This window comes from Mercurialis annua, linkage group LG6 (genome assembly GCF_937616625.2).
Source record: "Mercurialis annua linkage group LG6, ddMerAnnu1.2, whole genome shotgun sequence".
NCBI lineage: Eukaryota > Viridiplantae > Streptophyta > Magnoliopsida > Malpighiales > Euphorbiaceae > Mercurialis > Mercurialis annua.
Window position 1 is genome coordinate 5,592,530 of NC_065575.1, and position 70,521 is coordinate 5,663,050.

At 30.4% G+C, this 70,521-nt stretch overlaps 10 protein-coding genes across 11 annotated transcripts in view; 6 read left to right on the plus strand and 4 right to left on the minus strand.

Moving 5' to 3' along the window:
- The first annotated feature begins 7,070 nt into the window (after positions 1-7,070).
- On the plus strand, positions 7,071-10,624 carry LOC126688124 (transcription factor bHLH62-like). 2 transcript variants are annotated; one of them, XM_050382717.2, is made up of 8 exons: positions 7,071-8,174; positions 8,419-8,592; positions 8,694-8,759; positions 8,858-8,926; positions 9,027-9,101; positions 9,457-9,690; positions 10,059-10,143; positions 10,279-10,624. In XM_050382717.2, the coding sequence occupies exons 1-8, from the start codon at positions 7,452-7,454 to the stop codon at positions 10,317-10,319; spliced, it is 1,467 nt and encodes a 488-aa protein (XP_050238674.1). In that variant the 5' UTR covers positions 7,071-7,451; the 3' UTR covers positions 10,320-10,624. The 2 variants fall into 2 exon arrangements, with proteins under 2 accessions (XP_050238674.1, XP_050238675.1); XM_050382718.2 differs by having other exon boundaries at positions 10,282-10,624.
- Positions 10,625-19,424: 8,800 nt separating this feature from the next.
- On the minus strand, positions 19,425-28,005 carry LOC126686995 (kinesin-like protein KIN-12B). Its single transcript, XM_050381337.2, has 16 exons — positions 27,474-28,005; positions 27,122-27,259; positions 26,950-27,033; positions 26,731-26,856; positions 26,584-26,643; positions 26,451-26,504; positions 26,263-26,355; positions 25,611-25,706; positions 25,068-25,213; positions 23,970-24,119; positions 23,749-23,878; positions 22,424-23,665; positions 22,204-22,302; positions 21,964-22,116; positions 21,091-21,891; positions 19,425-19,811 (listed from the first exon to the last, which is right to left on the minus strand). Exons 1-16 carry the CDS (start codon positions 27,819-27,821, stop codon positions 19,632-19,634), a joined length of 3,900 nt encoding a protein of 1,299 aa, XP_050237294.1. The 5' UTR covers positions 27,822-28,005; the 3' UTR covers positions 19,425-19,631.
- A 743-nt stretch (positions 28,006-28,748) lies between these two features.
- Positions 28,749-29,177, minus strand: LOC126687480 (uncharacterized). Its single transcript, XM_050382042.1, has 2 exons — positions 29,158-29,177; positions 28,749-29,037 (listed from the first exon to the last, which is right to left on the minus strand). The coding sequence occupies exons 1-2, from the start codon at positions 29,175-29,177 to the stop codon at positions 28,749-28,751; spliced, it is 309 nt and encodes a 102-aa protein (XP_050237999.1).
- Positions 29,178-30,778: 1,601 nt separating this feature from the next.
- LOC126687375 (DNA-damage-repair/toleration protein DRT111, chloroplastic) lies at positions 30,779-34,186 on the plus strand. Its single transcript, XM_050381927.1, has 2 exons — positions 30,779-31,944; positions 33,697-34,186. Exons 1-2 carry the CDS (start codon positions 31,048-31,050, stop codon positions 33,988-33,990), a joined length of 1,191 nt encoding a protein of 396 aa, XP_050237884.1. The 5' UTR covers positions 30,779-31,047; the 3' UTR covers positions 33,991-34,186.
- A 4,917-nt stretch (positions 34,187-39,103) lies between these two features.
- Positions 39,104-39,541, plus strand: LOC126686297 (cysteine proteinase inhibitor B). The gene has a single exon (XM_050380336.2). It carries the CDS (start codon positions 39,148-39,150, stop codon positions 39,538-39,540), a length of 393 nt encoding a protein of 130 aa, XP_050236293.1. The 5' UTR covers positions 39,104-39,147; the 3' UTR covers position 39,541.
- A 2,990-nt stretch (positions 39,542-42,531) lies between these two features.
- Positions 42,532-44,549, plus strand: LOC126654038 (cytochrome b-c1 complex subunit 9, mitochondrial). Its single transcript, XM_050348073.2, has 3 exons — positions 42,532-42,775; positions 43,120-43,167; positions 44,256-44,549. The coding sequence occupies exons 1-3, from the start codon at positions 42,653-42,655 to the stop codon at positions 44,304-44,306; spliced, it is 222 nt and encodes a 73-aa protein (XP_050204030.1). The 5' UTR covers positions 42,532-42,652; the 3' UTR covers positions 44,307-44,549.
- Positions 44,550-50,487: 5,938 nt separating this feature from the next.
- Positions 50,488-56,846, minus strand: LOC126686763 (uncharacterized). Its single transcript, XM_050380992.2, has 5 exons — positions 56,650-56,846; positions 56,241-56,444; positions 55,885-56,121; positions 51,835-53,925; positions 50,488-51,243 (listed from the first exon to the last, which is right to left on the minus strand). The coding sequence occupies exons 1-5, from the start codon at positions 56,678-56,680 to the stop codon at positions 50,561-50,563; spliced, it is 3,246 nt and encodes a 1,081-aa protein (XP_050236949.1). The 5' UTR covers positions 56,681-56,846; the 3' UTR covers positions 50,488-50,560.
- Positions 56,847-62,038: 5,192 nt separating this feature from the next.
- Positions 62,039-63,326, plus strand: LOC126688083 (pentatricopeptide repeat-containing protein At4g14190, chloroplastic-like). The gene is made up of 2 exons (XM_050382657.2): positions 62,039-62,510; positions 62,682-63,326. The coding sequence occupies exons 1-2, from the start codon at positions 62,166-62,168 to the stop codon at positions 63,324-63,326; spliced, it is 990 nt and encodes a 329-aa protein (XP_050238614.1). The 5' UTR covers positions 62,039-62,165.
- On the minus strand, positions 62,059-64,465 carry LOC126688084 (uncharacterized). Its single transcript, XM_050382658.2, has 2 exons — positions 63,837-64,465; positions 62,059-63,747 (listed from the first exon to the last, which is right to left on the minus strand). The coding sequence occupies exons 1-2, from the start codon at positions 64,384-64,386 to the stop codon at positions 63,734-63,736; spliced, it is 564 nt and encodes a 187-aa protein (XP_050238615.1). The 5' UTR covers positions 64,387-64,465; the 3' UTR covers positions 62,059-63,733.
- Positions 64,466-68,640: 4,175 nt separating this feature from the next.
- LOC126688082 (pentatricopeptide repeat-containing protein At4g14190, chloroplastic-like) overlaps positions 68,641-70,521 on the plus strand; it is a 2,105-nt gene continuing 224 nt past the window's right edge. Inside the window, exons 1-2 of the mRNA XM_050382656.2 lie at positions 68,641-69,110; positions 69,266-70,521. The exon at positions 69,266-70,521 is cut by the window's right edge and continues 224 nt beyond it. Coding sequence (XP_050238613.1) covers positions 68,766-69,110; positions 69,266-70,435 — 1,515 coding nt within the window. The 5' untranslated portion in view covers positions 68,641-68,765 and the 3' untranslated portion in view covers positions 70,436-70,521. The remainder of the gene's footprint in view (positions 69,111-69,265) is intronic.

The window sequence follows — 70,521 nt, forward strand, 5'->3', positions numbered from 1 at the left end:
AAAATTATTATACAAATTAATATCCTAAATTGTACTATCATTGAAGTGTAACACCAATCATTAACCTTCCTGCCATTATGATTCCTTCTCAGCTTTGATCGGAAGATACTAACTCAGTTCCTCGTTGTTTTGTGGCAGACTTTTTTGAAATTGTTTTAATAAGTTTTACTTAAAAAACAAAACCTGCAATTGTCAGGAATATTAATTTTTAATTGTCAATTAAAAAAAATGTACCTCGAGGTTTGTACCCTTAAGCCAATTAGGGAGCACAACGTGTCCCCAACAAACGTAAAAATTATTGGTAGTAGAAAATAAATGGAAGATACATTAGAATGTGTGCATCAATGATTGATAGTCACGTTAGTTTTTTTTTTCTTTAAGGTAATTAGTCCAATATGATTATATGAATATAATTCATTGATTTTAAATTTTTCGTATTTTAAAAATTACTACTCTCTCTAAAAATATTGACATAAAACAATTTTACATAAATTGAATTTTTTTTTATATTTAAAAGAATAATATACAATTATCTCTAATCATGAATAACTAAGTTGATTTTTTGAACGGTATGAAAATAAATTTACAAAGAATATCAATTAAAAAAAATTATAAAATTATTTTGAATTAAACGGGTAACTTTTGGTTTGATTCAGTTCATAATTATTGTTAGAAAATATAAATAAAACATTTCCTTTCAAAATTTAAAATATAAATATAGAAAATACAAATTAAAAACTAAATATTATTTTTATTATTATTATTAGAGAGAAAAAATATTTGTGGGAAAATTTGAACCAAAGACATCGACGGAATGCGGCTCAGTGCTCATGCAGTTTGATGTATAGCTCATTTATAAGAGGTATTAAAGCTAGGAATTAAATTTAGGTGCACATTAACCACTTGAATACATAAAAAAATCAGTATTATTAACAATTAATTTTCAAGTGATAATTGTAATTTTATGGGTTAAGATTATAAATATATTTTTTATTAACTCTTGAACCATAGATACAACCTTTTTTTTTCTTGTTGTATATGCGTAAGTTGAATATTAAAATAAAAAATGCATGAGAACATAATAAAACTGAAATGTCAAGTCAAATATAAGACAGTATCAATTAAACAAACTCTTGTTTGGATCTCACTTATTATTAATTAAATTACGTGATTATATGTATATATAATGTAGTAATATGTAAATAACGTATCTTAAAATAGGGATTGAAAAAATTGATTAGTTTCAATAAAAATTAGTGACAAACGTTAAATGAAACATGGAACTTGGACAAGTTTACAGTCCTCCTTTTAGGCTTTTGGTAAATTATGTAGGGCATGCAATAACAATCTTTCATAGATTGAGGCATGCTATTGTAAAAATATTTAGATAATTAGTCAATAAAATTAATTAATTTAGAAGTAGTGGTGGTTTTGTTAAAAAGACTAATTTAGAAGAGGAAAGAATAAAATGGTTTGTGGGGTGATTTTTTTATAGGTTTGAAGGTATAAGTCATTCAGTTATGAAAAAATATCTTTCTTTAAAAAAAAAAAAATTATTCCGATTTCAGTTCATCATAATTTAGTTTTAGAAGATGAAAAGGGGTAGTTCCAGATTTTAGACTATTCTTTTTTTATTTTTGTCTTTTTACCCCCTTGTCTCAATAATTTTTTTTTTTTAGGTAATTTATTTAGTTTGTTTAATAATTACCATGTTTTGCAATTATTTTTTGATGTGATTTGTTGTGTTTTGATGATTAATTGGTGTTATTTGAGCTGATTTTTGATTTGGTCAAGATCGTTCAAAGTTTGTCCGAACTTCAATTTTTTTGGCAAATTAAAGGTGCATTCTTATCATTGAAGTATATAAATTAGGGAGAAACATTATTAATAAATTTATCAAAAAATATTTAAATAAGTTTAAACTAAATATTGCTTCTTATAAAAAAATAATTATTAATATTTTTATTAAATACTAAATTATATAATATACATTAAATTTAATATATAAAAATAAAAATTAAATATCATTTACAGTCATTTTATATATAAACAGCAACAATTAATCAAATCTCACCAAACAGCTATCAGCCAACAACTAACAACTATCAACTACAAAAAACAGCTGAACCAAATAGGCCAATAGTGTCTTATACTTAATCACTATATTTATCAGTTATTTTTATTTTCAAACTATTAATTTTATTAAATTTTAACTGTATGATTATTCATTCATTAACTATTCATATTATATGGTAACTTGGCATTGTTTATTGGGCAAGCCTGCCCTTTAAGCAGTCTTTGGTTAAAATTTATAATTTAATTAGACTGGTAGTAGTAAATTAGAGTAACAAAACTCCAAAGGCAGGATTAAAAGACCAATCCTAAAAAAATATAAAAAAAATTAATTTTGGATCTGCATTCTTGATTTGATCCTTTCACATTTAAACCCAGACAACTTCTAACAACTACTGCATAATTCAAACTAATAAACAAACTATATCTTTAAATAATTATAGTAATAATCAATCATAATTGACCATGTACTAATTTAAGCACATTTTAAAATTTCTCTCACTAATCATTGACATAATTGAAATTTACCCATATTAATTTTTTTAATTAGTCAAAATTATACTTCTTACAATGTACTTTTATTAATATTGATTGAAATAATTCATAAAATACAATAAAACTGCTTTTAATATTAATATATAAAAATTTATAAATTGTAAGACATGATTAATTTAATTTAGTTGACTAAAACTAATTCATTTAAAAACATTTTAAATATTTATTTATTTGATTGACTAACTTCTAAAAGTAAAAATAAGCCTACAATTTAAAAATGACAAAATAAAAATGGACCTTTCAATTATGGACGGAGAAAATAAATAAATAAGACTGATATTTTTTTATTTTTTAATTATATTCATTTTCCATCGCAATAAAATCAAAAAAATATTAAAATGATTTTAATAGTTAAATCTGTTAAAAAAATTAATATTGACAACTATATCAAAAATTAAAAAAATAAAATGATATTAAATGCATATGGTTCATGCAATAAATATAACGTGAGCACTTAGAGAGACTACAATTTGTAATATTACATGTTATTATATTTTAGGTTTAATTTTTTTAAAAAACCTTCATCTTGTATTTTTTTTTCGTTTATACCCTGATCTTGTAAAAACACCATTTGTACCCAATTTTGAGTTTTTATGTTTCATCTCTATCCAAAAACATTAAATTGTACTCTTTTCATTTAAAAAAGAGTTTAAAACAATCCTTCATTTTTAACTTATATACTAATTAGATATTAATGTTATTAATAGTACAAAAATACAATTTTCTTTAAAAAATTAAAAATAATATTAAAATTTTTAATTTTTTTATTATTTTATAAAATTAAAAAAATTAATTAATTATTTGGATGTATTTGATTATTTTTTAAGTTTAAGGATATATTTGTATTTTTAAAAATAGAAAAAAATATGTTTTAAACTTTTTTCCAAATAAAAAGAGTATAATTTAATGCTTTTGGGTAAGGATGAAACACAAAAATCTAAAATTGGGTATAAATGGTGGTTTTACAACGTCAGGGTATAAACGAAGAAAAAATATAAGGTGGGATTTTTTAAGGAATTAAGCTTATATTATATAAAGATGTGAATGAATAGTTCATACTTCATATCATGAGTATGACATGAGTATTTCTGAAGAGTTTGTGGTTTGTAATTTTAAAGTCTACAAAGACATTTACAAAAACGTTCTACAAATATATCATGAAATGACAAAAGGAAAATATATTAGATTTATTATTTTTAAATAGAACTTGTAATTTATGATTATTTTGTATTTAGGATTTTAGGTATTGTAATGCACATAAAATATGCTATTATATCAAAATAAATGATCAAGTGAAAAGAAAAATCACAATTGTTTTGAAGTAGTTAAATTTTCTTGTAATGTTCAGATTTTATTTTTTAAATTTAAGTGTTTGTTTGATTAAATTACGCATTATCAAATGTTAAATCTCAAAGTTAACAAGAATGTCCATAATACAATGCTATTTTTGTCAATTTAACATGAAAAAATATAGTAAACTGATATAGTTAGTAAAATTTTCAAATTTATTTTCAATGCAAAATATGTCAGAAAGAGGTGTTATAATTATTTACTATAATAATTTTTTATTATTTTATTATAAATTTTATTTTTTATTTGATATAAATCTTTTAAAAAATCATTAAGATAACCGATAGACTATATAAAAATAAATTATTTTTATTAATTATGTTAATATGTTGAGATGTGGCCTATTATTAAAAATATTAATCGATTAAGATCGTAAAAATAAAAAGGCATAAAAATGAAAATGAAAAATATAAAAACCAATTAAAATAAATAATGTCAAACAGAAATAATAGAAGAACATTTGTAATTGATAATAAATTTTAATTGAATGTTAAAATTTAGCATATGCTATAATTGATGCTAACATTCTGTTGGAGTCCAATTTTAAAACTCAATGCTAAATTATAGTATTAACATCTCATTTTGGCATTAGATATTGTTCAAGAATAAAACCTTTTTTTTATGAATTTTTTAAAAATGAAACCTTTAGTTTGTGTTTTTACAAGTGATTCTAGATTTTAGTATATTATTTGTTTCTGAAAGATTAATGCATAGAAAATGCTTGAAAGAGCATCAATAAGCTATTTTGAAGAGAGAATTGAAATTTTAATGTTTTGATAAGAGATTTTTGAAAGTGGAAAGTAACTGTTGTCTCATTGCCCGTCTATTTTTATTGTGTTATTTTTTGAGCAAATTGTTTTGTCATTGAGGTTTTTGTGTTTTGAACTTGTAATTTGGGTTCATATGTTTTAATCATTGATTAAATCAAAAACCGGTAAACTTTTATCGGCGTTGGCTTATTGAAGCTGAGGAGGGTCAAATATTACCCTCAATATATACTTTTTTTTATAAGATTCAAATATACTTTTTATGAATAAAAGTAAGTCAAATATACACTTCACATTAAAAAAAATGAAATATTATCCTTTATAAATGAAAAGTACAAATAAACTATTCATGTATGAAAAAGTTCAAATATGTCATTAATGTATGAATAAGTTCAAATATCACGATTAAATATGAATAAAAACACCTGTCAACCGACAGAGATAATGCTATTATGTCAGTTCAGTTATGAGTTTGGATTTGATCTTTTTCGGTTTTAATAAGAAAAAATGTCAATTTTTAATTTTCAATTCGATTTGAGATTTGGATTGTTCAAATTAACCGAATCGACCAAATAGGCTGGGTTTTTTTAAATTTGTCCTTGTATTTTTTATCTGTTTTAATAGAACTGACTGAATTACCGGCATATTTGACGGTTCAGTTTTGATTTTTTTTCTTTTTTATTCGGTTAGTTCGACAAAGAATTGTTTTCTCTTTTTTATTTGGTTGGTTCGGTTTTAATTAGAATTTCTTATTTGGCCAGTTTGGATTTGACTTTTTGGTCAATCAGTTAATTCAATTTGAAGATTTTTGGTTAAATTTTGATGAACCAACTAAATAAGCATCCATTACCACCACGACACCATAAAAATTGTTGCATAGAGATCTATACATTTCTATGTACACATGGTGAGAAATAATAATTGAAACTCGAGTTTTGAGTCGACATAATTATCCAGATAAATATTTAAAATTTAAAATTTATATAAAATCAAAGATATTATCGTGTGTGTGTAATTATGAAGAATAATAAAATTGCTAAAAGTCGATTAGGTTCGTGGGCTTATCGAACAAAGTATCTTGATTGTCAATTTCAATTTCATGGTTAACTCGAGTAGTTTAAACTCAAACTTGACTCTTTTTTAATCGAGCTGATTTTAAATACTTGTCGAGTCAATTTTAAATACTCGCTAATTGACTAATTCAGTGAAGTTTCACATTAAAGGTATATTTAGAATTTATTTATACATAAATATATATTTTTATTTTTTATATATGAAAGATATATTGTATTTTTTTTCATACGTGAAGAGTATGTGATATATCTGAATATAGAATTGGGATTCCCTCAAGTTCAAATAAACTTGAGGGGGTCATGTTTTTAATCTAAACCGTTCATTATAAAATAAACGGTGTAGATTAAATTTGATTAAAATTATACCTTTTTAATCTATACCGTTCATTTTACAATGAACGGTGTAGATCGTCAACTTGACCCCTCAAGTTCAAAATGAACTTGAGGGAATCCCAATCCCTGAATATATGAAGAACAATATCTAGATCATGACTCAAACACTGATGTAATAAATATTGAACTATCTCAGATTAAAAGCGGCATGTCAGGTCACATAAGCAAAATTGATAATTTTTAAATTGTGTTAGAAGAAAGGGCTTATTTAAACTGAATCCAAAAACATTAAATGTGTTTCAGCATATTTTTAAATATAGAAAGTTAATTTAATTTTCAATACAAATATTGAAGGCATATTTGACTTTTTTTTTAAAAGTATATTTAAATTAACCTCATCCTTGAAAATTTATATTTTTAAAACATAAGTTTAAAAAATAAAACAAATTACGCAGGAAGTCTCTCACATATGCCATAATTCACATTTTTTTAAAAAATCAAATGATCTGGTCCCTTGTTTTTATTTCCGTCAATAATTTAAGACTTCTTTCCATTTTTGGTGTTAGTGACTCAATAAAAAAAATTAATTTTCAAAAAATGATCTGGTATCTCACTTTTATTTTTATCCATGATTTCATTCCTCAAGTTTTGAAATTAATTGATCTCCAAGTCTTTTCACTTGGATGACTAAGACTAAAAATAGACAGAAAAACTAAATTATTGACAAAATTAAAAGTGAGAAATTAAATTGTTTGACTTTCAAATAAGAATGACTAAAGTATAAATTATGACAAATACGACGCGGCTTTAAAATAATTTTCTCTAAAAAAATAACAAATACTTGTATGTTACAAAAGGTCAAAATAGACATTTCCCTCTCTTTATCTAGATTAATAATTCTTGCTTCCTCTTCACTTTCTTCATTTTCAAATTCCCATCCCCTCTCTCTCTTAGCTTTTCTTTTTCCCACCCCTCAATTTTCCACCTCAAAGCTTAGCTCACACACACAAACACACCTCCTTATATTTACTCAATTGAGTGATATACAATCCAACAACTCCATTATCATCCCATAAACTTTATCTCTCTAACTTTCTTTCATCTTTACTTTTCACTTTCCTTCCTTTTAAGTTCCAAAACAAGACACCCACCACCCAAAAAACACACATTTTCCCCCTTTTCTTTCACTCAATTGCCACTGAATTCTCCATTTTTTTTCTTCAATTTAGCTCTCAATTCTTAACTTTGACTTCAATTCTCCATCTGGGTGGCCTCAACTTCTGCTAAATTCATTGACCCAATGGAAAAAGGAAAGATCTTTATGAATGAAAATAACACAGAAGCAATACCCATTTGGAATTCAAACAACAATTTTGGAACTGAATTGTGTTCATCATCAAATGAGATGAATAATTGCTCTTCAGATCAAATACCCAATTGTTTTTTCAATCCCAATTGGGAAAATTCATTGGATCAGAGTGACCCATTTGAGTCTGCTATGAGTTCAATTGTCTCATCACCTAATGCCAATGCTGTTCATAATAATAATTCTGACCCATTTATGATTAGAGAATTAATTGGCAGATTAGGAAACATTTGTAATTCCCCAAAATCTTATTGTAACAGTACTAATACTTCATGTTATACTACTCCATTAAATTCCCCTCCAAAAAATAATTTCAATTTTCCAAATTTAGCTCCATTACCAGCTGATCAAGCTTTTGTAGAGAGAGCTGCGAGATTTTCTTCTTTTGGGCAGTTTGGATTTAATGAATCCAACGTTTTGCCCAAAATTCCAAAAAGTCCTCCGGCCGGCGGCGCGGCGGCGGTGGGAGGTGGGAATGATGGGAAATTGAGTGTTTTGTTGAGGTGTGAAGGTCAAGAGAATGGAGAATTGGGTGATTCAAGAGAAGGGTCTTCTTTGTCTGAGCAGATCCCAATTAAAAATGGTTCTAATGGAAAGAAAAGGAAATCAATTCCTAGAGGAAAAGCTAAAGAATCTCCTTGTGTTTCTGATGTTAAGGTGAAAAAATTTACAAGTTCTTAATTGTATTTTTATTTAATTTGGTTTAGTTTTTCCTCAAAGCGTTTATGGGAGTAATTGAACTAACGATCTAGCAAAATGCTGCTTAGAATTTGATTTAGTTTTTAGAGCGTTCGTGGGAGGAATTGAGCCCACTAGCGAGTAGAATGTTGCTTAGCGCTTATACTATTAGCTAATTTGTTAACATTAGTTTAGTTGAATGATTGAGATTTGTAAATTTCAGGTTGGAGGAGATCAGAAGGAAGAAGAAAATGCAAAAAGAAGCAAGTCAGATGAACAAAATGGGAATCAGAAACAGAATAAAGATAATGAAAAGCCAGCTGAGATATTGAAGGATTATATTCATGTCAGAGCCAGAAGGGGTCAGGCTACTGATAGTCACAGTTTAGCTGAAAGAGTAAGAATTTTTTTTTCAAAACTTTATGAATTTAATTTTCTGTTTTGAACATTCATTTGAATTTGTGTTTAAAGGTTGTGTTTTTTTTTGTTTTGTTTTAGGTTCGAAGAGAAAAAATCAGTGAAAGAATGAAATTTCTTCAAGATCTTGTACCTGGTTGTAATAAGGTTGGTTTGTTGTTCATATAAAATTTGTAGATTTTTCTTTTCTTGAACATTTGAAGGTGATAATTTTATCTAAATTGTTATGAAAATGTTGATTTTAGGTAACTGGAAAAGCTGTTATGCTTGATGAGATAATAAACTATGTGCAGTCATTGCAGCGCCAGGTTGAGGTAAATTCACTTTTATTAAACAGTAAATTCAATCTAGGAATTGTTTATTTTGAAGAAAAAAAAAGGAATTGAAATCGTATTTGTTGATGTTTTTCCGCAGTTTCTGTCTATGAAGTTGTCAACTGTTAATCCAAGAATGGATCATATTAACATGGAAGCTCTTCTCTCCAAAGATGTAAGTTTGATCTTTGTTTTCAGCAAAATCCATTTTCTTATAATAGAATTACATTATTCAAATATAAGAATTCAACTCTTAGTAGTCAATTCGCATGTTCGGATAATCTGTGCTGCACAGAAACTTGCCGAATTGTATGTTTCGTCTTTTCGTTTTTTGTTTCTAGAAACGCATCTGAATCTCCGAAATTTAGATTTATTACTGTATTACATATTTTTGCACAAAAGTACCGTTTCGTCATTTCTACACTGTCTGTTTAAGCATTTCTGTTACCGTGCAAGCTAGGTTATAATTCATATTTGTTAGATTAAATTAGTTGTCAGAACTTTAACGTAAACGGGCTGGATCTTTGCAGGGTTTTCAGTCTCGTGGCGGATCTTTGCCGAATGGTTTATATCCCTTAGATTCCTCAGCAGCTCTATCATTACCTTATGGTTTCCAATCCCAGCAAGGGATAACCTTACCTAATGGCATGTCTAGTAATGCAGAAACTCAATTTTTAATGAACCCTTTAAATTCTATGTTACGACGACACCAAAGTATGCAGTTGCCCCCGCTTGACGGCTTCGGAGATGCAGCTGCCCGTCAGGTATTTAACAGAACACCATAGCTAATCTCATTCATATTTGCAGCTTTATTTTGCTGTTTTCGAGTTTCTACGACAAAAACATGTGATTTTTTCTTTATTGTCATTAATCAACATACAATTCTAGAAGTCTCCGCAAGCATAGTCCACCGGTAGGGACATTATGTTTCAGTAAAAATTATATTATCCACAATCTATGTTGCATGAAAACTTGTCGAGTCTGAACCAACACAACTTTATATTGATAATCGATTCTTTTAAAAAAAGTTCAGATTTTGTTTTTTTTTGTCTCAGCATTTTCCGTTTAAAATGTTTTTATTTCTGGGCGACATTGACCAAGGTAATAACTCGTAGCATATTTCTATTTTCAGGTTTCTGCATTCTGGGAAGATGACCTTCAAAGTGTTGTGCAGATGCAATTTATGCAGAATCAGCAGCAGGGCTTTCCTCTTCCCAGTGAGTATAATAATTTCAGATTTGAATAGAACCAAACCGAAATTTTGATTTTTAACCGAATTGGCTGAATGTTTCTTACAATAATAAACCAAACCGTATTAAATTTATTGGTTCGATTTGTTTTGTTTGGTGCAGCAGGGTCATTGCCTGGAGGTCAAATGAAAGTAGAGCAATGAATCTTAATCAATGACAACTTATTAATAGCAGTGGAGAGGCATCTGTATATAAATCCAAGATTAAGTTTCTGATTAATTTGGTTAATTCATCTTTTAGATATATTCAGAACAGAGTATATATAATTTTTCCCATTGTAATTTTATTAATTATGTAATTTATGCAACTAATTCTTTTGAGGAAATTTATATAAAGTCTAATTGCAAGCAATGTTGAAGTCTATAATTTTGTAACATGACAAGAAGAAATATTTGAGGATGGAGAGAACTATAATTAATTTTAATCATTAGTACTATTTTTTTGGTGATATTGCTTATTTTTGTATTTACCTTACCAATTATAAATGACATTTTAACATAATATTTGTTTCAATTATTTTCCGCTAAATACATAAAATTCTACTCCGTCCCATAAAGATAGACAATTTTTCTATTTTCAGAGTTCCAAAATATAAACAAACTTTTTATTTTAGTTTGAATAGTTAACTTGAAATACAAGTTACTAAAAAAACTTTATTATCATTAATTATCACTTCATCAAATATAAATTAACTCAAAAACTAATTGATGTTCTTTAATTAATAATATCTAAAATATATAATTAATACTAAATAACTCAATATTAGAAATAATTGATGTTTTTAAAACATATAATTAACAATATCAAATTTAAGATTATTTATTTCAAGTTAATATTTTTGAGTAACATCTATTATATTCTCTATTGTCATTAATTATCATTTTAAATATTAAAGTTACTCAAAAAATAATTGATGTTTTTACAATATATAATTAATAATATTTAGATAATCAAATTAAGGATAAAACAAAAAAATTCATAAAAGATAATTAGTCTAATAATCAACTTTGTAATTATTATGCAAATCCAACTTTGTCTATTTTAAAGGGAGGAAAGAAGTAAAATTATAGAACAAACAAATAATTAGGTTTGTTATAAGTATCCTCTAATTTGAAGATACGCGGCGATTCAAATGCGAAGTTCTTTTATGTCATTTTTATGATTTTGAAAATTTTAAGACTCCGACGTCTCAAATTCAAACGGATTTCTTATGTCATTCTTATGTCATTCTTATAATATAAATTATAGTTTTGTTTAGAGCTAAAAAAATTAGTGAAAATGAAAGGTCCTAAACATTGCAATCAAAAAGAGCTGGAAAAATTTAGAAGAGTGGGGTATGTTAATAAGAAATGATAATGAAATTAAAGTAATGAAAAATGGCGTGACTTATGGCAAAATAGATTCGGATTTTTTGTATAACCAGCTGTGTAAGTGGGGACAAATTGCTCTCTTAAGTCCTTTTTAATAAGATTTAATTTTAGCTGGAATCCAATGTCTTTTTCCTCACTTTACTGTGCAATAAAATTGACACCCAATTTCTCAATTTCTTTTTCTATTTTGTAATGGTGGGTTTAGTTTAATGGTTTAATGAACATAAGTTCGATCCGGTTTTTAAATTCGGAATTCGGAATAAAATAACTCTCTTAACCATCCGATTTGACCAATTAGATCTCAAACGCTCTAAAATTAGGTCAAATAACGTCTTTCAGCATACATGTTTTGTACATCACGCACAAGTTTTATACAAATAAGAGAATATCTGATCCGCTCTTAGAGAGTTTAGAATCTAATTGATTAAAATGGCTGAAGTGAGTTATTTGATTCCGGTCATAAAGTTGACCTTTTATTCTTAATTTAATACTTTATTTGAATGTTGTTTAATTTTATAGAAAACAAAATTTTAAAAATAATTAGAAGTTATTTTTCATAGAAAAAATGGAAATGAGTGACTTACATTTGATGGAGAGATATTAGTTTCAATCTCATGTGATTGTTTTCAATCAAATATAAACAATGATAGTGATTATTTGTATTTTCTTCAAAAAAATTAGTGAATTAAAAGAATTCCTTAAATTTTGTAGAGACAGTCTATATATATATATATATATATATATATATATATATATATATATATATATATAAAAAAATTGAGGATTAGAAAAATGGTTAAAATTAAAAGTGGAGAGTATCAAATACACAGGTTGGCAGTAAAGAAGTTCTGACTTTGGCCAAAGAGACTTTTGAAGCAAATTCTTTAAAAAAAAAAATTAAAAAAAACTGTAATGCAAAAGGCAAAAAATCTATTATGTGGATGAAAGTGAAAAGAATAATAAAGCAGTGGAGGTCCAAATTTGATAGATACTCTTTGACATAGACAACTTCTTTAATATTAAATTAGATCATAAATTTTAACATTTTTTCAATTATATTATAAACTTTAAAAAAATTAATACTATCATACACAAACTATTAATTTTTTTATAATTCAAAATATTAAGTAATTTATTAATAAAAAAGGTATAGAAATCAGAATATAAGATGCTTTGATATTCACATCAGTATTTTTATCGAAAAATCATTTAATATTTTTTATTATAAAAAATTGCTAATTCGTGTCTAATTGACAAAAATTTAGAGTTTGTATTGTAATTGTAAAACACCTTAAACTTCATAATTTGTTTTGCATTTAACCCTACATATTACAGCAAGTCTGTCAAAAAAAATTCAACTTTCCTAACACCATTCTATTTTGTTTTATTATCATCACATATATTTATTTTATTTTATTGAAATATAATAAATGATCTTGGTAGATCTGACCATCATTGTAAAAATGGAACTGTTAAAAATAAAGTTTAATGTACTTAAAATAGGCAATGATTGAAGGGGCCTAATAAAATAAAAGTTAAATAGTGATGTCATATCTAATTTACACTTAATTTTTGTCTTAACCGTTGCTTTTCTTAAATTAAAATCTTAAAAACAAAGAAACAAGAAAAGTAGGACTTTATTAAACCGTAATGCAATTTAATTACAGTATAACCTCTATAAATAAATAATTTAATATTTAATTATTATATTATTTAAATTAATATCAGTTAATTCAGATCCGAGTGATGCAGAAATACATGTATCATTATAATTTTTTTTTTTTTTTTTTTTTGAGAATAATGAAAATTTCATTAATAGGGAAATAAAAATACAACTTGATCAAATATTGAACAAATCAATACATTCAAGAAGTACAATAATAGAACATCAGTAAAATAACAGAAAATCATATCTAATTTCTTCAATCGCATTGACGGAGCTCTTTGAATATGCAACTCGGCGATCCGCCCGCTCCACTCGAAGGTTATTTTAAACCAGAAATCGACTCTTTGGTCTTTAAATGAGTCCGATTGAGAGAATATTAGAAATAAGATTTCTACTGATAGCACTTCAGATCTACGCTCCGTAGATAATTCCATCAAGGAAATAGCAGAACCCATAAAGGGTTAGAGGCAGAACTCCACAAAGGAAGACAAAACATCCATAAAGGAAGAAATAAAAATACCAACAGATCTCAGATCTGTGATTATTAACGCAAAATAAACTAAATACGAGATTTGAACAGAAAACGAGAAGGTAGGGAGGTGATTTTGAACCAAAAAATGGCCAAAATCACCTCCCTCTTGTTGCGGCTAGGGTTTCTGAAAAGAAAAAGAGAGTTTAGAGAGATGAGAGAGAAAAATGAGTTTTTTTTTGTTGTTTTACCTATGGTTATTTTTTAATTTTTTAATAGTTAAGAAAAATACTAGGGTAATTAAGTCATGCTAAAGAAATTTGAGATGACTTGTTAAGTTATCTCATAATTAAGCAGAAATTACTGTTAAATTTGTGCATAATTATTGAGGATCTTAGGGATAATGATGTCTAAGCAAATCTGATAGGAAACAACAAATTGGCAAATCCAATTAGTTGTCATGCAAATATAAGAATTAGTACAATTTCTATTTCTAATTCTTTTTCTAGTCAAAATTAAATGATTCATGTTATTTATTTAAGCTTTGACAAAATTGATATCCAGCTATATATCTGCAGGTGACAATTGAAAGCAATTTTGATTTACAAAATCCAAAAAGTTTAGCAACGAAATATTTATCCATTTAAAATTTATATTTAAACATTTTTATAAATGTCATATTAAAACTCGATTTTAGATTAAATATATAGATATTCAAAATATTCTTATATTATATTAATTATTCAATTTTCTCTTCGAAATTGTTACATATTATTAAATAAGATCAATCCGTTACTCTTTTTTTTTTTGAAATAAATATTACGGCTTGTTTTACCGATTTCATTTTTATATACAAATTAGAGTTGAGTGATAGAAAATTATTAAATAATTTAAAATTTCCAAAGCCATAAGATTAATTTTATTTAATATTTTGTGCCAAATTTCAAGAGAATAAATTTTTATTGATAAAAGTATTATACTATTCAGCATAAAAGCTCATTTAACATCATTATTTTAGGCACCGTCAAATGAGACAATACTACACATATGGTAAAAAAAAGTTTATATCAAGTTTCAACAATATTGTAAATCAGTTTCAACATAATTTTGTATTATGAGACAGTAATAGCCCTAAAGAAAACTACAAGAGAGGTGGAATTAATCTTATTATGTTGTAGAAGCAACATTTAAAAATTAAATCGGTAATTGAATCGGTTGTAAACAAGCACAACCAGTTAAATAAAAGAGTAATATATTAATACTATATGTAACATGTATATTTTTTAGAATCTTTCATTTTAAATTTAAACACACATATAAAATTTTCACTCATAAATAGAGTAAAGAAATACATTACACCAAATAAATAAACGATTCTTATAGTTTAACCAGTTCAATAGTTTTTTAAACAAAAAATTGTTTCAAGCATTTTTAAAAAAGAATCGAAACGAGCTAATTTTTAATTTGTGGTTGAACATATGAATCGACTGGCCCGACTCGATTCTTAAAACTTGACAAAAGGATAATAATTAGATAAATAAGATGAATTGAGAAGATTAGTGATGCTAAATCCAAATCGTTAGGTAAAACAAATTTTATCATAAGATTCCCTATGTGTTGTTTAGCTAATTGTCACAGTCAACTTTTAGACAACAGACAACTAGTAAAAACTAAAAACTAAAATTCCAAGTACTAAACCTAATTTGAATGATAATATTCTAGGTAATTCATGTAATTTCATAAAAACAAACAATGTCAGCTTTACATCATCTAGACTATGTGAAATAGGGATATGCTTAAACCCTGTAATCGAAACTAAATCGATAAATTTAATTTAGTTCAGTTTAATATAATATTTTCATTCGATTTTTGACGTAAAATCATTTTAGTAAAATTTTAGTATAATCCAAATTGAATTATCCGTACTGAATTAGAAATCAACCAAACTTATTAATTTAGTTTGATTCGTTTGAAAAATATTTAATTTTATTAAAATTTATGTTTGATTTGCTTTAAAATAATAAAATATCAATTAAACTTGATTTGATATGATTTAATTTGATTTAATTAGAACCGAATATATAACTATGTAAAGTTAGTTCCCATGAGTAACTCCGGTGATGACGATAAAAATAGGACCCATTTGAAAAAAAAGAATGATCATGAGAAATTTGATGGAATATGTTTGGTTTGGTTTGGTTGGTTGGGTAGGGTTGATAATTTTGATAGGGTCCATTTGCCAGACTGTCACTCTTTCTCCCATTGTGCTATCTCATCCCTAAACTTTTTTTTTGACAATTTAGGTTGTTATGACATTTGAATTGAGGGATTGTGGTAGAAAACAGAAGCTGCCATCAAGCATTAGTACGATTATACTATCGTTTTCATTCGCTAAGACATAAAGTTAAAAGGGTATCTAATATAGTTAAAATTCATAATGAGGTCCTTAAATTTATAGTTGTTTACAATTAGGTTCTCCAATTTTAATTTTTCTTTCATCCAATTCCTTAACTATCACAATTTTATAGATCGGATTGCTAAATCGCCGCAATTTCATCTTCTCTCAATTTCACACGCTATATTTAATGATTGTGTTTTCTTTCTCAACTTTATTGATTAGTAGTTCATGAATGATAAAATTAGAATTTTAGGGATCCAATTTGATAAATTTGAATGTTGGACGTACGTCTTCGAACCCTGAAGAGTGGACAACACAAAGAGCATCGGTTATGGGCGGACCTCAGGACCCCATATCCATTCTGAAATTTAAGTTAGTTGTTGTTTTATGAAAGAGAATAGTGTGTATTGGTTAAGATTATCGTTCTTCTGGGCGGATGAGTCCGTGCCTTATTTATAGTTTTTCCAGTGCGTCTGTTTTTTTCTGGACGATGTGGGATTTTTCTTTGGCGCTCTACTGCTTTGTTTTATGCTATTCCATCACAATTAAACAAAATTAAAGTTGAAGGATCTGGTTACAAAAAAGATTTAGGGATATAACAAAATTTTGCCTATAAATATCATGTTTCATGTTCTCCAAAATTCAAAATACTATTGAAAAAACCTACAAGAAATTTTTATTGTTAGAAAGGATTAAAATCAAAATTTGGTGATGCTATAAAGTAAAAAAAATCCATTGTTATATGCCAATTCAATAGAGAAAAATCTACATTATTACCTAATAAAAATTTAAAATCATATTTTCAACCATATAAATTTGAGAGTAGGATAGTATAGAATAATCTTATCCATGAAAATGCATTTATTTGCCCTTTAAATTGTCATTTTCTGACCCATTTTCCCCATTAAATTTGAATATGCAATTACTCAATCCACTTTCTCATCTTCTGGGGGAAATGAAACCAACAATGAACATTTATTTCTATTTGGTAAGGTTTTAGAGTCCCCCCTACCCTTCTTTCCTCTTTGTTTACCCATCTCTATCCAATACAAAAAGAGTCATTTTAGTACATAAATTTTTATCACATAATCAAATAGATTCAATTTGATCAATTAAGGTCAAAAAAGCTCAAAATGTTTCTAAAATTATATCAAATATATCCAAGAGATAACAATAAAAGATACAGAATCATTTCATCTACTATTTATTTTTTCTTTTAAATCGATTTAACCTTAATAAATAAAACTAAATGTAATTTATAAATTTGTAAACATAGTAAATATATACATACAATTTGATCAATTAATGTCGTACAAACTTAAAATTATCTAGAGCCAAATCAAAAAGCTCCAAAACGATAGGGATAAAATAAAAAATAGATTCATTTAACTAAAATTATAAAAAATTTAATTAATAAAGGTTCGTTTCACCTCTTTAATTTTGAATTAAAGATCAAAAGAGTCTGGATCCATAATTTAAAAAAAAATCACAACTTGTCAATTTTGGGTCAGTTTATACCTTGCTCTGACATCAATCTGGTGTCATTTTTTTATGGTTAAAGGTGTAAAATGATTTAAAATTGAAAAATTGTGGATATTTTTGTTCAAAACTATGAATTTGGACTCTTTTGATCATATATTTCAAATCAAAGAGACAAAATGATTTTTTAAACCTATTTAATCTCAATGGATAAAATTATAAATTTACAAACCAAGATGACCCTTCAGTCATATCCAATCTCTACCTCAATAAATAGCCACCCCATTAGAATTGGTCCAAAATATGTATAAAATTAATGGCATAGCAAAGACAATGGCACAAGCTTAATGTTTTATGGTCTCCATAGAAAAATGAAAGACAATTACTAGATTAGGAGAGTGCCAATAAAACTTGTGGAGTGTCTGAAATATGCTTCCTAAATTACAGAAATGGACCATACACATATTTCTCTGAACCACTTGAACATTGCCTCCTATCTTCTTGACATTAAAACCAACTAAATTAATGATCTTCCTTCATGTTCATCACTCTTAGTTTTTTAAGATCTTTTTATAGGATTATTGTCTCTACCACAACAGGACCCACCATATCCATTTACACAGCCAAACTAGGGGTATCAATTTTGATATTTTGGTTCGGTTCGGTAGTAAAAATATAAAACTAGTGTATTTTTGAAGAAAACAAAAAAGTAAAGGGGCAAAATTTAATTCGGTCCAATTTAATTGATAGTTTAAAGGAAATGTAAAAGAACAAAAAAAAAAACTAAAAAGAGGCAAAACTTAATTTGGTTTGTTTCAATTGACAGTTTAAAGAAATGTAAAAGAACAAAACAATTAGAGATATTTATTTACAAATCAAAGCTAGGTTAGGTGATAATATATCATATATGTTTACCACTTGAACACATAAGAATGTAATATGATATTTAAAAATATTATATGCTTCATTACTTTAAAAGTCAATAACTTTAGATTCTTTGACAATTATAACACGAACTTTCAATTTTGACAATTCAAAATATGAATCGTCATTTTTCTTTTTATAATACAAAACACCAAGTAGTTTTTCGTTAAAATAATTCAGATGTGGGCACCGGAGTATAAATCGTTCCGGAGTCCACATCATTAACTTTTTAGTGAAAAATTATTTGATTTTTCGAATTGCAAAAGTTTAAATGTTGGTGTCGGATATTGCAAACATTTAAATTCTGTGTTATTTGCCAAAGACGATAAAGTTGGTGATTTTTAAGCAATTAAACCGCAATTATATTATATATATACCGTTCGATTTTCTTAATTTTGTTTTATTCTTAAAATTAAAAACCAAATCGAACCACATTTCTTAAAAAATTAATATGTCAAAATCAAACCGACCATTTTCCATTCGGATTGATTTGGTTTTTCTATTGAATCAGTTCGATGCACACCTTGGAACATTAAAAAAAGGAAAAATTACGAAAAAAAATCTAAAAACAGAAAGATTTTAAAAATACTTCTTCCGAAAAAAGTTTTCATCTAGTACCTAAAAAGTTTTCACTAAACATATATTCTCGCTTTATATATTCCCGTATCAGAGATGTATCCAAAATGTATCAGCAATATAACTTTTGACGTATAAAAAATAAGCACCTAAAATGTAAAAAAAATCATTTTTAGATAAAATTGAAATGCTTTGATTTGAAGCATATTTTTAAAAATTAAATAATTTTTTAAGATAATTTTGTGGTTAACCCTAAAAAAAAAAAAACTGATTTACAAAATAAAATTTGTAGTGCAGACCCAATGTTGTGTAACCACCATTTGACAACCTGCAAATGTAGTGTTTTTCGATATGGGGTATGAAAAATAAATAAAAGCATATCAACCATTCAATTAACTTTATGAACTGCAAGAATCAGAATTATAATTAATACAATGAATTATCAGAGAACCAACATACATATTGGTCCTCACAAATGGTGAGAACTAAATGGTATCGAAATGAATGAACAAACTGGTTTCTATTACACATAACTCTGTTAGTAATACATACATTTGCTATGAATCCTATTATTTATATGTTGCACCTGTCATACCCAGAAAACCATGCTGCACCATCTTCGACATTATTATTATCATAAATCGGTCCGACTTCCTCCCTCCATGCTTCCGTCTCATTTCCGTTCTTTCGTTTCAATTTATCAATTTGTCTAAATGCCTTTGCAGTTTCTAGTTCTGCATCCATAGCTCGCTTCTGCAGAACGAATAAGAAAATGAAAGAAAAAAGTAAGAATAAACATCCGCACACATATACACACGTATATGTAATGCAGTTCGGATGTATCATCAAATATCCGCACACACATACACACCCATATGAATATCTAATGCAGTTTGGATGTGTCTATACACTTGCATACAAAAATTATGAGTTCTACATTTCTGTGCTTATAAAACCTATTATCAATAAAAATGTCAATTAGCGGTTTCTCATCTCAGTATTTCATGTCTCAATATTTCAGTTTTCCATGCAGTATAGCTTAAGAATGTAGAGATAAACGCATTGTTATTAAAGCTAATTAATGGTTTATGAACTCATTATCTAAGACTCCTGTAAATAAAATGGAACTAACTTGTGAGAATCCGAATGTTAAGTTCGAAAAATCTGCAGACTCTGAGACTAATATTTGAGACAAGGTACTAATAGAAAGGAGCATGACAACATAACATGCAAATAGAATTTTGATTATAAAATATATTTGGTTTTAGGTCATATTATAGAAGATGGGACTAGACAGGAAAAAATGGAGAGAAATAAATTAATGCAGAAAATCCCAGTAAATTTGAGACCAAAACTTCAATTAAGAGAACTGTTGCATATAAAAGCAATACTGATATTAAAGCAGAGACCTTCAGTAAATGTTTGGTTTGCATAGAAATTCCGTGCAGGGATAATCATCGAATGTAAATGATCCAGGTTAAAAAATAGAGAATGTTACTACATTAGATGCATAAAACCATCAAGCAAGGTCATTAACATTTTGAAGTTGGACTTGCTCTTCTGCTGTAACTTAAATGTACATTTCCCACTATGATGAATTATCTAATGTAAATGATGCATGTTAAAAAATAGAGAATGTTACTACATTAGGTGCATAAAACCATCAGGGTCATTAACATTTTGAAGCTGGACTTGCTCTTCTGCTGTAACTTAAATGTACATTTGCCACTATGATGAATGTTTACCTCAAACTAACTAGGAAACATAATTGGTCACATAATATTATAAACTTTTCTCATTTTGTCTCCATTTCGGGGATATTAGATTTGTTTACGACTCCCACTGGAAACTTTTTTTTAAGACATTCTACTTTAATGTTTTAATCAATTCATTATTTATCTAAAACTAAGAAGACTAAAATTATAAGTGACCTAATAACTACTGGGGACAGCATTTACTTGTATGAAGTTTCTTCTTCTCAAAGCAAATAAATGAAGAATTAACACTAAGATAATTATTATTAAGCATATACCTGAGCAACAGAAACAGCTTCTTCTGCATCTTTCAGCCTCACAAGTAATTCTCCGGCCGCTTCCACAGCCTCAGCAGTATCCCTTAATTGAGCCTGAAGAGCTTTATTTTCATCTCTAAGATACCGTCTCTCTTTTTCTCTTTCCACTTTCATCGCTGAAATTTCAGCAGCAAGGGCATTTATGAACTTCGACTCAGCACCCCTGACTCCAGCTTTAGATGCAGCTTTCTTGACATCATCTATTCCTTCTTGGATCTTCCTGTGGCGAGCAAGTAAATGAATATGTTTCTCCTCGAGATCTGCATATTGTTCAAGCATCCGTGCATGTCCCTCCATGGCCATTTGCATTGCTTCCTTCAACTCTGCAGCACATCTCTCCTCCATCTCTAATTCCCGCCTTGTTTTTTCAACTAGCACCCTGCTAGCATCAAGTTCAGTTCTCAATTCTTCAGCAAGAGAAATCCACTTGCTCTCTGCCTCAGTCCAGCAAATTCTCTCCCGTTCAAGTTTCATTTCAGCACTCTCCTCAGTTGCCTCTGGAATTCCAGTAAGAGGTAGAGGGATACTGGGCTCACATGGATATGTTAACTGCAATATTGACTTTCTTTTCAGAGCCGCTGGGGATGAAGAGTCAACATAATACTGCAACTGGTTTCTTAAATCTTGAATCTCTTCCATCAGAACATCCCTTTCACCCAAATCATAGAAGTTTCGATAACGTTCCAGTTCAGCTAGAACCCTTTTTAGCTCAACATTTGTCATCAAGACATCAGGGTGATTCTCATATTTCTGCTTCAAAAGCTGTAAGCTAATGATTAGATATATGTCAAAAGAAATCAGATTAAATAGGAAACTTAGGAAGCAGATTCATACTTCATGTTCATGCATAAGTGATGCTAGCTCTTCCTCCATGAACTCCTCAGAAGGTAAAACACCATCCATAAGGCTCTCCAGTCGACGGATTTTATCATCCCTCATCTGCCCTATTACAGCATTGCACTCCCTCTCGTGCTTATACTGTTGTACCTGTTAAATTAGCCGTGAACTCATCAAGTAACACTCAAACAGCAGCTAGATTCGCTACTGTAATAACTAAAAAGCAAAATGACCTACCAAACGTTTAAGGTGCATTAACTCAGAAGTTTGTTTGCCACAGAACTCCTCCATAGCCATTTCTCTACGAATGGCTCCAGCTAAAACCTTCTCCACTGCCTGTTTAGTAAGTGAACAAAAACATGTCATGCATCACTTCTACAAAATAGATAACTATACACGTACAGAGAGGAGACAAATAATAGAAAAGCTAAGCATCAAAGTAAAGCCATAGACTTACTTTCGGAAGTTGTTTTTTGGATTTATCAGCAGAATCTGAGCCATCAATTGGTACCAACTGCAAGTTTGCAGCAGAATCTGAACCATCAATTGGTACCAACTGCAAGCTTGAGCTATCAGCAGCATCATTGTCCTCCAATCTCTTTCTCTTGCAATTTTTACAAAGGAGTGTCTCTGGATTTTCTTTTGGTGTGTCATAATCTTGAGGAAATATTTGCACACCCACATCAAATTTTTCAACTGGCAAAATTGGTTTAAGATCTGCAGGTTTACAAGAAAACCTGAAGGCTGATCGCCTGAATGCTAAACTCTTGCGATGGCTGTCAATAATTTCCAAGCCTCGATGGAGGCTAGCTGCTAAATGTTCTGTTCCTGCAAGAACACTTTTACTTGTTTGAGCAGCCAGAGCATTAGAAGAGCTGCTTTTCAGGGATTTTGTGAAAGAAATGTGTTTATCCTGTAGGTTTGGTTTACATTCGTCTTCGGAATCTTTTTGTGAAGCTGTTAACATTGAAGAAGTCCGCAGACTTTTCCTGCTGCTGTTCATTCTGGGTGAAACACTTGGAGTTGGAGATTTAAGAATTGGTGATACCTTGCAGGAGACTATGCTGAGGCTAGAAGGTGATGCATAATCCACTGTATCAATTTGGGGATAGTCTTCTTCACCTGTTGCTACAACTCCTGTAGAAAGTCCTTCATGAGAATCAGAGAGTGCAGATGAAGTACAAATTTCCGCTACTTTGCTTGGTGATTCTTCAGTTAAAGATTCACTGACTGAGGACCTAAGATTTCTTTCCTTGGATATCTTCTGAAAGGAATCTCTAGCAAGTGTATCTGTGGGTAACAGAACTAGTTCCTTCTCTTTCACCTCCACTGAATCATGATGAATAATATCAACATCAATGTTAGAACAACCTTGGTTGTTTCTAACAGAATCAGCAATATCAGTGATCATAACTTCATGTTTCTCCACTTGTTCAGATATGCCTTCTTCCATATCAACATCTGTATCATCAGAAATTTGCTTTTGCCTCCATCTTTCACTGCCAGCTGGAGGCAGTCCAACTTCAATGCAAAGCTTTTCAACAGCTTCTTCATCAATTTCCATCTCCTCATCACCATCCTCATCTACTTGATGCAGGCACGAATGTGGATAATTGAGACTTTTCAGTAGATTCAAACTTTTACGAGTATCCCAACCTGTTGGGTTGTTGCTATTTGCTTTTACTCTATGTAATTCATCCTGTTGTATTCATTGAGTATTATAGAATGTGCAACGTTGCAGTTGAAGAAACAAACTGATCAATATCAGGAATAATAACTTACCCTTAGCTGGCGGATTACTTCTCGCAAACGGTTCACATCCTCCTCCATCTCTTCATTAACAACTGCCTTGTTCTTTATTGCCTTTGCACGCTGTGCAAATCGTAATGTACTGAAAGTTTCGCTCTTACAACTGCATTACCGATGCCAGGGAACAGCCATTATGAGAAACAAGGAGAAAGATATCCGAGGTTGCTTAAAGATACTATAGTTGGAAATATTACCTCTTTGCGGGAGAAACAGCACATACCATTGCTAATTTTGCATTACCACCAAGAGATTCTTGTAACAAAAATGTCAACCTAGAGTCTCTGTAAGGGATATGTCTCTGCTTCCCAGTTTGGGAAATTTCAGCAAGAATGTTTATCAAGTTCCTGTAACTCCAGTAAACGGGAGCAATTAGTGGCCAGATCTATTTTGATACAAGGCCATTTAAATGTGCCATAAATGTAACAACAAAATGATTATAGCTTATTTTATAATTATCAACAGAAAATGTATTTCACAAAGTGAAAGAACAAGAGCAAATACAATTTACAATAATTAGTTCCCCAATATACATCATTCTTTCACAATCCTCGTACATGTTTCTGCAAAAACAATTTGCATTCCATCCTTTGACTGGCATCCCAGACTTGTTGTTCCTCTTCCTCATCAATAGACCACCACTTACATTCTTTACGTACAGGTACTTAAAAATATTATATGAAAAAGAAAACAGTTTGCAATTTTAAGCTCCAACAAAATCTAATTGCCATCATAGGCTAGGCTAACAACTCCTTGACAACTCAAAAGCATAAAAATGGGCGGAGCTCAAGAAAACAAAAAATGATTATCCTTTCATACGTCAGTTGTTTAATCTTTGATTTCGTTTCTATTCATTAAACTACATTTAATATTACATACAAAGAAAAGAAGACACTCTTCATCCCGTCTAATTAACTAGCACTTCTTCTTTTTAAGGACTCACACTCTTTTTTTTTAGGGAAGACTTCCACTTCTTTTTAGTGCAGCAGCATTTAAACTATGTCATGAAATCTAGGTTCAACCTAACCAACTCTCTATTCAATTGGTCAGTCTCAACTTCCTAGAAACTATTCCTCAGCAGTTACACATGACTAAAATTACAATAAAGTGAGGATTACACAAGTTGCATATTGCATTTACTATTTGAATACAACTTGCAGTTAAGAAGATGCTTTAGTATCATACTGTCTTAGATTCTAACATGATATTAGCCTCTGGAAATGAAACAATAAATTTTGCATCCATATTATGAAAGAGAGCGATAAGAAGATTAATGACATAGAAAGTAATCATACCCAAGCTGTGAGAGAGAGCGGTTTATATTCCCTGCTTCCTTCAAGCGTTCCCCTGCAGCACCAGTTAACTTCTGTCGTTCTGACCCAGCTAGATCAACAAGATTTATTCTACTTGTTTTTAAGCTGCTTATGCCATCTGCCGAGCTCTACGAAATAATAACAACAACAATAATTATAGTTTCCTTCAGACCCCTCCAGTACAAAAATGTGATACAAAAACTAGCAATGAAAGAAAAGTTCAAATTTTGCTTTTACTTACCATAGCCAAAGAACTTATTCTAATTTCAATATTAACAATATAAGAAATAGAAAACCTATGAGAATTCCTAGTCAGCTCAATTGGAAAATCAATCCGTGGTTTCAAAGTTTCTCTATCTAGATCTGAATTGCCTTTTACAGATAAAGAAAATTAATATAAAAATTAAACTTTCCCACTAATACAGATATACCCTCATATTAAAACAAAATGTAATCAACATCCTTGTCTTTGATAACAAAAGAAGAATGATCGACAAAGTCATATAAAAATAAAGGAAATAATACCTTGCGTCGACATTCAACAACACAAGTGAAAACACTATGTGAGCGAGAACTCTCAGCATTTATACTGGTTGCACCAGTCCTCCTATTGGACAATCCCTGCGCAATTTATCAAGCAGTTGTGAGCTGATTTTGAGACAATAGCAAAACTGGGAAAAAAAATCTATGTAAGAAAAGGATTTAACACAAAAATGAGAAAATTCCATGCATATAAATACAGTAAAGTATGTTATACAGAACCTATAAACCTTCTGATGCTATTCACTCTATAAGTGCACTTAAAGACACAATATAATATAGCAAAAAAATGGTGAGAAAATGATAAAACACAAATATGAAATATGGGCAAATTTCATTCACATGACATGATTATAGTAAGGTGGGCTTGTTTGGGGGTTATAGGTACATAAGCTTTAAAGAAATTGACCCTTAACTTCCTCGACCCTTGTGTAGCATTAGCATACATGATACATTCTCGTCAAAGAAAATTATTTTTTAAGGTGTTGAGGGTTAAAAAGCCAATTAGCAGAATAAGTAATATCAACCTTTTAGCAGAATAAGTAATATCGTAGGTTAAAGGGAGAAGGCGAGCAGCGCAGAGAAAAATTAAAAATCACCACAATCACACATATCATTATACGGAAAAAAGAAAAACCTTTAACAGAAGTTGAGTCACATCTTTCATTGCAAATACATATTCCTCCCTCAGGTTTTCAACATAGACGCCAGATTTTACATCTTCTCTTATCTGGACAAGATAAAAGAAAAAATTAACAAAGGCAACCAAAATTATTTTCATTACAAAGATGGAACGTGAAATGAAAATCTAATCATCCTGTTCACCTGGAGGTTTCGTTGGGTTGGATCTAACAAATCTGTTATCTGTTCATTATAAATCTGCAGCAATTTAAAAAAAAACATTATAGGGTGATGAAAGGCTGAATAAATTAGTTCGCAATCCTTATGCTGACTTTACCTCGAGGAATGAGCAGCGGCATTGATACTTGAGTTGTTTGTCAGCATGTTTAACTTGCTCCTGCAGAGGAAATACATGCTTTTATAGTGACAGTTACTCCATACTATAAGCTTCAATAGGTTTTGCAATAAAAGAGCTGATTGCTACCTCATTTATACGGGCAAAGAGTCTCTGAAAGACGCGGGGAGTTAAACCTTGTCTATCACTGGATAAGTTTTCTTCCAATAGAGCATTAGCTGGACCCCACATAGTGTAGGTCTTTCCACTCCCTGTCTGAGAGAATTAATACCCCAATAACAAAAAACACAAGTCAGGAAAACCATCCTGTATATATAGAATGATAACAAAGAGCACATCAAAATATACCTGTCCATAAGCAAATACTGAACTGTTAAATCCGGCCAGACAGTTCTCCACAAGCGGGACTCCTACAAGATGGAAAATGTCTAGCTGTGGAAAAAAAAAATAAACTTTGAGTATTTCATTACAAAAATTGTCAACCAATCACCACAATATTACATAGTGATAAAGATCTTACCTGAGTGGATTGTGTATCAGTAACTGAGTCAAATGTAAAAGTCTGTCCATTAACCGACAACGAATCATCAGACAATTTCTGAAGCATCATTTCGGCTTCTTCTTCATCCTTGTTTAAGGGTCGCATCCGCACTATTACCTACATTTTTGTAACAACACAAACCAGTAGGAACTATCAGTACTACTTTAAATTCTAAAACAAAAATAATTGATGTCAAAACATAACGACTTTCAAACTCAATAAACATAATTATTACAGACAGTCCCTATAATTTTCCAATTTATCAAACAGAAGCACAATTCAAAATATTTTCCGGCACAAATTAATTTTTAGAAAACTTAAAGAAAACAACCTTGACGCCAGAATCAAGAACGGCGTTTTCCGGCACAGCGTCAATACAAAGCTTCCTTTTAAGAGTATTAGAACTCGGAGGTCTAGGCGGCAACGGACTCTTCAATTTGGAAGCAGGAGACGGCGAGGGTTTCTGATCAGAGAATGGCGTCATCATATAGTTAAGATCCGACGGCGGAGGAGCATTTTCTTTAGACATTTTGTTATGCCGCCGAGTAGACGACGGCAGCGGTGGTGACGGCGGCGGTTTCGATTTGTGAGAGTTAGTACTGGGTGAGGAGTGTAAATGTTCATTATGCAAATGCGTTTCTTTCAAGATGGCGTTTCTTGGTTGCATAAAATGCTTCATTATGCAACGATTGTACAGAGGACGGGAGAGTTAGGGTTAGGGTTTTGGACAAGAAAGCGATAGAGAAGGCAGAAGTGAAGAGAGAGTGTGATTGAAATGTAGCCGTTGGAGAAAGAGAAAAAGTTTGAAATATTTTTGGGTGGGTCTTGGATTTAAATTTTGTTTTGGATCTGGAGCGCTAAAAGATGGAATCTCAGCCATTTATTATCGTCTCTCTTGCGGTCTGGATTTATTGTGGTATTTTGTTCTGGTTTTATTTATTTTTTGGTTAATAACATGATTAAAAATAGAGGACATCTTTTAAATTACATTATTTTATATTTTATTTTTATTTTATATTATTTTTAAAGATATTTACAGGTTGTATTTTTTATTTATCAAAATTCACTTTTTTATTAATTCATGCTCTGTGTTTTTTTTATCGTTTTTATTAATGTAACTATGGTGTATATATAGCAGTGTTTTAAAAATCAGACCGGACCGGTCGGTCAAATCGGTTAAAGAAGAAATCGGTCAGAAATCCGGTCTAAACCAGTAAAAATCAGATCTTTTAATTGAACCGGAGTGGACCGGATTGAACCGGTAAACATCGGGAGTTGAGACGATGAGCCGGAGATTGAACTGGTAAAAAAACGATGAACAAATTTTTTTTAAAAGTTAAACTACATAATGTTATTTTGGCTATAATCAAAATGACTTTGCTTAGTCACATCAAATGCCATTTTATTTTATACATTTTAATTTTTAATTTTATATACTAAATAAAATTTAATCCTTATAATATGATTTTAGCATACATAGATTTTTTTTAAAAAGTTTTATTAGTAACCTTCTCTAATTAACTTACGGATTTCTTTTGAAATTATTTTTCAAATACCTGTTTTTTTTTTGTTACGAGGGAAAGGGCAAAGCCAAACAAAACACAAACTAAACACAGCGGTCATACGACACACCGTATAAATCGTGTATTAACCAAAAGCCTAAGCTGGGCGGAGGACTAACATGAGAGATGAACCCAATCAAATTCTCATCGCTCATAGAAGCGAGATGATCTGCCGCAAAATTTGATTCTCTGAAAACATGACAAACTCTAACATCACAATCCTTAGCAATTATAGATTGAATCGCAGCAATCAAGTTGGAGAAATGCCCCGCATCCGAACCATTGTTGATTTTATCTACCAAAGTCTTATTATCGACCTCGAGAATAACCCGCCTAAAACCCACACTCTAACCCAAATTCAAACCATCAAATACCTGTTTGACAAAGTAATTACACCATTATGGCCTATCTTTCCCTTATTTCCTACGCTACCTAATAAGCTAACTTATTTACCAAAAATACCCACGAAGCATTATCTCATTTTAGGTTAAACTTTTACATAGCCACTATTTTCTCTCTCTTCTCTCTCAAAGTTCTCTCTTCTTTTCTTCTTTTTCGTTTGATTTTCAGTTTGTCTCTTCCGATTACTTTTTCGTTCGTCTTTTCTGTTAGTTTTTCCGTTCGCGCTTTTGTTCGTCTACTTCCGATGGATTTTTCGTCGTTTTCGGTCGTTTTTCCGTTCGCGCTAGTCCGTTCGTCTCCTCCGTTCGCGCTATGTATTTCTCAACTCGTTTTTAGATTTGTGCATTTTTTAGGTTTTTGTAATAATTTAAATATTTTATAAATAAATTTTTGTAGATTATAATTTTTTTATAATTTTTTGTTTATAAAGTTGTTATATTATTCATATAATTAGTTATTTTGTCTTTCTCTTATTCATAGATTTGTTTATTGCTAGTGATTTTGTAAAAAACAAATTGATTTATGATACATTTGTAGTAATTTTATAATATATTTACGTTGTAGTGTATTTTTGGTGTATTTATAGTGCATTTCTGCCGTTTCTTAGTATATTCATGGTGCATTTACAGTGTTTATGGTGTATTTATAAATGTTTATGGTGTATTTGAAGTGTTCCATGGTCTACAAAATGTCATAAATACACTAAAAATACACTATATATAAACTATATATACACTAATTATACGAATAGATCATTTCGACGGTTTTGGATCAAACATACCTGCAACCTGGCAAAATCGTACAAATCACACCATCCCTCAAAGAGTGTAACACACACTCTCTCGTTTTGAAGGGAAAAAAATTCAAAATAGTGATTAATTTTTTTTGTTTTCTAAATTAATGTTTAAAGATTTTTAATTTTCAACTTTTTTTTACATTTAAAACTTAAAAAATTAAATTAATTTTTAAATAAAAATTAAAGGACATTTATTGATTTTATTACACTCGGTATTCATCAGATCCGCCGCCGCCACCAACCGCTAAAAGAGGAGCAACAACTCCTCCTCCGGCGAAGGAGCAGATCTGCTCCTTCTCAGGCGAGAAGGAGCAGATCTGCTCCCTCAGTCGCTCCTCCTCCAGCGTTGAGTTTCAGGTGGGCTAGGTGGCGGCAGGTTGCAGTGACGGTTTCCGGCAGTCGGTAGTGGGTGTGGGTCGTGGCAGTGTGTTAGTATTTTTTTTGTTGAAAATGAAAATCAAATTAGTGTTAATTTAAGATTTAGTTAATGTTAATTAAAAGTATTTAGAATTAATTATGGTTAATTTTTTTAATTAGATAATCCACTCTCTATTTTTATGTCAAAAGGGTGAAATTGATCTGTTTTGTTAAATTTTGGGTTACATTTGATCCGGTTTTGCCAAATTACGAGTCTGTTAGATGCGGTTTTGTTCAAAATGACTCATTTGATACTTCGTGCCGAATTGAGACGGTGAATTGATGCTTTATTCATAAACAAACATTCTGAACTTGATATTTGTTTTCTCGTTTTAACTCTTCATATGAGGCTGTGGAAAATAATTGGAGCATTTTGTATAAATTTGAGCTGAAATGTCAATATTATTAGACAATATAGAAATAAAAAGGATAAAATGAACCAAAATAACAAGTTCAAGGCGTCTTTTATAAATCCATAAAGTTGGCCTTAATCGATTTTTTTGTGCAAGTTGAGGGGGCAAAATGAAGTTGAAAATTTAATTGCTGCGCAACTGAAGTGCTGTGCGTTTTGGCGAGAACGAGTCTGTCCTCATCGCCGATTCACCATCACTGGTAATTAAGCTCTCACTGTTGGTTTTCCGATCCGTTTTTATAATCCTCTTCAAATTTCATCCATAAACCCAAAATCATTAAACCCCAATCAGAAACCCGCCGTCGCACCAATCAAAATGCTAGGCGGATTATACGGAGACTTACCGCCGCCGTCCTCAGCGGAGGACGAAAAACCTGTCACAGCCACCAACTCGTGGTCAACAAGCACCTTAATGGCTCCACCAACACTCCGTAAACCATCAACAGCAGCATCACTAACACCACAAACAATTTTAAAATCACAAACCAGAACAAAACCGCCGCCTCCACGACCAAAAACCCTAATTTCACCGGCTCCGATTATTCCATCCATTTCCCCAGATCGACCGGTTCAACCACCGGCTCCTGCCGGAATGAACTCGGTAGTAATGGACGAGTACGATCCGGCTAGACCTAATGATTACGAGGATTATAAACGAGAGAAAAAACGTAAAGCTGTAGAAGCAGAGAGAATGAGAGAGTTAGAGAGGAGGAGAATTGAAGAAGAAGAGAGGGAAAAAGAAAAGGAAAAAGAAAAAGAAAAAGATAGGGATAGAGTTAGGGATAGAGAAATTTTAGATAGGAATATTTCCGGTGAGGAAGCGTGGCGAAGACGGGCTGCGATGAGTAGTAGTAGTGGTGGTTCTGTTGCCCCTAGATCGCCGTCTCCGCCACGTGGCGGAAATGGTAGTGGTAATGGTAATGGTGATGGGGGTGGGGGTGGTTTTAGCATTGGGAAGTCAGAGAGCGGGGGGTTAGGAGTTGGAGCTGGAGGACAGATGACTGCCGCACAACGTATGATGGCGAAAATGGGGTGGAAGGAAGGACAAGGACTTGGGAAACAGGAACAAGGGATTACTACGCCTTTGATGGCGAAGAAGACCGATAGGAGAGCTGGTGTTATAGTTAATGCTACTGAGACTAAGCAAGAGAAGAAGGTTAAGAGTGTTAACTTCAATGGGACGCCTACCAGGGTTTTGTTGCTTCGGAATATGGTATGTGCTTATGCAATGTGTTTGTTTTTCTTGCTATTTGTATTGTTTGATTTTTGTATTTGTGTAATTGTGATTGTGTAAATGTTGTTATTGATGGACTAGGAATATTGGTGAGATTATGTTTATGTTTTTTTTGTTGTGGTAAATCGAACATTAGGTAATGCGCCTTCTGTAGTGTATTTTAAGGGTCTCAATCAGATGGTTAATCCTTTAAAGTTAGGATGTTATCACATGTATTGTTGTGAAATTCCTATAATGTTACATAAATTGGTAATTTAGTTTTAGTAGGCCATGCTTATGGATTCGTAATTTAATGCTTTAATTTTTTTATTTTTGCTTTTCAAAAGTTCGCTGGATTATGAATCTTGTTTGAAATTTTTTACCTTTTTATGGCATTTTTTGGATCCTCTTCTTCTCTGTTGTCATTTTAATCTACTTGCACACATACTGCCTCTAAAAGCTGTCTTGTTTTTAAGGTGGCTTAGGTTTTTTTTTCCTTTCCATATCACAGTATCCTTTACACGCATCAAAGTTTTGTTTTCAGTTAAGAGTTTTTGTGGGAACACGAGTCTGGTAAATGTTTTAACAGGTAGAAGACAATTATGGCCGTGTATAAATAAAATCTGTTGCAGGTAGAAGTTTCCACTTGTCTAGATTGCTAGTTATATACTGACTGTTTATTTAATTTTCTTGTAAGTAAGGATGATTGACCTGATCTATTGGGGGATGTAACTTTTAGTAATGACTTGGCACAAAATTAAAAAAGTTGAGAGTTTCTATTATGTTTGCATAAATTGTATTATGGGGTAACTGGTGATGGAAGTTTAGGACCATGATATCTTGTCAATGGAGGTTTTTTGTGTGGAAACATTTGTAGCTAGTAATTTCACTTGTCTAGATCGCTAGTTTCTTTACGGACTATATTAATTTCATTTTCTTGGGGGCTTAGGATCATTTGATGTGATCTATTGGGGAGTGTAACATTACATAATTACTTGAACAAATAAATAGTTAAGAGTTCTATAATGTTTGCATAAATATGAATCATGGCGTAACTGGTGATGGAAGCTTAGGACCATGATATATTATCAGTGGAGGCTGTGTGCGCGGAATCAAAGGATTGTATAGAAAAATACCGATCGAAAGAGTTTCTATGGCATTTTATTTTTGAAAAAAGAGGGTTGGGGGCTATACGTCATGGGATGATGAGTTAAAGAAAAGAATTGCAAAAGCAAAACAAATGATGGTCATGACATTTCAGGTTAAAGATAATGTTCATAATTTTGTAGGCTTTCGACCGACTTTTGAACTAGATTTTTTAGCCTTTTAAGCTTTTACCTTGAAACACAGAGGAAAAACTGTAATTTGTAGCTTATAACAAGCATGTGCAAGGACTTGAGTTTCTGAGCAATTATATGCATCGGAAGTTTCCATGCCGCTTGTTGATTTTTCATTAGCAGATATAGGCTATAAGTATAATCCTCTTATAATGCAATCTTATTAAGTTGGAATTCCATGATAGGAAAAGGGTTGTGCTTTTGATATTGTTCGGGAACGTGAACCTCATTTAATGTTAAGAAAAAATATCCTCATCCAGCTTACAGCTAGAACTTAAAAGAGATGATTAGGAAACAGACCGGAATGTACTTTCTTATTGTCAAGCCAATGTTCCAATTACATAAAGTTATTTCTAGGATGCGTCTTTGATGTTTCATGGTGAAGGATTATTTGTTGATTTTTACTCTCTGGCAGGTGGGTCCTGGTGAGGTAGATGATGAATTAGAAGACGAGGTTGCATCTGAGTGTGCAAAATACGGAACAGTTACTCGAGTAATGATATTTGAGATAACAGAGCCAGATTTCCCCAGAATCGAGGCAGTCAGAATTTTTATACAGTTCGAGAGGTCAGAAGAAACAACGAAAGCACTGGTCGATCTTGATGGTCGGTTCTTCGGAGGAAACGTGGTTCGTGCAACATTCTTTGATGAAGAGAAGTTCAGTAGGAACGAATTGGCCCCTATACCGGGTGAAATTCCAGGCTTTTGACGGCTACTTTAATAGTTTTCTTAGTTCAGTAATGATCATTAACAACCTTTGGTGGTCACTTGTTGATTCAATGAGTAAGCTGTGTTGTAAGTAGATTCAAGTTTGGTTGGAGTGAGAAACTGTGCTCCCTAGCTGTATGAACAAGTACATGTATGATTGAATAGTTGCAATTATATGAACACGACAATTTTTTTTCTTTGGTTTGTAATCTAGTTTCTGTTTATAAATCCTCATTTAGTTGATATCTAATGGAACTTAACTGATAAATTTGGTTGGTTTGAAATCATAAAAAGAAAATTGGTATTTAGTTTTAGAGGTGAGCAAAAATCGAACTAAACTATTAATTCGATCCAAATCAATCCGAAATTTGTTTAGGTTTGATTAAAATGGTTTTATTTTGGTTTGGTTAAAAAAGATTTTTCGGTTTTAGTTTGTTTTTTTACGAACAAAGGATCAAAAGACTCTCTAAATTTGGCACGAAGTATCAAATAGGTCCAAGGTTATGAAACCGGATCAAAAAAGTTCGCATCTATATGCACTCTCGCCATTCTCACACCGTGAAATACTCCTAGTAAAAAGTTAAAAATAAGTTTCATACTTTTTTTTAAATTTATAAATTGATACCTAAAGTTAAAAAAAAAATCTTTTTTTTAAAATTTCTAGAAGAGGAGCTCCTCTTTCGGCAGCTCCTCCGGCGAGGAGCAGATCTGCTCCTTAACGAGGAGTAGGTTCTCCTCAGGCGAGGAGCAGATGCTCCTCGTTGAGGAGAACTGCTCTTCCGGCGAGGAGCAGGAGCATATAGCTCCTCCTCGAAAATAAAAAAATTAAAGAAATTTTAAAGTATAATGCTCGGCGGTTTTCAATGCGTTTGTGGCGGTCAATGGTTGGAATGGAGTGAATTTCGGTGAATGGAGGGGGTCATTTGACCCGATTTTATTATAGTTTAGGGGGAGGGGGTAGTTTATCAACTCTCTTTGGATTTTTTTATCCATTTTTGCAATTATTTGACTTTTTTGACCAATTTCACGACCTTGGACGTATTTCATACTTCGTGTCAAGTTCAGGAGTTTTTTTTATCCTTTGTTCGTTTTTTTTACTAATCTGTAGTTTTGGGTAATCTTGGAGGATTTTTCTTTTACCTTTTACCTTTTAACATTTTTATTCTTTCACAAAATAGTCTTGGGAATTTCCCTCTATTTTATGTGTCGTTTCGTATTAGGTTTAAGTCAGAAACACGATTGCAAATCAATTAAAAACTTAGAAAAGAGAAAATAGCAAAATCAAAAAGAAATTGAGAAAACGGAAAACAGGCCGATCGAGGCTGCTGAATTAGACCGATTTTATTTAGGATGTCATGAGTGAAATCTAGATAAAAGCAAGGAAAGTTGTGCTACTCTCTTAAATAATATCCAAGAAGATAATTGTCTGATCATTGGTAACATTAAGGCATTCTAGTGAATGTGCTCCATCTTCAAATAAAACTCTAACTTGATGATCTTTTCAAAGTTGCAGAGTTTGAATTTAACCTTAAAGATAAATAATATCTTACTATATGACTGTGTAATTGTATTGCAGCCCAGTGCACATTCTGGGAATGTAGCTTTTGAAATTTTAGCTTGCAATTTATATTTAATAATCATTTGTATCTTCTGTGATGGTATTTGATATGATTGGGTCGAGTTAACATCATGAGACGATCTGCTAGATTTTTAATATAGAAAGTATGATAATACATATGTGCTGAAAGAATTTCACTTAAAAATTATAAAAATATAATAGAAACTCTAACTATTTGGCCAAATGAATTTTCCTTCTCTTAATCTTGTCGTTTTTGTTTTCTATAGTCGTTTTCTATTACGTCTTCAGTAAGGTGGGGCAGCTGCCGTAACTCGCCCTGCCTTACCTCAGCCCTTGCTCAGGACCATACTTGTAAAAATATGGCTCCTTTTACCCGGGTCCATAACTCATATGCAAATTCTTAATACCCACCCGCGCTCATAAATCCTAACTTAAACCAAAAAAATTAAAAAACCTTTGAAAATCTTAAAAAAAATGACTGATAATAATCCTAAAACAAATGATTGATGATCCTTTGTAGAGTTGTAGAGTTTGAATTTAACCTTGAAGATGAGTGATGCCCCACTATATTATTAAGATAGTTTGTAAAATTCTAGCTAGCAATTTATACTTAATTGCAATTCGTATCTTCCGTGATGACATTTGGCATATGATTGGGTCGAGTTAACAGAATGGGACGATCCGTTAGTCATAGGTGTTGTTTCGCATTAGGTTTAAAACACTATTGAAAATCAATTATAAACTCAGAAAAGAGAAAATAGTAAAATCAAAAAGAAATTGAGAAAAGAGAAAACAGTCTGATGGAGGCTGCTAACTTAAACCGATTTTGTCTAGGATGCCGTGTGTGGAATCTAGAAGAAGGAAAGGAAAGCTATGCTACCCTGTTGAATAATATCGAAAAAAATAACCGTCTGATTATTGGTAGCATTAGTATTGAAGGCATTTTAGTGAAGGTTATCCATCTTTAAATGAAGCTATAACTTAATGATATTTTTAAAGTTGCAAAGTTTGAATTTAACCTTGAAGATGAATAATGTCCCACTATAGTACTACGTAATTGTATTGCAGCCCGAAACACAATATGGGAAGATAGTTTTTAAAATTTTAGCCTGCAATTTATATTTGATTGTAATCCATATCTTCCGTGATGGTGTTAGGTGTATGTTGGTATAAAATCCAACTTGTAGTAATTCGGAAGTCAGATGTCGATCCCACGAGCAAAAAAAAGTTTAAAGTGAACAAAATATGATTTCGATTTTCAATTCGAAAAGCAATCAAACAAATGGATTGGTGATTATCACTACAAAAACTTAATTAAACTATTAAGTAAATAACGTAATCACTATTCTAACAATTATGAGTATCAATCTGGGAATCCGGAGATTCAGGCGGATCTAATGTCAATTCTACTCATAGTTGTTATAATAAAATACCAAATCTTTTCATGTTATGTTAGTTTTAACCAAAATTTTGCATGCTGTGTCATTTATAATCAAATCTTTTAATTTGATCCGATGTTGTTTTGACGAGTTAGATTTGACGTGGCCGTCATGCTGACAAAAAACCGAATCAGTTTAAAAATACTAAAAAAAACGGAATATGTAAAAATTGGCTAAATTCAATAAGTTAAATTTTTTTAATTATAACTGACACAAATAACAAATATTTAGTATTTTTTTTTTGGTGAATCGACCATAATAATAATAATATAACCAACACTCGTTACTCTCATATCTCAGTTTTAAAAAAATAAAAATAATTTTGTTTTACCTAATAATGGAAAATGCGAGAGAAGACAAAACAAGGAAAAAGCCAAAAAATATCGTAAATGGCAATCTTATAAAATGATGATCTCAGAGTTGTAGAAAAGTTAAAACAATTTAGCAAGAAGACACTGCCACCAAGCGTATCTCTTTTCATGCCATTTGGCTATCTGCATGTTTTATGCTAAATCCATGTGGCACCACACACTATGTCATAAACCGAGACGATAACACCTATTTTGGTTCAGGAAAATTCTAATCTTGACCTATTTAATGAGATGTTAGAAAATTTAAAACAATAAAAAAAAACTCTTAAATAAATTCAGTCCACCACGTCATCCGCTATACTAAACATATTATAGCGTGACACATCATTAAATAATGGCAGTATCATAATATTATTATTCAAAAATATAAAAAAAAAATAAACAAAATTATAATAGTGCCACTATTTTAATGACATGTCATAATATACTAGGCTAGTTTACGGATGTCGTGGTAGCCTAAATTTATCTAAAAATCTCTCCACAGTTAGTTAGATATATTATTAGTAATAAAAGGTTAATATTGAATTTGAATAACTAATTTAACCAAGTTGATTAAAAATTAACAATTTCTTTTAATTGGTTTGATTCTTTTTATCATTAAAAATATAGTTCAATCTTTTAAATACACAAAAAAAATGAAAATTTAAAAATTATCAAACCATAAAATTGTTATTACAACAACAAAATAGATATAATAATGCTTTTACTATAAATAACTAGATTAACTAAATATCTTAGTTATTTTAATAATAATTATATATATATATATATATATATATATACGTCTGAATTTTAAATGTATAAAATTATTTTATATATATATTTTAGACATATTTTTATTTAGTGGAGGTTAATAAAAATATTAATCAAATTTTAAATCGGGCAAATACAGCCTATGCGATAGTTGAAGTCGAACTCCTAACTTTGAGATGTACATGTGAGAAGTTTAGTCTATGTACATTTAAGTTAGAGACTGAATCAGTTTTTCTTATCAGAAATAACCTACTCTAAATTAGTAGTTATCGGATTAGCGGAAATTAATATGCACTTTTTAAAGTAAAACTAGGCAAATCACAGTTTGAGTAAAATTGAAGATCAAACCTCCAACTTCGTGCATATTGAAAGACTTGATCATTAGGCAACTCTTTAAATACCAGATCGAATCGGTTGATTTATAACCCATAATAAATTTAGATATTATTTTTATAACTTAACGAGGATTGTCAAAATAAATTGGTGTGTCGTTTTGTACGACACACTTCATTGATACTATTACCAGCACGAACACAAACTATTTAATAATTATATAGCCATGAACACGATACAAAAATAAAACAAATGATATGCACAACACATATTTAGCCCCTTTAATTCAATAAATTGAATAGGACTCATAAGACTAAAACTCATTCAAACCATTAATTATAAACCAATCGAGTATAAACCACACCATACAGTACAGTGTACTCTACAGCATGTACATGTACTGCTGCTATATAATTACATATATACGTATGCCACTAACTAACAATTTACATAAATACAACACACCTTTGTCTTGTTCGATCACGTTTAAATTACGCGGCATCCCGATATTCCTTCCTTTTACGTCAATCCCACCACCTCTACTTATCCCCACCGTCACCACCTTAATTTGCGTGTCCAAACACTCCCTTACCTCGCCCCTCTCTCACTCTCACTACACATATATAAATAAACCCTTCTCCTCCACCTTAAATTCAACTCAAAACATAAAATTAAATAATTTAATGGCAAAAGCAGTGATTTTACTAGCTATTCTCTCCGCCGTCGTTCTTTCAGCGTCGCCGTTGGTGAGCGGATACAGAGGAATGCTGGTCGGAGGAAGAACGGAGGTGAAGGACGTGAAGAGCAATGAAGAAGTGCAGGAGCTAGGTAGGTTTTGCGTTAAGGAGTTTAACAAGCAGCAGCTTCGCAGCGGAAGCAACGGCGGGGAGCTGATGTTTTCCGAGGTGGTGGCGGCGGAGACGCAGGTGGTTTCCGGGATTAAATATTATTTGAAGATTGAAGCGAGTGATATGAACGGATTGGTTAAAGTTTTTGATTCGGTTGTTGTGGTTAAAGCTTGGGTTAATGATAAACAGTTGATTGCTTTTGAGCCGTCTGTTTTGGTAATGAGCTGAAGATGATGATTAAGAAGTGATTAGTGGGAGTTTTTAGAGTTTTAAATGTTCTGATATAAATTTTGGGCGGTGTTCTATGTCAATTATGAGTTTTTTTTTTTCTATGTGTTGGGGGGTAATGTTTGTTGCTGTCTAACCATGTTCATATGTGTAATGTGCACATATAATAATGTCTAATCAATTCAAATAAATGAAATAAAATTATGTTTGATATGTGTAAGGATGGTTGTTTGAACTTTTGTTTTTTAATTTTGTTAATTCGATTGATTAACATAAGAAATAAATAGAAAAAACAATTATTAGTAAAAATAAAAGTGAAAAATCATACATTTTTAATCCTTAAAGATTAAAGTAAATGTGTAGCAGACTCCATACTAATTAATTATGACACAAACTATGATAAATGTGGAAGACTTTATAGTTGAACTCTGAATATAAGTCATCGAATAGAGTATAATTTTATGTCTATTATCATCTGTCCTATTAAATTTAATTTGAATAAAAATTCATAAAATTGTAAATAAAAGAGATTAAAAAAGAAAAGATTTAATTAAAAGTAAAATATAAATTTAATTTGAATAAAAATTCATAAAATTGTAAATAAAAGAGATTAAAAAAGAAAAGATTTAATTAAAAGTAAAATTTAAATAAAATTTTCAATTAATATAGATATAAAATACAGATAACAACGTGTAAAAATTTAAAAATGTTGTACATCAAACATTAATTTTCAAAGGGTGTCTTGAATATCCAAATTGTAAAAACATTTGTCTCTATTTATGGCATGTGTCCAAATGGTTGAAAGAGTGGATGTCTCAGTTTTGCTGCAAAAGTTAATATTATCAGTTCAATTCACAAAAATAAATTAAATATTGCATGTCAAAATTTTGTTAATTAATCAGGTAGTATTAAACTTATATGCAAAATGGATTTTTCTCTCCTAAAAAGATAAAAAGAAATAAAAAAAAGATTGATTTTTTTTTATTTTTAAGCGCATGAGACAATGATTTTCGATTTTTAGCTGAACATCATCGTCTTTTAACTCGTTTATTTCAATGTTTGTGTATTGTTTTTCGAATAATCTGCTCTATTTTTCGGAGCTTTCTGTGTTTTTTGATTGTTTTTGTTAAAATATCAGTTTTGTGTGAGTAGATTTGGATTATTCAAAAAAAATTTAATGTTTGTTTAAATTTTATACTCCAAATTTTTGAAGATTTGAGGTTATAATATCACCGTATGAGGTATTAGTAGCGGAACAAGCGTCAATAGAAGTTTTAAGGGTGTAATTGGTGACGAAAATTCTTAATATTTGAATTCATCCTGTTTATTAGTCACCTGCAAAATTTAAATTTTTAAATTTCTATTATTGTTTCGATTCTTTATTCATAAATCAATTATAGGTTTTCGGTTTGTTTCTTTTTATATATAATTTAATTTATGATGGATTTTGACGTTGGTTGTATCGAGTTAATCCTATCAATATAATTGTCTTTGACAAAAAAAACTGCAAAATGGATATGAAATTATTGTTTTTTACAAAATGAATATTAAAAATTTAGCGAAACGTTATAAAATGAACCACGTGTCTCCCATAATTGGACTGGAAATTGCTTAGAATCCTCATTGTGTAACATTTCGCTAAATTTAATACTCATTCCGTAACGAAAAATAGTTCCTACATAATTCATACTCCCCAAAAATTAATACTTGTTTAATACTACTAGATTAAATTTGAAACTGAATTAGGCAATAAACAGCTTGATACATTATTTAATTTCCTATCATCACATTTTTTTATTTTTTTTATTTTTTTTATCACACATTTAAATTTTTATCTTTTTTCGATATAATTTTTTTATTTTTGTTTTTTTACCGATCCGATCTCTTTTTGTCCGTCGTGGCACGTGCATGTATTCAAACTTTTTTAAGCGCGTCAATAATAACTAAAAATGCATAATTTGACCACTAAACTATTATTTTGACTTATAACACTCCTAAATTATTTTTTCTATTGGACATCTAAACTTTTATTTTTTTCACCATTTACACCTTTTAAAATAAAATTTATTAATTTTCAACCATACTTTATCTAGTTTAAATATTATAAAACATGTAAAATGAATTTATGCACTATGCCATGAAATTTAAAAAAATATTTACTTCAAGCTTTGATGATATTTGCGTATGACGTTGGTAAAAACTAAAAATATTAGTAGAAATAGATGAAAATAATTAAAATTAATTAAATAATTATGTGATATTAGTTTTTATATATGTAAGCGTATTTTTTTTTGTATATTTCAATAATAACTAAAAGAATTTTTTTACGATGTTTATGAAATATATAAGCTTGTGATGACATTAAATGAATTTTCAAATAATATATAAAGATATTACTCTTTAGTTTAACATGGAGGGCATATTTATGTAGATTTTTAAAATCAATTTTGTGTGAGAGGTTAAATAATAAATGGTCAAAATAGAAATTTAAACGTGTAACAAAATAATAATAATAATTAAAGGGTGAAACAGAATAAAATAATATAATTTATAGGTTTAATTTATTTTATAAGCACGTTAGCGTGCGTCATGCACGCATAATTTGATAAGTTATGAATATAACAAAATCAGAAATTAAGATGTTAAATAGAAAAAACTAAAAAGTAAAAAAATATAAAGAGACAATATAATATAATTTTGAGATTAAATAACGCATTAAACTATTTTTGAAATTTAATTGATTAGGCAATTCAATTTAAGTTCATTTTAATCTATGAACTTTTTTTTTTGAAAAACAATAAAATTATTAAATCAAACTAAATTAATATAACTTATATTGTTTTATCATTTTAACAATAACTTTCAAAATTTATCATTTGACTACAATCTTAAACCATGAGTAATCCAACGGTTGAAACTCCGTTCACACGGCTTGAAGTTTGAGCACGTTCGCTCTGAATAAGCACCCCTTATATTTTTGACCAGCATCATCGTCTAAAATTATTTTCCTGCAATTCAAAATCAACGATTAGCAAACCCTTTTCTTCAGAAATACAAAACAATTAGAAAACCCTAGACTCAGATCTAAACAGAATCCAATCAATCAGTAGCCATGGAATACACGGCGGCTAGAAAAAGAGGAGGTGGCGTCTTCGAAGGCATCTACAAGGTTATCATGCGCCGCAACTCCATCTACGTCACTTTCATCATCGCCGGCGCTTTCGCCGGTGAACGGGTAAGATCTCTGACAATATGTTATGTTATGATATTACTTCAATTTCTTAACTATTAAATGTATGTGTTATTATCTTATCAAATGATTGAGAAAATTTGAGAAAATTTTAATTGATATGATTTAGAAATACTAATAGGCTGTTTATTTTGATTAGAAAATCTTTGCTGCTATATATGATACAGTTTCTGATTTTCTCTTGCGGAAGTTGGATTCAAAATGAGAAATTTCTGATTTTAATCTGTGTTTTCTGTTTTAAAAAACGAGAAAAACGACTGTATTAATGTATGATTTGTGTTTTCTTGTATTGTCTAATTGTTTATTGTAATGGAATTGTGGGGATACAGGCTGTGGATTACGGAGTTCGAAAGCTATGGGAAAACAACAATGTTGGAGTGAGCATTCTTTCTCTCCTATTTTTTTGTTTTGATGGAAGTTTCATTTATATCAATGGCCTATAGTGCTTAGCTATGTTATGTGGTTCCAGATGGTATGCTATGAAATGATACATAGAAGTTGTTTGAGCATTTTGCGATATTTGTTAGTGAAGGAAGTATCTTGTGATTAGTTGAGGATTAAGGCAATGTTGCATGTCTAACAACAAAATAATAATGTAGTTAGTAAGGCTTTGCTGAACATTACAGATAATCAGCTTTCACGTGAAGTGAATGCGGTGCTCTATCCCATTGCCTGATTTATGCACAACTTTCATCTAGAGTTAAACTCTAGACCATGGTGGATGTTAAGCTAGTGACATTTTGTGTTATGGTTGGAGAAGATTTCATTGGAAAGGAATTGATGTGAGAAGCTACGATGGTTTTTACGTTGCACATGACGCCTGTTACTTTAAACAAGTTGCACAAAGTTATTCTTCACTAGCTGTATTGTGAAATAGCTTCATAGGGAATCTGGTTTGACCAACTTGTTTCTGAATTTTGGATATTTTGTGGTTACATATGTTTTTAAGCTGTAGTTTGGACTTTTAATCTGGTTGTCTGCCTTTTTAACACCCCAGGGTCCCAGAGAATTTCAGTTTACAATTGCTTTTTCCTGCTGCTTTTGTGTTTATCTTCACAGTACTTCCTTTTAAATTAGTTGCACATCATCATTCTCATTTTCTTTTCATCCGAGATTGAGTATAATTATCATCTAGTTTTTTGAGAATAATTATTGGAGAGCTCGTGTCGCAGGTCATGACAATGATTTTAAAATTACATGTAATGTTTGATGTTAGATGAATTGGTCTATGGCTATGTGCTCGATTGCAGAGTCAATGTCTGCCTATCTGTGCTTTGAGATGTTCATTGTCTACTCAATTCATATTGTCAATGAATTATTAATATTATAAACTATATACTTTAAAATAACTACTAGGCTTACGCAAACTTAAATTGTGACCCCTTATTGTCTAACTGATTGTTGCTCCGCCTTTTTACTGGTGTTGCGTCTGATTTTTGTTCTAATGCTTTTGATTCCGCCGCAGAAACGTTATGAAGATATTCCAGTCTTAGGGCAAAGGAAAACAGAAGAATGAGCTGGACTCCTTTTTCTGGCTGTTTTAGAGCTCCATATTGATAATTTGGAGTAAGCATTTGATGCAGTGAATAGCAATTTTTGCAATAAATGTAATTTGTTTGGATCATCGAGACTACATTTTAAAGAATGGTTTCTTGCAGTTCAACTGCGATTTTAGAATTAGCAAACAAGTATAAACTGTGTATGGCTGCAGTGATTTGGCTGAGAACATTATTATGTTCTTGAGTTTGGTTTCTTTTAATCGGTGTTTCTTCTCTGGTTTTTGGTTCTAGGTTACGCTCCAGTAGCCCGAGCTCCGATTGCCAACTGCAGTAATGTGTGATTTTCTTAGGTCAACTTGATTTATTTAATTTATACAGAATATTTGCTATATACTATTTTACGTGATGAAAATTAATATAAAGTTGGGGGTTTCTACTTTGCACTACACTAATAAGTCTCCGATAATGATAATATAAATGTCCCTGTTCTGAAGTGTTGCTGGGAGTCTATTGTGGCAGAGAACTTTGTGCCATGGTAATGATCTTGATGCAAAGAGGTGCTGAATTTAACATTACCTAAAGAAAAGTAATATTTGTAACTGGTTCTGTTCTGTCATATACTTCTTTATATGTATAATAAACCGGTGCCAAAGAATAAAGTTCTAGAGATCTTACATTTGATTGAATTAGTAAATTAAAACTAGTATAATATTCAAATATGAGATTTATAAACTGATTGTTCATAGAGACTAGAAGGCCAGACAACCAAATAAATAGATCACCTTAGAGTCACCACTGCAATTAACTTCTGAATTGGAAAAACTAGAATTGCGTATGGTCGAATGTTTTTGATGTTAAATAGCTCCATATTCCATCTAAAATTCAAGATATAACAAATATATAAACTTTACTTTTTAGAGCATCTATAATGGACTCTTTCAAATCTATACTATATATAAAAGCACGGATGGGGGGGGGGACAGGCAAATTTACGGAATAACTCTTTTTAATTTATATTAAATAACGGTTTTATAGTCATTAACAAATTAGTTATTTAATTAATCACTGAAAAATTATTATAATTAGAATTTTAGTTAAAATAAAATTGTATTATGGCAAAGAAATGCTAATTGAGTATAGAAAAAATAGCTAATCTTTTTCTAATTAATAGGGATATCAGACTTTTGGTTTAACTATGCTATCAACATAGTTAATATGAACACTCGCAGTTTGCTATTAAAGTGAAAAGATAGAACATATAAAAACGTCTCTGAACCGGATTGATGTCTTACCTATAAATTAGAAATGTCTTACCATTCAATGATCAACCCAAAGAAAATAAACTTTTTAGTTCAGCAAGTAGACGGAATAATTTGAGTGCAAAGCCAATTAAATAGGTAAATTTTGTACACCACAATACTATTATAAATAGGATGCCTCTGATATATAATATATATAATTAGGAGTCTAACTGTATATCTTTAGTAATTAATTAATGACCATAAAAATTTTATATTTACATTAATGTTTTTGCTATTAATTTTAATAATTATTTAATAATAATTATATTGTTTGAATATTAGCTAACTTAAACTACTTTTACTATAATTAAAATACTCACTTATTTTACAGTAGTGTCTATCAAATGTAGATTACAAAAATTTACAATTTTAATAATTTTACACATTCTTCAGTTTAATTTTATTTTAAAATTTATAATTTAAAAATACTACTCCTAATCCTCATTTGTGACTACTTGAGTATGAAAATACTAATATATGGATATATACATAGACTAAAAAAAACATATATGAATATCAACGTAGACTGAAAAAAAATACTACAGAATGATAAATAATATTATAATACTATAAAGCATTCAAATACCTTTATATTACAAAATTTACATTTAATAACTTTACATCCGATTTAATTATTCGGTCCATTCAGAGTTTTTCAATGGTTAAATAATTTTATTAATAAAATTTATAGTGTTGTTAATCTAATAACAAACAACTAACTACTCAATTTTTTTGCTTATGTATTTGTTATTTAAGTGCCTATTTAAAAGGGTTGAACTACTTAAATCATCTATGTATTTTAGGCTTAATCACCAAAAAATGCCAAACCTATACGTTTTGTGTCAATTATAGCCAAACCTTTAAAAATCACCAAATTTAGCCAAACCTTATATGTTCTGTTTCTTTTTTAGCCATTTTTGAATCGAACCGGTTTTTCTGACACCGTGTCGTCCACGTCACCGCCAACTAAGCAATTGACTGACATTTCAGCTGAAATATTTAAATAAGGTTTGGCTATAACTGACACAAAATGCATAGGTTTGGTATTTTTTGGTGAATAAAACTAATTTTAAAATTAAATAATTAAATGATTAATTATATTATAATAAAATTCATATATATTAAAAAATAATATTTTTATTTAACGCTAACTTAAATTAATTTATTTTTTTTACTAAATTTAAATAATTCTAATAATTTTTTTTACATATTTGATGGATATATAATTAATTTAAATTCTATTAAAAACAAAAAATGTCATGTTCATCTTAAAATTTATTTTTTTTAAATTACATTCGTCGGTTCTTTGACACCGCCGCCGTTTTAGACCCAATTGTTCGTCTTCCGACGAACAATCTGAGAGTATTATACACAATAAACATACAACAATGTTCATAATTCAACTATACACACATAAACATAAAAATAATCACTAAATAGACTGCTTATTTAAAGGACGAGTGTAATTATTTTTTCATTTTTTTTTCTTTAAAAAGTGAAGCTCATTGTGGTGTAATCAATATAAATCATGATGTTTATAAGTATAAACACATAAGTCATTTTACTCGGCATAGCCAAAACTTACTTTAATTTACACATTACTATTTTATTTATTACCTAAATCCAGTCATAATAAGATTTCAACAACATTAAAAATAATAAATCAAGTTCAAAATCATCATGAACATTAAACCTTTTCATCAAATTTAATTCAACATTAATTCCTAAATAATACATTAATTCATTTTTTTAATTACATATTCATTTAAATATATTATAATATAAATTTATTAAATTTAATTAGATTTAATAAAAAATTAAAATTAATTTTAATTAGTATTAAATAGGAAATATAAATTATTTTTAAATATACATAAATTTTATAAATAATATAATTAATTTACTAATTATTAAATTTAAAAATTGGCTTGAATTTAAAATTAGGGTTATTCACCAAAAAATACCAAACCTATTTTTTGTGTGTCAGTTATAGCCAAACCTTATTTAAATATTTCAGCTGACATGCCAGCCAATTGCTTAGTTGGCGGTGACGTGGACGACACGGTGTCAGAAAAACCGGTTCGATTCAAAAATGGCTAAAAAAGAAACAGAACATATAAGGTTTGGCTAAATCTGGTGATTTTTAAAGGTTTGGCTATAATTGACACAAAACGTATAGGTTTGGCATTTTTTGGTGATTAAGCCTGTATTTTATAACCACTATTATTTACATCATTTTTTTCGAAAAATGTCATTTTTTCAATTGTTAATACAATATTTTCCTTTTTAAACAATAAAAATACATATTACGGTTCTTTTTTAATTTTTCTTTATTTTTATAATAAAATTTATAAAATATAAAGGGTTAATTCCAATAAAATACCAAACCTTTATTAATTTGGTCAGTTATAACCAAACTTTTAAAAATCGTCTGTTTTAGCCAATTTTAGGATATTTGAAACCTTTTTTGACCATTCGTGAATAAAACCGAAAAATTTATCATTCGTCAATGAGATAAACTAACCGATTTTGAATGATTAAGATATTTGACAAAATCCGTAAAATATAAACTAATGAATCACATTACGAGTCATGTGTAAAAAATATAAAGATAAATAAAAAAAAATTATTTGATTATTTTAATTTTGTTTTAATAAAAAATATAAATGTAAAACAATGTTTTAATGGACTATTTTTAAAAATAAAATAAAAACTTTGTTTGAACAATTCTTTAAGTTAAAAAAATTCTTTCCTGCGATTACTTATAAGGTGTTACTCTTCATTTTGATTAATACTAAGAAATAACTTGAGAAAAAAGAAACTAAAGGTAAGTTTTCTTTCTAATACTCTTCTCTTAGCGATTGATATTTACTAAAACTCAATATTTTTTCTAACTTCTTGCACAAAACTCACTTCAATTCGGCGAACATTTGATCAATAATATGCAGAGAAATATGAATTCTTACACAATTTCATCGGAGTCGCGTAAAAGAGGTGAAAAACTGTTTTTAGAATAGCAAGCACGGCGACATGAAAAGATGGAGGCCATGGAAAAGGCGGAGCTTCGACAACGAGAACTCCGCAGAGTCGCCATTACTCAGTTTACTGATCGAATAATGTTGTCTCGTCTGCCAAAAAAGGCAACGGGAAAGATGGAGCTGCGAAAACGAAAACTACGCAGAGTCGCCTTGGCGCAGTTTTCTGATCTAATAATGTGGTCTCGTATTCCAAATAAGGAACAAACTCTCGCTAAATTACGAGAGATGATGGAGTTGATCAAATGGTGGTTAACTACTTTAGATAAAATTTCTCCAGAGATCACAATCAGCAATGCATTTGATTTGATAGATATACGAATAAAAGAATTCGCGAAACAGTCTGCCACCGATGATAGATTGATGATCGCATTAGTCGATTCTTTTATAGTCGATTCTTTCAAGGAATCTGTGCGATTGGATTTGATTGACAAATTTAATATGGTCGAAAATAAATTCGACGAGGTTAATAAATGTGAGAAAAAATTAAAGAAGATCGATTCATCGATACGTTGGTTGAAGAAAAGAATGAACATCAAAAGCAAGCAATTGATTATTGAGAGATTGAAGTAGAATTGTACTGTTAGAGTTCATACTTTTAAATTTTCTGGTCATGAGTATAATGTCGTTGGATACCTTTTTTTTAATGATGATCTAATTATTACATTAGTGGTTGGTAGTAAGAATTTTCAAATTTTAATAAACAACTGGCCTTACTGGGACCTCAGGAATACAGTGGAGGGCTTTAGCCATTTAGGCTAGGTCTCACTGGCGATACCGATTACGCTTTTTTTGATTTTTTATAAAATACGCTGTAATTTTTTATTGTTCTAAAAATACGATCATCTGTCAATTATCTAGCAATACTCTACTAAAAAGTGTATTTTTATAAAATAAAAAAAAAGATTATAGTATATTTTTACAAACATTTAGCTGAAAATAAATATTTTTGTAAAAAGTCCTAATATTTTTGTAAAAAGTCCTAAACTGATCCGTCTTTAGAAAAATTGAAGTGCTCAAGTGAATCTCGATTCAATTCTCTAATACTTCAAAACATTACTTTTTCTCCCCTAATTTTTTTATCATAAAAGTAATAGCATTGTGGAAATTCAAGACCACCAAAAAATAATAATAAGAGCACTTATTTTATTTGGTTCAGTTCTACTCTAGAACTCATTTCATTTGAAAACGAATTCATTTAATAATTCACGCCACATCAATTTAATAAATTCTAAAAAAATTGAAAATATAGTTAGTAAATTAAATTTTAAATACACCAAGTACAATATATTCATTTACAAGTTAATTATGTAAGGTATTATAAAATTGGGTTAATGTCAAAAAAATTCACGAACTTTACACGTTTTCTCATTTTAATCACGCAGTTTAAATTTTTTCATTTTCATGCACGAACTACCACTTTTTCTCAAATTCATGCACGGTGCTGAGGTGGTACTCATTCATTGGTTTAAAATGGCATCCAACTCAGTGAATTATACCAATGGAGCCGTGACACCTAAGCACCGTGCATGAATTTGAGAAAAAGTGTTCGTGCATGAAAATGAAAAAATTTAAACTGCGTGATTAAAATGAAAAAACATGTAAAGTTCGTGAATTTTTTTGACATTAACCCTATAAAATTCATTTAAACCAAACAAACCACGATCTATTATATTTTGTGTATATAATGAATTTAAGCTGAGAAGATAATAGAACAGTAGAATTTATGTATTGTATTTTGTGTATATAATGAATTTAAGCTGAGAAGATAATAGAACAGTAGAATTTATGTATTTAAAGTCAACCAACATTCACAGCTACTATATCTAAATATGCAAGTGACCACATTTTGCACAAGTGACTTGAACACAAAAGGCACAATCTTCTCTATAAAATTCAATAACTCTCTACATTGTCTTTTTAACTTTCAATATCCTACTTTACAGAAGAGCAACATACAAACTGTGCCCAATATGGTTTTCCTTTCACTTTCTTTTTCTCTCTTTTGATATCCGCCGGATACCGAGCCGGAGAATTCCATTCTCTGCCTGCATCTTTCTTAATGGATTCTGCGACGGTCGTTTTTGCACTCACAGGTGAATTTGCCGATATTGCAGGCGAGGCGCTACCATCTTTTACCTTGGTTTCATCTTTCTGAACAACCGGTGCTGGATCTTCTATGGCGTTTTGTAGCTTGAATTTGGTTTCAGCTTTGGCCACTGCAGCCTCACCTAAAAGGTTCTTCAAGGGAGTGTGTTGCTTCCCTGTGCTCCAGTTCGTGACTTTAGCGATTATTTCTTCGTTCTTCTTCCTTCCTTGCGATTCATTCACAACGTGAGTAAGAGACGGAAACCAACCGGCTTGCGAAGCCACAGCTTTCGCCTGTACTGTTTGGATTTCTGAAGCAGCAGCTTTGTCTCCATCTCTTGGTTCGACTAATGTCATGAATGATGGGGCCTCAACCATATCTGACTTGTCAGACTGTTGCTGTCCTTCTGGAAAAGCTTGCTGTTTCTTTGAGTCGGTAATCTCTGCTTCTGCTGCTGATGCTTTCAATCCATTTGTTGCTAAAAGTTCGGCATCGACAATTGCTGGCATGTCTGATTGAGTAGAAAGAACTGCACAGTTTCAAAACCACTAATTAAATAAATAGAAACATGGACATCCTCTTTCTGCAAGTAATTTCAATTTAGAAGACAGATTTCGAGCAATCTTGATAAAACATGTGTTTACAATGATTGCTCGGGTTTTGCAAGATTTCAGAGAAGTTTTTTCTGAGCTACATCATAAACCATTAACCCTATGTTTAGTTCAAATTCTAATCTAGAATGCATTTTATTTACTTATGAAATCACTAATAAAATTCATTTAATATACACGACTCATTTTTTTTTTTCCAAATAGAACTAGAATTAGTAAATGAATTTCTAAATAAACCAAACACAACTAAATTCATCTACAAATGAATTTGTGAAATCCTTTAGAACCAGACATGTAATAAGAAAACAACTGCATCCTAAGTGCACTCGACAAGTGTTTGCATGATTGCATCAACAGCCCCAGATTTTGTACATCAGTTGTCAACATGAAATTAAAGGCATTTGTTTACACCTTGTTCCAATTCTTGTAATAGCCTCTTTAAATATTAAACCAGATAAACAATATGTGTATAGGTATGAGAGAAAAAAAAACATTTAAAGAAAGGTTACCTGATACGGAACCCCAGTGGCCTTCCAAGCTATCAGTTTGGCTACTGGAATCGACAGATAGATCAGTTGTAGATAAACCAAGCTGTTGTGTAACAGTTGTATTTTCACCATCCTCGGGGAACAATTGAGATTGATTTTCAGATGCAATCCCGCTGGCATGATTATCTCCAACATGCGGACAATTTTGAATGGAAGAGGTTGCATCTGCAGAAGAATGTTGAGGCTCTTCTTTTGCATGTTCTTCTGAAGATTTCTGTAATATCTCAACATCATCAATTTTATCTGACGTCTTGTGTTGCAATACCTCAACAACTCCAACTTTATCTGTAGACTTCAGTAATTCATCATTGTCTCCATTGTTACCAGACTCGGCAGCTGCATTAACGCTGCCAGCACCCTCCACCTGAGCCGTTTCGTTCTGTAATATCTCAACATCATCAATTTTATCTGAAGACTTGTATAATACCTCAATAACTCCAACACTATCTGAAGACTTCAGAAATTCATCATTGTTTCCATTGTTACCACACTCGGCAGCTGCATTAATGCTGGAAGCACCCTCCATCTGAGCCGTTTTATTGTTATTGGTTTCAAGTTCCTTTAAACCCTCCTGCTTATCTGAAGCCCCACTCAATTGTATACATTCAGATTCCGATAAATTTCTCCCTGATATAATCTCTGGTATAACATCATCTTCTTGCAGATTTTTAACAGGTTCAGGCGTTGTCTTCACTAAATTTCCCACCATTGATCCTGATGTGGAATTAACTTCCTCGGTTTCAGTTTCAGATGCATTATAGCTTTCAACTTTACCCTCTTCTGAAGTTGCCATTACATTTTCTGGATATCTCTCGTCCTCAACTATTTTAACCCTATCATTTTCAACTATATCACATTTTCCGGCTCTGCTTTTTGCATCGTCACCTACTGCTGCATCGCCCACACTATTTATATTGGTTATCTGCCTGACTTCAACCATTGTAGCAGCCACAGGATCCATATCAACTAAGAACTCTTTAGAATGTTCTAAAGACTTTTCCTGTGATGAACTTTTACCATCAGGTAGCTCTTCTTCAGGATATTGAAGAGTGATTTTCTCAACCTCAATTCCAGGAGCACATGTTTCTGTCTTTTGGTTTTCATTAATGGTAACATTGTCCTGACGAGTTTCAATATCTGTTTCATCAGGAACTTTTTCAACAATATGCTCCTCGTTCTTATCCATATGTTCAAAGTTGCCTTCCATAACATGCATATCAGAAACAGAGGCATCTATTCCTTCTATTTGGTTTGAATCGAAAGTAGAAACATTATCCTTGACGACAGACTGCTCGACTTCATTACCCAAATCAAGTGAGTCTACATTAACTAATTGGGGTAATCTCCCTCCTCTAAGATCTTTAAAACCTACAATCATGGCCTCGGCGTTTTCCACTACAGGTATATCATCAGGAACTGAAAACACACGGAAGTTTTCACTTTTAATTTCCTCTCCATTGCTAGGCTCACCCAAATCGACAGAACCACCAGAGGCCACTCCTTCAACAGCATCCACTTTGATTTGAGAAGCATGTATAGAAGAATTCGAAAGTTCACCAGAATGTAGTTCATAAGAGAGGACATTTTCCTTCGACTGAACAGCTCCAGCATCTGGTTCAGAATCTGAATCTTTATCGTCTGGTTTCCCTAACTCGGAGATTGTCTCAGTGGCTTCACCTACATCACTGTCCAAATTTCTTTCTTCAATCACTTTTGTGTCCGTCTCGATCTTTTTATTTTCTGTTTTCTCATTTCCTTTTGCATCAGTCTCCGGTGCATCATTACTACCAGTTTTCTCGATCTTATTTGGTAATTCATCTGCCTGCAATTCAAGATGGATGGGGTTTAAGTCAAATGAAGAATGTCCTCTATCATCACAAGACTCATACACAGATTCTCCAGTCTTAATATCACTCGATGATCTTTCCATGAAGTCAATGGCTGTATTTAGAACAGGAGTTTTAGAATCTTGTGTGCTTCCAGACATTGCTTGAACTTCTGTATTTTGCATATGACTGCTGTGAGCTGAATTGCTTGAAGGTGTAACCGTATCTGCACAGTTACACAACGTTATCATGAAAGTCTGGAAATGGGACCATCAGAAATTTCAATTTGATAAAATATAATCGAAAGAAGAAAATACAGAACCAAGTAGACGGTTTGTGCAATTGATAAATATACTCTATACAAATGCGGCATCAGATCAGGGTTGCACCCCTTTATTTTTAATAGCTAGCAGGCACGAAAGATTCTCATGACTCGTAATAAGAAGCCACTCGTTCCAAGGTTCTTAGCTATAAAATCTAGCAGTAAAGGTTGTAGGTTTCCAAAGCAGCAAGTAAACAGACTCCATTGCTTACAGTGGCTTGATAAAGTCAACCAACCTTCGAAAATAAATATCCAGATTTACCCTAGATGCATTATTCAACTATTCTAATCAATTTCCTTTTACATGATTGATGACTTATTAAAACTTCATTACATCAAAAATATGATTATCCTTCACTTCATTACCTTTAGCTTTATTCCTTCATTGCCCCTTTTTGCACAGAAAAATAAACCTCCCCTCTCAGCAGATCCAATAACTATTTAACAATAATTAATCACTCAATAAGTCATCTCCAGAACTTCTTAGTGCAATCGCTACTAAAGGAAAGGCTACAACGTAGCCCTCACTATCTCTTTAAGGTTTTAAAAAGCTAAAGTCGTCTCGCCAATATGCTTTCCCAATGCACTAAATAAGGAACTAGGGTAGTAATAAATTTATAAGACGCAAGCATTTCTCAAATATAAAAATATTTTTGTGAACTTAATTTCAGATTCAAATCAGTTTCTAATTGACAAGTCTTACCCCTACAATTACACCACAAAATAAAATATAAGTCCAATTTCCCCTTCTAATTATAAACAATTTTTTATTTGAAATATGCCCTATTCTATCCATCACCAAGATGCATGATGTTAGTATATACCAACTTTTAAAGTGAATCAGCAAAATATTCAACCATCAATTCAATAATATCACCACTGCTAGTTTCTTTGTTAAATTTCAGAATCAAAATATATGTCAAATTTCTTCTAATGTGGTTCTAAAATTAAAAAAAGTTCTACAAAAAGGTTGAAGGACTCGGTCAATGTTTTTAAAAAAACAGGGTTCATCTTTAAAATGCTCAGCAATAGCACTTTTATTATATTTTAACTAAAAGATATTGCTTGCTACAAGAAATGGTCAATGATAATCTATATACCAACATATTAAACATGTGAAAAAAATGTACATTTTATGAAAAGAGCACATTCAATATTTGTATATAAGGAAATTCATTTAAAAGGATATAAAAAATGATATCATACTAAAGAAAAAAGTGCTAAGACCAAATATAAATGGAAGAAAACAACACTTCATAACCATGTTTCATATATACAAACAAAAAATGGAAAAAGAAACTTATTCTGAATACTAGATTGACATTCAAATTAAAATTCTATAAGAAAAAATTAAGTTATTACTGCTTCTCATCATATATATTGAATTTCATAGCTCTGGTAAAAACGTAGAATCTTAGATAACCGTACCATAAATTAGACCATATACGACAAACATGACCTGCTTTAAAGAGTAATGGGAGCATCTAAAGTAACTAACCAGCTATGGAGATGTTTATTCCATTTAAGTATTTTCCTTAAACCCTCAGACTATCAATCAAAATCTCCATAATCTTAATGGATTATGCAAATTGCCAATATAGAAAGTTATAGTTATAATACTCGGGCACTATGGCGACTCTAAGAAACAAAACAACATTAATGAACTTAATTATAACAATAGTAAATCCAGTCCACGGTGTTATTATCCAAATCACCCTATATAAATAAATAGAAATGCTTGATCAGCAAAGCAACCTCGTCCAAATCTAACTGGATAACCAAACATATCAGGTAATTACACACTAAACTACATATAAATGAGCAATGCTATAAATTAAATGTCTGATTCCACTGAATCCTTACCGGAAAATGCAGCATCCTCAAATGAAAAATAGGTCCTGAAATCTTTTTCAGCAACGGTATCTGCATATGTCTCCCGTTTCTTAACATCACCCGAAGACTCTTCAGGACCCTTTCCAGATCCACTATCTGTAAACTCCGCAACCGCATCCGTAAATACTTCGTCTTCCGATCTACCTGATCTATCCCCTCTTGCACCACTGCCCATTTCACTACTACTTCTCATCAAAACTCTAGGGCCTTAAAAACAACCGAAATTTCCAACCATCAACTCAATTTACAAGCATTAATTCAACTATATTACACTATAAGCATCACAAATTAACAACATATCACAGAAGATGACAGCATTAACTCACTGGGGGTTTTGTGATCTTCATCAGATTGATGCTCATCGTCCGAAATAGCCGAATGGGTAGAATTATCTGAGTGAACCGGGAGCTTAAACCCATCAATGGAACCACAGATCTTCCTATGAGAACGCCTCTGTTTTGCACTTGGATGTGGATTCGGAAACGACCAACCACATTTGCTACACACATGAACTCCATGGCTATCATGTCCTGCATAATTCACCAACAAGAACATCCATTACAATACAAAAACTAAGTAAAAAACATCAGAAAACGACACAGAGCAAGAAAATAAAAAGAAAAATCCAAGAACGAAAATGTAAACAGTACCCACAAATCTTTCTACATAAAGAACAACAAGAAAAGATTAAAAATTTGACAAACCCATCATTAAAAAAAAGATCAAAAGAAAAACCTTGAGTTTTTGGGTGGTTTTGATTGTTCATTGTTTGCTGCAGAACGAGAAAAAACACAGAGATTTTTAGGAAAACACACTAAAATCAATGAGACTTTTTTAAAAAAAATTAGTGTGGGAGTGTGAGTAGGGAAAAAGAAGCACACAGAAAAACAAAGTCTTTTCTTTTTTTCTTCAGTTGTTGTTGTTGGGGTCTACGGGGAAGTACGGTGGACTGACAGACAGCGAAGATAACGCCTTAACGTATCCCACGGGTGCGCACGTTAGATGTCCATCTCTAACCCTAATTTTATTCAAAACAAAATTTCATACTAGTAAAAATTGTACTAGTTTTAATTTATTTATGTTTTTTTGTTAGTTTTAAAAACAAAGAGTTTATTTGTACTTTTTAAAATAAAAATAAATTTAATTTAAATAATTTCATCTTTTAAATATAAAAATTGTCAGAAATTGAAATAAAAAAAATACAAAATAGATAAAACTGATCGATTTTCAATGTCAGGATAAAATTAAAAATATGCTAAAAGGTCGGGACTTTTTAAGACATTAGACCATTATTTTAAACTAACTATTTCGTATCAAGATAATAGTCCATTTTTCTTCTTTTTTTGTCCCAAATAATTGTTCACATTCCTTACAAATTATAATTTAAAGTGATGATTTTTCCATTTTATATTTATTTAATGTGTATCATTTATTTAGCCTAAAAAGTAAATTAGACATCATCTATACTATATATAAAAGCACGGATGGGGGGGGAGACAGGCAAATTTACCTAATAATCATTTTCAGTTTAACACTAAATAATGGTTTTATAGTCATTACCTAATTAGTTATTTAATTAATCACTATTGTAATTAAAGTCCTAATTAGAATAGGTAGCTAAATTATCTTCAATTTAGTTTTTAGTATGTAAAAAATAACTAAATTGTCTCCAAATTAGTAGGAATACATATCTTGTAGTTTGATTTAACTACAAAATTAAAATAGTATATTTGGTCAATATATTATTATTTAAATTTATTATTTTATTATTTTTAAAGATATTATTAATAAAATTAAGTTAATTATTTAATTATGGTTATTATAAAACTAAAAGAAGAATAAATTCAGTATGAAAAAAAATTAATAACCGAATATATTATATTTACTTTTATAAAAATTATAAACTAATTTAATATTAATTATAAGTAAAAAGTTGATATAATTATAATAAATTTATTAATATATACATTGACGAGTTACGTTACGAGCCACGTGCATAGCACGTAATGCGAAACTAGTATATAGAAAAAATAAAAAATAAAGTTGTAAAAAGTTAGAGTATTAATTGTGTTCTTAAACTGTGTTAAAAGAAAAAGTGGACTATTATTTTAAGACGGAGAGTATAATTTTTTTAATGAAATATATATATTCCTAATCATATGTTTAAAAAGAAACATTAAAATATGGTTAATATACCTAAGCCTCTCTCCGTATATCATTTACAGGTTGGGGATTCAACTCCCAACTCTTGCACAGGCCGTGTTTGCCTGATTTAAAAATATGGTTAATATTCCGCTAACAACTAACTGGTATGTATAACACTAAGAAAATAAACATAATAAAATACGAAAGTGTTTATATAGCTCGAAAGATTTTATTTTGTTTTTATGGGTTAGTTTTGATTTTGAGCAAAAATGTTGTAAATGGGAAAGGATTTTCAGTGCACTTAAGCGTTTTGGTGACTAAAATGCGCCGATAGGAAATGTCAGCTTATCCTTCTTTTGGGTGAGGAAAAAGTTAAGTCACGTGGCTGTGATATAATTACGACGACCACCAATCAAAATTAGGATCCCCACAAGCTAACAAAAGTTGATTATAATAGCATCGACTTTATGGAACCAAAATAGAAGTACATGCTTTATGAATTATGAGCTTTAATGCCTTTGGATTTACGTTGTTTTTATTAAAGAGAAAATAAAAGAAAATACGGTTTTTATTTTATTTTATTTTGAAGTTGTTGACTATTTGTTGTTTGATCTTTGAGTTTGATGTCCACACTTCACTTGTATTGTAACGGAAAAATATACATATGTAACCTATTTTTTCTTTTTAAATTGAGTTCCTCCCCGATAATTTATATTTAAATTTTCTATCAACGGATTTTTCTATTATAGAAAAATATTCATGGAGTTGATTCTAACCGAAAAAATCAATTAAATAATTTACTTTCAACAAAATAAAAATACATAATATCAATTTAAAAAAAATAACTTAAAAAATTATTTCAATTATACTAATGTTTTTGTGAAGTAAGAACAAAAAAAATAAGGTTATTTCAAGTTGTACAAATTATTCAGTTCATTTTAAATCTGGAAACTTTTACTCCCTCCGTCCCAATAGAGTTGTCCACTTTGAGAAATTTTTTTGTCCCAAAACTCTTGTCCACTTTCAAAAAGTAACTAATTTTTACACTTAATTTCCCTATATTACCCCTATTTAAAATCCACTAATGAGTAAATTGCAAGTGGACCCTATATTAAATAGGGGTATGACAAGAAAAGTAAGGAAAAGTTTACAAAACCCATAAACAATAATTGCTTTTCTTAAACTGTGTGATAAAGGCAAAGTGGACAACTCTATTGGGACGGAGGGAGTATTATATTTTGGTTCCATCCTTCAATTATCAAACCATTTTAAAATATAATATATTTATTATTTATAAATTTATATTCACACCCGAGCTGTGCTTTAATCCACCCGAGAATAAAGAGCAAATAAAGGTCAGAAGGAATGTCGGTGGGGGTTCACCGGCCATCCACCCCTACACTCAAATCAGTTCAGTGAAGGAAAAAAGAGAGGAAGTAAAAAGAATATTGCTTGAGAATATAATTTAGAATTTGTATATAAGGTGGTTTATATAAGTTGAATTTTTTTTTCTTCTCACTCTAGTCTCAACTTTCAATTGCCTTAGGTGGCCGACTTGGTTATGCCTCAAGTGGCGTGTCAGGTGCATAGTGACACGCAGTGACGGACCTAGACATATAACATTGAGAGGGCCAAGACTAAATTATTATAGATAATTTTTGATATGTTTAATAAATATAAATTAAACAACTCAAAAAAAAAATATATTAATTTATATGCTTCTAAATTTGTATTAGATATTATTGGGTGCGCTTGTAATTGTATATATAATATTAACATGATAAAAATAACAAATATTTAAATAAATATATAAAACATAAAAATAAGACTTAAAGCTAGTTATTTTAAATGAATGAAAATGTATCATTTAAAATTTGGATTTTCCAATATCGTTTTTTTATGAGATATTTTTATATATAAAAAATAAAATTTTATATTAAATGGTTATTGGAAAATTAAATTTCATATGGAATTAGATAGTTTAAGTAATATGTGTGTAAAAATTGATATCTATGTAATTATTATATAAATAAAATATGATATTAATATCCAAGTTAATTATAGAAAATAATAATTAAAATTTTTAAATTAGAAGTGGAACTTATAAGTTAATAGAATTTTTCGTTAGATGGAACTTATAAGTTAAAGTGCAATATATAAGTTAGTAACATTCAAGTAATAGGCCTTGGTGCGTCCATATTTTGAGGTGGCCATGGCCACTCCTGGTCTCCACGTAGGTCCGTCCCTGGTGACACGGTGGACATTCTTATGTGTCAGAATATCTTCTATGGTCACCTCTAATTTGTTACGCATGCATGCTCTCCGAGTAATAGTAATGCGGCTAACTTCCTTGTATGAATTCGTGCCTTTGGTCTCTCGGATGAGCTGTCAGGAGAATGCGACCTGCAAGTTCCGCGGTATCGATGAGCCATGAGCTCTGAGCTATTCGCGTGTTCTAATTTCCTGATTATCCGCATCTCAGTTGTATCAATTTATTGTTTGACTTAGCGATACTACACTTTAGTGAGGTTATTTCGCCCCTATTATGCATTACCACTACGTTATCACTTAGTATATTTCATTTTATTATCAAATTCATACTAATAGACTCTATATATATACGCATTTTAAAAAAATTTAAAAACTCTTTAAAGTATGTTAAAATTTTAAATACTCCCTCCGTCCCGTAAAGATAGAAAAAGTACCACCTTTTTTTGTCCTATAAAAATAGAAAAGGTGGAGTTAGTTAAGTCAAAAATTATCAAAATACCCCTACATGCTTATCATAAAACATTAAATGCATATTTTGAAAAGATAAATAAATGAGTTGTAAATGCTATAATTAGTAAAGTGACTTTGGGAAATGTACATAACTAATTGATTACAAAGGGTAATTTAGACAAATTATCACAAGTTACCTATAAATAACTACTTTCTTAATTCTTGTAAAATGGGTGCTTTTTCTATCTTTACGGGACGGAGGGAGTATCAAAATTGGAATTCACATAATTCCTTTTAAAATTTATTTAACTTTTTTTAATCATCTTATTCTCTTTTATTAAATATTTAATTACATAAAAAATTTCAACCCATATTTTAATTTAGTATTCTTCCAAACGTAAAAAAAATATAAAGTTAAATGTAAAGAAAATCACATATACTATATATTATCATCACAAATTTTTATTTTTTACTCAAAATATAAATTTTAATTGTATTATAATTAAACCTCCAATTAAAAATCGATAACCAACGGTAATATAAAATGCTAGAAATCATTTTATCATGTCTTTCATTTTTAAATTTCAATATCTTAGAGCATCTTCAATGTGGTGCTATATTTTATGCTAAGTTTAGCATGAAAAAGTGCTAAAATGCTATAAATAGCATAGCATTCTAATTTTTTCTCCAATGCACAAAGTTAAAAATAAGTGTTATAATTATTTATTAAGATAATTATCTCTGAATTTTATAAGTTTCTAATTATTTTATAATTTTTTAAACAAAAATTAATATAATTTTTATTTTGATATAATAATGAGCTTTTCAAAAGAAATAATTAAAAGAATCGAATCATCGATGAACTATATAAAAATATTTTATATAAATTTTTTTATTATATTAATATATGGTCTATTATTAAAAAATCAAATCGAGACCGTAAAATTAAATTGAAGCACAAAATTTAAATGAAAAAAATAAAAAGGTAAAAAAATATTAAAATAATAAATGCAAAAAAAAAAATAACCGTGGTAAATTGTAATTAATAAAGAAATGCTATTGGTTGTTGTAGTTTAGCATATGCTATAGTCTGTGCTAAATTTAGCACGTGATATAGCATATGCTAAATTTAGCACAAACTATAGCACTGCATTGTAGTTGCATTTTAATATTTAATGCTAAATTATAGTATTAACACTTCATTTTAGCATTGCATAGGTGATGCTCTTATAATATTAGCGAAATTTTAATTTTAATTCCATCCCAAATTACTGGACCTTGCAAACCCACACATCTGTTTCACTTAGGTTTCAACATTAAAATCTCAACTCAATTACATCAACCAACACTGAGCTGTAAAACATTGGCTACAGAATGAGAACGTAATGAATCAAATTTCCACTCTGCAAAACAATTTCACAACATTTTACCCGTACAAATTTGACGCAACCAATCCAAATTTCCTCTTCTCCAAAATCAAAATCACTAAACCAGTCACTTGCTTCAATCCATCGCATGCCATTTCTCACGATAACTCAACCAAACACAAGACGCTCCTCGTTGAGAGCTTCCATGAGCACCAGAGGTTCAAGGAATTGCTCGCCAGGCTCAACAAGAAGGGCTCATGCCCCTTGCTAATGCTTGAGGAGGATGGCGATTGGTCCAAAGATCATTTCTGGACTGTTATCAGATTTCTTAGACAGTGCTCTAGATCTGACGAGATTCTCCAGGTAATCTTACTCTTTCTTCTTCATTAATACTCATTTGATACACTTTTAAAAGTTGAAATACTAAATTGAAAGTAATAGAAAGTTAGGCACTAAAACGGCATATTATTGAAAGTTCAAACACCACTATAATTCTTCCTACACAATGTTTAAGGCTCAAGAATACTTGAACAGGTCTTTAATATGTGGAAGGACAGAGAGACTTCAAGAATTAATGAATTTAACTATGAGAAGATTATAGAGATGTTAGGTGAAGAAGGTTTAATGGAAGATGCAGTCTTGGCATTCACTGATATTAAGACATTTTGTCTAAGTCCATCTCTACAAGTTTACAATTCCTTAATTCATGGTTTTGCTAGAAATGGAAAATTTGATGATGCTCTTTTTCATCTTAATCAAATGAAAGAAACCAATTTGACCTTAGAAAGCGATACCTATGATGGCTTGATACAAGCTTACGGGAAGTTCAAAATGTACGATGAGATGGGAATGTGCTTGAAGAAGATGGAGATGGATGGGTGCACTCCGGATCGGATAACTTATAATGTGCTTATCGAAGAGTTTGCACGAGCGGGTTTGCTTACAAGAATGGAAAAGGCGTATCAAAGGACTCGAATGGAAAGGATAGATTTGAAGTCTTCCGCTTTGATTGCAATGGTTGAGGCTTATGCAAATTTTGGAGTTGTGGATAAGAAGGAGACGGTTATGAAGCGGGTAAGGACCAACACACGGGATTTTAACGAAGATTTGGTTAGGAAAATAGCTCTAGTTTATATTGAAAACTTCATGTTTTCCAGATTGGAGAAGTTGGCATATTAATGACACTTTTGACTACATTCTTTCCAAATAAGCAGCCTGTTAACTTAAATGACCCAACTACAACACCAAACTTCCCATGCAACATAAAAGAAATTCATATAATAAACATTATAATTTTCTAATTATATATACTAACCTAACGTTTAAAACAATAAAATGGTATTTGATAATCAATTTAGATTATCGTCTCACTGCTGCTTTTCCTTCCGTCCCATTTTAATTGGAAAAATATACTCTACTTAAAATTTTGACCAAAAGTTAACTAAATTCAACATTTAAAAAGTCATAGATTCAGATAATGTTACCCATCTCAAAAAATATATAAACAAAAAAGTGTTAATTGTGAATTGGAAATTAATTAATCTAGATCCTACCGCTTCAAATGCTGCATCAAATCAGCTGATCTGCTACTCTATAATCCCTATAAAAAAAAGAATAGAACAAACAATAAACTTGAATTAGAAATGAATTGAATAATACTTTCAATTAAAAAACTACTAAATAACTTACCAAAGTGAAGACAAATTTCTGTGTGAACTTCCTCACGTTGCTCCCGTGATAAATGTGGATCAATTTCATAGCGATACGCACACCATCCCCAATTTTTGTAGAGTTTGGCATGGAACATAGAAATCACTGTATCTTTCGAATCGATCCAAAATTTGAGCCCATCTGATAGAGCATTGTGAGCATCAGCAAGCTCTCGTTTCGCAGATTCACACTCTTTTTCCAGCGCCTCTTTTTTCTTTTGAAATCGCCCGATATCATAATTCCACTCACGAAACTTTCTCGTTACGCTCCGCATATCGAATTCCGTCTCTCGATCTGGTTCATCGGAGATTAAGGAAGCTATTTTCTCTTGAAGAGTGTTGATAATTACTTCTACCATGCATTTCCTACCGGTAGCGTCGACCATTTTGCGTGTGAGAGTATTCAGATTTGCTATGACGTTGTGAGGATAGTATTTCTCACCAGCTCGCTCGCATTTGCAAGAGGAGCACTGAGCATTGTTGTAATGTCGGGGAGATCGGGAACGTGGGCGTCTCCCTAACTCGATCATCGCAGCTTTTTTGCAATAAACCGCCGCTGCTTTTTTCTAGGGTTTACAAATGAACGGGTAAATGTCGATACCGGGCACGTCCAACAAATAAATCAGAGTTGGTAATTTTTGTAATTAGTACAGTCGACCCTCTAATAGTTAATATTCTATAAATTAATAATTCTAATAATTAATAGAAAATTGAGAGAACCAACTTCGTTTCACGTCAGATAATTAATAATTTTATTATTTAATAATTAATAAAATTTAAAATATATTCTACATAAATATTAATTATTAGAGAGATTTTTTTTAAAGAAATATATAACAATTGATGATTTATTTTAGGCAATACTAACCTTAATTCATAAAGTGTAAGTTAAAATACCATCAAATTATGACTTTCTTATTCATTTGAGAAATTTTAAAAGAAATTATTAGATAAACAAATTAAAGTAAGTAAAGTATCTCTAGTATAAAAAATATTAAAAATTATTTTACTTTATGAATACAATTTCTTAATAATTATTTTTTAGTTTGATATCAATTGATATTTTTTTAAATTGAATATAAAATTATTTATTTTAAATTGAGTGATTATAAAGTGTATTTAGTTAGTTTTTTTATAATATAATATTAATATTAGATCTATTAATGTAGATGCTTTAAAATATCTTTTATAATTTTTTTATATAAATTCAATAAATTAATAATTCTAATAATTAATAAATTTTTGATCCACCATGTGTATTAATTATCAGAGGGTCGACTCTATAAATGATTTTTGTTTTTGAAACCCTCTCTAAATGATTTAAAATTACAATGAAAAATTAGTAAATTGGAATTTGTAATTTTGTTTGATACGTTTTTTTCAAAAAAAGTTACTCATTTACAAAATTTAAATATTAAAATGATAAAATTTAGACACTATTAATATAATCTTTTTAAAATTAACTAGTTTCGCATTACGTGCTATGCACGTGGCTCGTAATGTGATCCGTCAATTTATTTATTTATTAAATTTATTATAATTATATTAATTTATTTTATTTATAATCAATATCAAATTAGTCATAATTTTAATTAGAAATAAATACAATACTTCAATATATTACTTTTTAAAATTAATTAATGTTAATAATATTTATCAACAATCAATTATATTACTTAAATATATTATAAATATATAAATGTATGTTATATATATAATTAATATCAAATTATTTATATTTTGTTGGATTAGAAAACATAAAATCCACTTTCTAAATAACACATTCAAACTTTTTAAAAAATAATCCGCGGGTTCAAAAAAAAATTAGCAAATTGAATTTATTGTATCAAAATCAGAATCAGAAATTGTGGCATCTAGGTTTTTTTTTTTTGCTGAAAAACTAAACAAAAACAGAAATAAAGCTAACTGCAAATTGAGCTGAACTCACATGTAATTTTTATAAACTCACTGGTAATTACTCAATCCAAATTTGCTCTTCAAAACTAACGGCCATAGCTGCCAACTGATGAGCCAAAATATTAGCAGATTTTAGAGTCCATCTCTATTTTATCTCCACAAAAGACATCTCCAACAAAAGCCAGACCTCTAAAATAATATTCTCTAATTTTGAGATATATTCGCTCTTGTTTTGCAAAGCCATTATCAAAGGCATCTGGGTTTATTGAAAGGCTATAAAACCTTACATTAGTTATCAAGTTACCACAATTTTAGGAAATAATTAGAAAATATAGTGAACTATACGTACCATATACTAATTAATATAACAATTACTTGTTAACATTAAATTCAACTATTTCCTATTTTATTTTTTTTAATTAAGAAAATACTATAAAACCGACTATTAAAATAAATTTGAAAGGATCTTTAGGTAAATTTGCTTGCCCCCCCCCCCCATCCGTGCTTTTATATATAATATAGATATAGATATAGATTGATGAAAAAAGTTTGCCCACACCATTTTATTTTCAAGAGGAAATTTTTTAGAATATCCAATTTGTTTCTCTTTTTTTTTTTTAGCATATTTAGGACTCATATCCTTTTTATTTATCAAACAAAAAATTATTTTCCAACATTTATGTTTTTCTTATCGTTTTATCAATATTTTTGGTGGTGCTTTTTATAATATTTTATGGTGTATTTCATAGTGTTTTTATAATATATTTTATAGATTTTTAGTGTAAATACATCAAAAATTGGTGTATTTATGATATATTTTAAAAAAAAATCATAAATCATTTTTTTGTATACAAAATCAATAGTATCAAAATAAATTAGAATATAAAATAATTTTTTTTGTTAACAATAAATTTATATGAACAATATAAAACAATTACTCATATTGATATGAGATCTAAAATAGTTTTTGTACAAAAAATCTAAACAAATGCAAAAACACGACGGGGTAAAAGAGCATACTCGTAATAATACCATCGGAAGAAAGACAATGATGATGACGATGACGATGAAGTTTTATAGAACACAAACTACCAGAAGAAAGACGGCAACAATCTTGCACACGCAGACGTCATGAATTAAAAAAGTAGAGACTTGAAAGGAAGAGATAGATTTGAGATTTAAGAAGAATGCGAGATATGACTCTTTGTGTGAATGAAATCCTAATTGAAAAAAAATATTATTTTTATACTTCTTAAGAATAGATATTGAGTGTAATTAGCAAAATATAGTATAAAAAGAATTAATACTACTAAAATATCAAACGTTTGCGGATTTTATCAGTAATAGCCAAACCTTTCAAAATCGGTTAGTTTAGCCCATTTTAAAATATATGGAACTATTTCTAGTCATGCGTGAATTAAACCGAAATTGGACAAAATTTCACCTCGAGAATTTAGGTTTGATTCATGAATGACTACAAAAGATTTCAAATATATAAAAATATGCTAAACAAAATAATTTTGAAAAATTTGACTATAACTGACAAAACTCGCAATAAAAAATTATAATTACTTTTCAAAAGTAAAAGTAAGATAGTTTTGAAATAACTTTTTATTTTCAAGTGCAAATACTTCAATTTTTAAAACTTTTTTTTATTTAATATTTGATAACGTAGTAGTAACACATGAAGAGGGCGAAGCAGCCTCAGTTAAACGGGACATCAGTAACATCGACAGAAGGAGAGGACATTAGCACATATTAAGAGAAGTTTGGATATCTCGACATATATATGGATGGACATCCAAGACGTGATACGAACTAAGAAATAGGATAGAAATACAGACCAAGATAGTAGTAAATCCTAACAACCACAAACGGAATCTGGCACACAGAGAATATTTCTTACATATCGTGTATTTGACACAACGCTTGAGACGTAACCAGATGCTGCCACGTCAGCTAACCAAAATGTGGGGACCGGAGAAGAGAAAGAATCTGCTACATCAGGTTTGCACGGTGTGAACCTATAAAAAGCACCTTATATGCAAACTCTAAAGGTTTTTTTTTTCACCGTTATTTCTCTATTTCTCTTATTTTTCTTTTTATACACAAACTAATTTGAGTGTCGGAGCGAATTGCCGGTGATCCCACCAGTATTCGGTCTGACCTCTGTCTTTCTGTCTTTTTCAGGTGACCTCTTGGAGTTTGTAGATCGGCTAGCTCACCTCGATCTACAAACTCTTTTTAATTTATATTAAGTAACGGTTTTATAGTCATTAACAAATTAGTTATTTAATTAATTACTAAAAAATTATTATAATTAGAGTTTTAGTTAAAATAAAATACCATGACAGAGGAATACTAATTTTGTATAGAAAAAATAGCTAATCTTTTCCAAATTAATAGGAATATTAATTTTTTGGTTTGATTACACTAGCAACGCAATTAATATTGTCCAAATCTTTTTTAGTTATGTGTAAAACTACAAAAAAAATTAATTTAATTTGTTTAATTTATTTTAAAATAATAATACATGAATTGACGAGTCACAATACGAGACACGTGCGTAGCACGTAAAACGAGACTAGTCATAATTAATTAGTAGATCAAATAATGACTCTTTTCAGCTTATAATTCTCCGCTTTTACTTATTTTTTATTTCATAATATCTATCACTTTAAATCTTCTCGGACAAAATGAAAAAAAATTGGATCGAGGTGAGCTATTAAAATAAAAACAGACAATTATTTGAAACGGCCAGAGTATCAAATTAAGAAATAGGTTATAAACGCAATAAAATATAAGAGGAAATTATTAAAATCCCATCCTAAATTTACTTAAATATAAGAGGAAATTATTAAAATCCCATCCTAAATTTACTTGACCTCATAAACTTAGGTTTCAACTTTCAATTCACCTCAATTGGCATCAATGATCAACCAACATAAGGCTGCAAAACATTTAGTAACAGTTCCTACAGAATGAGAGCGTAATGAATCAAATATCCACTCTCCAAAACAATTTCACAACATTTTACCCATACAAATTTGACGCAACCAATCCAAATTTCCTCTTCTCCAAAATCAAAATCACTAAACCAGTCACTTGCTTCAATCCATCGCATGCCATTTCTCAAGATTACTCAACCAAACACAAGACGCTCCTCGTTGAGAGCTTCCATGAGCACCAGAGGTTCAAGGAATTGCTCGCCAGGCTCAACAAGAAGGGCTCGTGCCCCTTGCAAATGCTTGAGGACGATGGCGATTGGTCCAGAGACCATTTCTGGACTGTTATTAGATTTCTTAGACAGTCGTCTAGATCTGACGAGATTCTCCAGGTAATCTTTTGTTCTTCATTAATACACTTTTAAAAGTTGAAATACTAAATTAAAAGTAATAGAAAGTTAGGCACTAAAACGGCATATTATTAAAAGTTCAAACACCACTATAATTCTTCCTACACAATGTTTAAGGCTCAAGAATACCTGAACAGGTCTTTAATATGTGGAAGGACAGAGAGAATTCAAGAATTAATGAATTTAACTATGAGAAGATTATAGAGATGTTAGGTGAAGAAGGTTTAATGGAAGATGCAGTCTTGGCATTCACTGATATGAAGACATTTTGTTTAAGTCCATCTCTACAAGTTTACAATTCTTTAATACATGGATTTGCTAGAAATGGAAAATTTGATGATGCTCTTTTTCATCTTAATCAAATGAAAGAAACCAATTTGACCTTAGAAAGCGATACCTATGATGGCTTGATACAAGCTTACGGGAAGTTCAAAATGTACGATGAGATGGGAATGTGCTTGAAGAAGATGGAGATGGATGGGTGTACTCCAGATCGGATAACTTATAATGTGCTTATCGAAGAGTTTGCACGAGCGGGTTTGCTTACAAGAATGGAAAAGGCGTATCAAAGGACTCGAATGGAAAGGATAGATTTGAAGTCTTCTGCTTTGATTGCAATGGTTGAGGCTTATGCAAATTTTGGAGTTGTGGATAAGATGGAGACGGTTATGAAGCGGGTAAGGACCAACACACGGGATTTTAATGAAGATTTGGTTAGGAAAATAGCTCTAGTTTATATTGAAAACTTCATGTTTTCGAGATTGGAGAAGTTGGCATATTATATTACGAAAAGAAGCGGTAGAACGGATATGGTTTGGTGTCTACTACTTCTTTCTAATGCGTGTTTGCTCAGCCAACAAGGCATTGATATTGTTGTGAGGGAGATGGAAGAAGCAGAAGTGTTGTGGAACATAATGTTTATAAACATTGTTTTGCTAGCGTATTTGAAGATTAAAGACTTTACGCACTTGGGGATCTTCCTCACCAACTTGGGGAACCATGTTGTCAAACCCGATATAGTCACTGTTGGAATTCTATTTGACGCAATTGATAAAGGTTTTCGAGGGAGTGGAACGATAGAGAAGTGGAGAAGAACGGGTCTTCTTTGCAGAAGCGTGGAAATGGAAACCGACCCTTTAGTTCTTGCTGCATTTGGAAAGGGCCAGTTCCTCAGGAAATGTGAAGAGGCTTATTTATCTCTGGAACCTGGGACTAGAGAAAAGAAAAAATGGAGTTACAGTGATCTCATTGATTTAGTAGTGGCTAAGAAAAATGTGAAGAAGTCTCAGTTGGAAGAAGACAAATGATATCAATGTGTCGATCAGTAAGTTTAAGTCGCTCTGTTCATCAATTTTTGTGTGAGACATAACTGAGAACACCACAGTAAGCATCT

What these genes read in the sequence shown, in the direction of transcription:
- LOC126686763 (XM_050380992.2), bottom strand. Translation starts at nt 56,680, where the DNA reads ATGAACAATCAAAACCACCCAAAAACTCAAG. An exon ending in AAACCACCCAAAAACTCAAG is followed by an intron (nt 56,445 to 56,649) that starts GTTTTTCTTTTG and finishes TGAATTATGCAG; the next exon opens with GACATGATAGCCATGGAGTT. An exon ending in CCACTGGGGTTCCGTATCAG is followed by an intron (nt 51,244 to 51,834) that starts GTAACCTTTCTT and finishes GAAACTGTGCAG; the next exon opens with TTCTTTCTACTCAATCAGAC.
- LOC126688083 (XM_050382657.2), top strand. Translation starts at nt 62,166, where the DNA reads ATGAATCAAATTTCCACTCTGCAAAACAATTTCACAACATTTTACCCG. An exon ending in GATCTGACGAGATTCTCCAG is followed by an intron (nt 62,511 to 62,681) that starts GTAATCTTACTC and finishes ATACTTGAACAG; the next exon opens with GTCTTTAATATGTGGAAGGA.
- LOC126687480 (XM_050382042.1), bottom strand. Translation starts at nt 29,177, where the DNA reads ATGCTTCGTGGGTATTTTTG. An exon ending in ATGCTTCGTGGGTATTTTTG is followed by an intron (nt 29,038 to 29,157) that starts GTAAATAAGTTA and finishes TGTGGGTTTTAG; the next exon opens with GCGGGTTATTCTCGAGGTCG.
- LOC126687375 (XM_050381927.1), top strand. Translation starts at nt 31,048, where the DNA reads ATGCTAGGCGGATTATACGGAGACTTACCGCCGCCGTCCTCAGCGGAG. An exon ending in TTTTGTTGCTTCGGAATATG is followed by an intron (nt 31,945 to 33,696) that starts GTATGTGCTTAT and finishes ACTCTCTGGCAG; the next exon opens with GTGGGTCCTGGTGAGGTAGA.
- LOC126686297 (XM_050380336.2), top strand. Translation starts at nt 39,148, where the DNA reads ATGGCAAAAGCAGTGATTTTACTAGCTATTCTCTCCGCCGTCGTTCTT.
- LOC126688124 (XM_050382717.2), top strand. Translation starts at nt 7,452, where the DNA reads ATGGAAAAAGGAAAGATCTTTATGAATGAAAATAACACAGAAGCAATA. An exon ending in CATTGCAGCGCCAGGTTGAG is followed by an intron (nt 8,927 to 9,026) that starts GTAAATTCACTT and finishes GTTTTTCCGCAG; the next exon opens with TTTCTGTCTATGAAGTTGTC. An exon ending in GCAGGGCTTTCCTCTTCCCA is followed by an intron (nt 10,144 to 10,278) that starts GTGAGTATAATA and finishes TGTTTGGTGCAG; the next exon opens with CAGGGTCATTGCCTGGAGGT.
- LOC126686995 (XM_050381337.2), bottom strand. Translation starts at nt 27,821, where the DNA reads ATGAAGCATTTTATGCAACCAAGAAACGCCATCTTGAAAGAAACGCAT. An exon ending in TTCTTGATTCTGGCGTCAAG is followed by an intron (nt 27,260 to 27,473) that starts GTTGTTTTCTTT and finishes ACAAAAATGTAG; the next exon opens with GTAATAGTGCGGATGCGACC. An exon ending in AAGCTGTTTCTGTTGCTCAG is followed by an intron (nt 19,812 to 21,090) that starts GTATATGCTTAA and finishes TTCGTTCTGCAG; the next exon opens with AAGCGAGCTATGGATGCAGA.
- LOC126688084 (XM_050382658.2), bottom strand. Translation starts at nt 64,386, where the DNA reads ATGATCGAGTTAGGGAGACGCCCACGTTCCCGATCTCCCCGACATTAC.
- LOC126654038 (XM_050348073.2), top strand. Translation starts at nt 42,653, where the DNA reads ATGGAATACACGGCGGCTAGAAAAAGAGGAGGTGGCGTCTTCGAAGGC. An exon ending in GCGCTTTCGCCGGTGAACGG is followed by an intron (nt 42,776 to 43,119) that starts GTAAGATCTCTG and finishes GTGGGGATACAG; the next exon opens with GCTGTGGATTACGGAGTTCG. An exon ending in GGGAAAACAACAATGTTGGA is followed by an intron (nt 43,168 to 44,255) that starts GTGAGCATTCTT and finishes ATTCCGCCGCAG; the next exon opens with AAACGTTATGAAGATATTCC.